Source organism: Microcebus murinus, chromosome 11 (genome assembly GCF_040939455.1).
Source record: "Microcebus murinus isolate Inina chromosome 11, M.murinus_Inina_mat1.0, whole genome shotgun sequence".
Classification (NCBI taxonomy): domain Eukaryota; kingdom Metazoa; phylum Chordata; class Mammalia; order Primates; family Cheirogaleidae; genus Microcebus; species Microcebus murinus.
Genome location: NC_134114.1, coordinates 95,697,621 through 95,769,709, shown reverse-complemented (window position 1 = coordinate 95,769,709; position 72,089 = coordinate 95,697,621).

The window sequence follows — 72,089 nt, the reverse complement described above, 5'->3', positions numbered from 1 at the left end:
TCAAACAATTATATTTATTAAAATAACCAAATTGATTTTCTGTCTATAAAAAAGACATTTTGAAATCTATATGCTTCTCGGTCAAAGGTTATGTCAATAAAATACTCAGTAAAGTGGAGATTTGGAAATCATCCAATTAATTTGATCAATAGACAAACTCAATATGTTAAATCCTAAAGGTTTTTTCCTCTTCTGAATTACTGTCTGCAGACTACATTGATACAATTAGTCAGATAATCACCACATCTCACTGCTACTTGTATGCCATTGGTTCAATCTTCAGTGTTATGAGTAATTGGTAAACATGACAGTTTCCTCAAATTGTAACCCTTTCTCTACAAGGAGTGAACAATTGAGAAGTAAAGCGATTTCAAGGAAATGTGTGTTTTAACTAAATTATAACTAATTATTCTGGTAAGGTACTTGACTTTGATTATAAGAATACACCAATTAATATGGATGTTCTAGATCTCATTTATAATGGTATATAATCTGACTTTAACATTTTCACCAAATGCAGAGATTTACGTGAGGATTGTTGATAACATCTATTTCACCTGTTTTTAAACTTCACTGTGTTCAGGGATTTAAATAGGAATTCAAAGAACTGAATAGCAAATCAGTTTTAAAATGTTGACCTGATTTTACTGCTATAGAAGTCAAAAGAAATTACTCCATTCCAATCTCAAGGATTTTGAAATACTGACAAACCAAAACATTTGTACCCCGGTAATATTCTGAAATTTAAAAAAAATTCTCAAAAAATAATAAAATAAAATAAAGTGCTAGCCTTATAAATATGTATAATCCAAAGTTTAATTGGTCTGGCTGGTAGATGCTAAGCAAAAAGATCTTTTTAAACCATGATCTAAGAAATGAATAAGCACTTTTTAAATTATCTTACCCCAAAATGAGGTATAAAATTAACCTGATATTTAGAAAAATATTTTTCATTTTAACTTTTGGCCTGATTATAGTGACTAAATCAATGTCATCTGAAATCCCTAGAATTTAGAGGGAAAAGGAAAGAGTTTCTATAAAGTTTAGAATTTTCATTACATTAAAAATAATGGAGTGGAAGTGTTCGCTTGTTCAAAGTATTACTGAAAATACTGAAGCAAGGGAAAATTACAGAAGAAAAGTAGATTTATAATTCAATTTAAACATATCGGATTTGCTACTTATTTATTGAAATAGGCACTGCAGGTAAATAGATCAGAGACTAGGCAGAGAGCAGAAACCACACGAGGTATTACAAACAGAGGACATTTAATAGAGAGGATTAGTTACGTGCTGCTGAACTTCTGATACAGCAGCGAGAAAGTTGACGTCAAGAGATCAAGGAAGCAGTTAGCATCTCTGCGGCTGCGGGAATAAGTGGAAGAGGAAATATGCTCAGAAAGCAGGAGACTGAAGGAGAAGCCCCTGCAGGACCGACGGCCTGGTGGCCACGGCCCAGAGCTCTGAGGCACGCGCCCACCGCCCGCAGGGATGAGGACCTGGGCCCCACGCAGCTCCACCGCGGCCGGGCGCGGCTGGCGTCTGGAGGACAGCGAGCGGGCTGCGGGCGCACGCCCCGGCGGCGGGGGCGGTGCAGACTGAGGACAGCGAGCGGGCTGCGGGCGCACGCCCGGCGGCGGCTGCGGTGCAGACGGAGGACAGCGAGCGGGCTGCGGGCGCACGCCCGGGGGCGGCTGCGGTGCAGACTGAGGACAGCGAGCGGGCTGCGGGGCGCACGCCCGGGGGCGGCTGCGGTGCAGACTGAGGACAGCGAGCAGGCTGCGGGCGCACGCCCGGCGGCGGCTGCGGTGCAGACTGAGGACAGCGAGCGGGCTGCGGGCGCACGCCCGGGGGCGGCTGCAGTGCAGACTGAGGACAGCCAGCGGGCTGCGGGGCGCACGCCCGGCGGCGGCGGGTGCGGTGCAGACTGAGGACAGCGAGCGGGCTGCGGGGCGCACGCCCGGCGGCAGCTGCGGTGCAGTCTGAGGACAGCGAGCGGGATGCGGGCGCACGCCCGGCGGCGGCTGCGGTGCAGACTGAGGACAGCGAGCGGGCTGCGGGGCGCACGCCCGGCGGCGGCTGCGGTGCAGACTGAGGACAGTGAGCGGGCTGCGGGCGCACGCCCGGGGGCGGCTGCGGTGCAGACTGAGGACAGCGAGCGGGCTGCGGGGTGCACGCCCCGCGGCGGCTGCGGTGCAGACTGAGGACAGCGAGCGGGCTGCGGGGCGCACGCCCGGCGGCGGCTGCGGTGCAGACTGAGGACAGCGAGCGGGCTGCGGGCGCACGCCCGGCGGCGGCTGCAGTGCAGACTGAGGACAGCGAGGGGGCTGCGGGCGCACGCCCGGCGGCGGCTGCGGTGCAGACTGAGGACAGCGAGGGGGCTGCGGGCGCACGCCCGGCGGCGGCTGCGGTGCAGACTGAGGACAGCGAGCGGGCTGCGGGGCACACGCCCGGCGGCCGCTGCGGTGCAGACTGAGGACAGGGAGCGGGCTGCGGGCGCACGCCCCGCGGCGGCTGCGGTGCAGACTGAGGACAGCGAGCGGGCTGCGGGGCACACGCCCGCGCCGCGGCGGCTGCGGTGCAGGCCACTGGAGGCGCGCACCCGACAGTGCCCAGGGCCCTTCAGCAATGGGAAGCCAGCGCCTGCACTGGCTTCTGCTCCTGCAAACTCACGCGGAAAATCACCCTGCCGGGCCTCTTGTGGGCACAAACTGACAGCGAGCCAACTAGGATAAGGCAGCAAAAGTATTTTACATCACAGGGCAAATTACAGAAGGACGGGCTTGAGTGGAGAGGTAGCCACCAGCACTAGTGGGTACATTTAAAGAGGACGCTGACAGGTTTCTTGCCTTCAAGGAGTCGATTCTGATTGTAAGCACATGTGGGAACCAGCTGAATAAATTTGAAAAAGAACGATGCTGGGGCTTTCCTTTACTTGGTGGCAAATTATATTATTACAAAGCTATGGTTAAAATGGTATGACAAAGGCATCCTGACTGGCAGCTAGATTAACGGAATAAAATAAACCCAGAAACACACACACACACGTGCACACATTTCATTTAAGATTACAATGGTGTTTCAAATAAATTTGACAAATGGATGAATAATTTAATAAATTCTGTTGGAACAACTGGTCCACCACTTAGGGAAAAAATAGATCCTTGCCCACACACTATTCACACACATACAACATTTCTGATAGATTTCTGACCTAAATATAAAGTAAGAATTATTCTTAAAGTAAATGGAAGTAAATATATGCATAATCTTGAGATCAAAAAGCTCTTATTAAACAGGAAATAAGACATAAAAGCTACAGAAGAAAAAATGGATACATTTGACTACATTACACTAAGCAAAAAAATAATGTGTAAGTACAAGGGCACCATAGTGTAGCTTTTAAGAAAGCAGGAGCAGGAGTCAACGACTTTGCTTAGAATCTTGGCTGGAAGACTTTGTTCCTCTGAGACTTCCTTTCCACATATAATAGGGCTTTAATAGCATCTACTTCAAAGGCTCATTCTGATGATTAAATAAAATAATCCATGTGAAGTACTTAGCACATTGCCTGACACATAGTAAGCAATTAATGACAACTAAACAACTTCTACTTTCCTATTGGGTTACTACAGCTAATTTCAAAGATAAACTGCAATAAAAGTTATTATGTTTTACCTTCTTTTAGATATTTAAACTTATTCCACATACAATATTTGGAGAGTAATCCAAGAAGACATTCTTTTTAAATGTATAGTACAACTTCATCGTTATATTTTGATTACCTCCAAATCATACATCTTATTTTTAAGGCCCTAACACCTTAGTTGTATTGAATTCTCTCTGTATACACCTTTGTGACTTCAAAAATAATTTCTGGCAAAGAATGCACCAAGTATTCTGATTTCTATTTATTCAATAAAAATATTTTATTTATTCTTTTAAAGATGGTATAAATCCTCACCTAAAATCTTGGTCACTGCATAGAAGCAAGGATTAGAATAATTTCCAGAGAAATAAGAATTTCAAAGTGTCCTCAATATGTCAGCAGAGTGAAAAAAAAAAATTTATGAGAAAGATAACATTAATTCCTAAGTCAAAATAGAATGAAAAAGAAATATAATACAACTAACATTTATTATACACTTTAGTATATGCTAGACACTGTTCTAAAAATTTTGTATGTATTAACTTTATTAACTTATTTCATCCCCTCAAAACCCATTTCGAAATTGATGCTGTTATTATTTTCATTTTACAGATGTAAAAACTGTGACATAAAGAAGTTAAATAACTTACAAGAGGTCATAAGCAAGAAGGTAGTAGAGGCCAGAATTTGATAAAAGCAGTTTAGCTCCAGAGATTGTGACTTTACTCATGATGCAGTATCAGTAATTCTGGAGTCTGTTTTTGTTTCTTTGTTGTAGTTATCACTGGGAAAAGGCACACCTGCAGAGGCAGCACCATGTGGACACCACCATAGTTTATGGCCTGCACCTTCTGGAGTGGTAGCCCAAGCCACACCTGAGCCCACTTGGACTGCAAGTGGGAGCTGAGGAGCCCTGCACCAGAAGACGGGGAGCAGAGAGTCGAGGAAGTCCTAGGCAGCAAACCTTGGGGTCCCATCGCTCCCTGAGCCCCTCCCTGCAACAGTTCTGCCCTCAAGGGCCTAGCACTCTAGATCTGTGATGAGAGTGGCAGCCTCAAAGATTTCCAAAATGACTTTGGGGTCATTCTTTCATTGTCTTGATGAGTAGCATCTCACTTCCTTATATTCATACTAATCTACTTATCAACAAATCACTTGGTCACACTCTTGGTTTACTTTCCTAAACACAATCTTTATTCTTTACATGACCAGGCTGAGAATTTTCCAAATTTTTACATTCTGCTTCCCTTTTGATTACAAATTCTGTCTTTAACTCATTCTCTCTTCTCACATTTTACTATAAGCAGATAAAAGAAGCCACGCAGCAACATCGAAACTTTGCTTAGTAATTTTTTTCTACCAAATATCCTAGTTCATTGCTCATAAATTCTGCCTTCCACAAAACAGGATATGGACACAATTTAGCCAATTTCTTTGCTGCTTTGTAACAAGGTTGGCTTTTCCTCCAGATTTCAGTAAGATATCCCTCATTTCCATTTAGGACATCATCAAAATGGCCTTTACTATCCATATTTCTACCAACATTTTGCTCGCAACCACGTGGGTAATTGCTGAGATGGAGGCTTTTCCTGCAGTTCTTTCTTCTTCCGAGTCCTCGCTAGAATCACCCTCGTGAGAGCAACACAAGCTTTCTTCAGCATTCACGCAAAACTGTTCCGGCTACTACCCATTACTTGGCTCCAAGGTCACTTCCTCATTTTCAGGTATTTTTTACAGCAATCCTCCACTTCGCTGGTGTCAATTTCTGTCCTAGTCCATGTGTGCTGTTCCAACAAGATGCCTGAGGCTGCGCATGTTACTGAAGCTGCAAGGGGTTTTGGCCTGTGTCCCGTCACTTACTGCACAATGACCCAATCAGTGAGGCATGAGAACTGCCAAGGAAGAAAGGAATTTTTTAAATATGAAAGGCATCTTTTCTGGAGAATGGAAGAGGCTGCCTCAAATCCCTCTCTCTGACTCACAGAGATCATGGGCTTTTTAAGAAGGGGCCTCATGCCTTGGGACAGGTATGGTATAACTAACAAGGGGCTACATGCATTGGGGACAAGTTGGGGTGGTGAATTTTGGTGTCTGGAAGTCTGCCCAGAGGCCCTCAGAATTTCAACTCTTTGTCTTGCAGAAAATCTACCATTTCTGGCAAACAACTCAAAAGGTCAAGTAGTTAGTTAAGGGAGAGGATTATAAAAAACATATAAAGGTCATTGAGATTTGTTTGTAGAGCCTGTTAAAGCATTTTATAAAGAACTATATATACTAGATTTCCATACTGATGTACATATGTTGCATAGGATAAGCACCCAATACATATCTATTTAATTAATTGATTTGTGTGAATAAATTAAAGATAAGGTAAAAAAACTAGAAAAATATATATCATATTATATATATATGTATATATATATATCATATTATATATATATGTATATATATATATATATAAAATGTTAGTTATATAAATATACAGTGGACCCTTGAACAACACAAGTTTAAACTGTGTGGTTCTACTTACACATGGATTTTCTTGTTCTGCCTCTGCCACTCTTGAGACAGTAAGACCAACCCCTTCTCTTCCTCCTCCTCCTGAGCCTACACAATGTGAAGACAATGAGGATGAAGACCTTTAAAATGACCCATTTCCACTTAAAGAATAGAAAATATATTTTATCTTCCCTATGATTTTCTTAATAACATTTTCTTTTCTCTAGCTTACTTTATTGTAAGAACACAGTATATAATACAATTAATATACAAAATATGTGTTAATTGTTTATGTTATCTATAGAGCTTCCAATTAACAGTAGGCTGTTGATAGTAAAGTTTTGGAAAATCAAAATGATACACAGATTTTTGACTGCATGAAGGGTCAGCACTCCTAACCCCCATGCTGGTCAAGGGTCAACTGTATGTGTGTGTGTGTGTGTGTGTGTGTGTGTGTGTAGAATATGCAAATTTCCATAGAGATATAAAGATAGAGATATAAATTAGTATTATATAAAGGGTTGATCTCAACCCTTTATATAATACTAATTTATAGTTTTTAATATTGTGCAAAATATAATCCAGAACATTTTTAGCACCACTTAAAAAACCTATCCTGTACCCATTAGCAGTCACTCTTCATTCTTTTCTCTTCTTAGACCCTGGAAACCAACTAATCTACTTTATATCTCTATTGAGATTTGTATATTCTGGATATTTCATAGAAATGGAATCACACAATAGCCTTTTATTATGCCTTCTTTTAATTAGCATAATATTTGGAAGTTTTGTCTATGTTGTAGCATGTATCAATACTTCATACCTTTTTATGGATGAATAATATTCCATTGTATGGTTAGACCACATTTTGTTTTTCTCTATTTATCAGTTGATGGACATTTGTTTTTTTCTTTTGGCTATTATGAATAATGCTTCTATGAACATTCATACAAAAGTTTTTGTGTGAACATGTTTTCAATTCTTTTGACTAGATATGTATGAATAGAATTGCTGAGTCATATGGTAACACTATGTTTAACTTTTTGAGGAATTGACAAATGTTTTCCAAAGCAGCTGAACTATTGTACATTCCCACCATTGATGCATGAGAGTTTCGATTTCTCCGTATCCCTGTCAACTTGTTATTGTTTGTCTTTTTTATTATAGTCCTCTTCGTGGGTATCAGGTGGTATCTTATTGTGGTTTTGATTTGTTTCTATCTAATGACTAGTAATTTTGAGCATTTTTTCATAGGTGTATTGGCCATTTGTATGTCTTTTATGGAGGTATGTCTATTCAACTTCTTTATCCATTTTTAATTGAAATATTTGTATTTTATTGTTCCATTTAAAGTGTTCTTTGTATATTCTGGATACTCAATTCTTATCAAAGATATCATTTGCAAATATTTTTCCTATTCTGTGGTTTATCTTTTCAATTTCTTGATGGTACCTTTTGAAAAACAAAAGTTTTTTATTCTGATGAGGTCCATTTTGTATGTTTTTCTTTGGTTGCTTGTGTTGTAGGTATCACACCTAAAAAACTATTAGCTAATCCAATATCAAAAAATTTTCTTCCAGGAGTTTTATAATTTTGCTCTTATGCTGATATCTTTGATACATTTTGAATAAGTTTTTGTATATAATATGAGGTAGGGGGAACAACTTCATTCTTTTGCATATGGATATTCACTTGTCCAGTACCTGTGATATAATGTCTAGAATTTACTCCAAAATAATCCAGGCAATGGGGATGAGAGGAGTGGGCAGGTATATAAATTAAAGGAGATTGACCACATGCTGATAATTGTTGAACATGGGTGATATATAAAAAGGTTCTTGAGGTGGAGCAAGATGGCGGACGAATAACACCGCCAGACAGAATGTCTCTGCAGAAAAGACAGATTCTAGCAGAAATTAGAGGAAAGAAGCAAGAAGACAAGCAAACAGCGGACAAGGGCCGGAAGGAGGGGTACCTGACACCCCGGGAGACTCCACGGGAGGAGGCTGCGGAGGAGAACTGGAGGCTGAGACCACCGGAGTAGCCCAGAGACCAGCGGCAAGGGTAGGTGGATTTGCTGTTTCCCCTCCCCTGCATTTGGGACTGCTGGTGGGCTCCCCAGCGGTTGGAGAGACCTGCGGACACCAGCCCAGAGACAGCCGCCGCCAGCCAGCGGTGAGCCTGTAGCAGACGTGGCACCAGTTTCCCAACTTCCTCCGGGCACCTCCGTGTGCACAGACGCAAGCCGCGCGGCAGGCGCCATATTGCCTCCTCCTCCCCTCTGCCGACCCTACCCGCGGCTGCCCAGAGAGACAATACAGCCACCAGCCGGAGGCAACTCCAGGGAACGGGACCTTCCTGTTTGGGACCCTACAGCTGACTCAGGGGAACTCAGACTGTGAGCTCCCTACCCGCCCACCCTCCAGGTGCTGCTGGCATGGTGTTCCCAGGAGAACGGTGCCGACTCAGAGGCTGAGAGACATAGACCCAGCTTGGGCTCCCTGTGGGTGAATTGGGACTGGAAATCCTCTCCCTAGTGGGAATACAGTTTAAACTCTGGGACCCAGAGGTCGGACCTGCAGACCACATTCCCCTGCACCGAGGGCTAGCATTGCCCAGTGCACAGAAGGGTTATAGGTGAACAGCCTACTGAGGTGTGTGTCCCTCCAGGGGCGGATCGGCGTCCTAGAGGGCAACCCTCCTCCCAGGAGGAGGCCGTGCGCCCAACCCAGGTGGCGTTCCTGTGCAGGGAACCTCCAGCCAACATCACAGTCCCAGGAGGCCTGGTGGCTTGTGGTCTGGCCTGCTGGCAGAGGCCCAGGAGTAGCTGCAGACTTGGGGAGGGTGGAAAGAAGCGAGGCCCGCTCCAGACTGCAGGTCTCAGCCAGCCCCACCCCCACACCCAGACTTTCTGGCTGAGCGGGACCATTCCAGCCCCGCCCTAACAGCTTTCCCTGGAAGCAGAGAACAGAACTTTGACCCCTGCTAACTGCCTGAAGGCAGGCATACCCAACTCAGCTCCGCCCCAACAAGAGCTGATAACAGGACACAAAATCAACAGCATAGCCTGTTCTTCCAAGCAAACGCCACCCAGTGACAGGGACGGCATCTTGCACAGCCTTTCCACGGCACCCACTGACTCAATATACAGGGAGTGGTCCAATTTCACCCACAGACACCACCTAACACATCAGAAACTAAACAAGGTGTGTGAATACCCAAACAATAACTTAAGGAAAGAAACAACAACTGATCGACATGGGAAGAAATCAGAGAAAGAACTCAGGAAATATGAAGAACCAAACGGAAAACACACCCCCAAAGAGGAGCACCAGCCCCCTAGAAATGAACACCAACCAAAATCAGGCAACCAATATGACAGAAGAGGAATTTCATATGTGGATCATAAGAACACTCACCGAGCTGAAACAACAACTCAATAACCAACATAAAGAAAACACAAAAAGCCTCCAAGATATGGAAAAAGAAATAGACACAATGAAGAAAAGTGTAACCGAACTCCTAGAAATGAAGAATCAATTCAAGGAACTGCAAAATACAGTGGAAAGTGTTAAGAACAGGGTAAATCAAACCGAAGAAAGAATTTCAGAGCTTGAAGATAACACCCTCCAATTAAATAAATCAGTCACAGAAATAGAGCAGAGAAACAAGAGAAAAGAGCAAAGCCTACAAGAGATGTGGGATTATGTGAAGAAACCTAATGTGAGGGTCATAGGGTTACAAGAAGGGGAAAAGGACAACACTCAAGGGTTGGACAAGCTGTTTGAAGATATAATAGAGGACAATTTCCAAGAACTTGCTCAAAATCTCGATATACAAGTTCAAGAAGCTCAGAGGACCCCTGGGAGATTCAATGCAAACAGGAAGATGTCACGACATGCAGTCATCAGACTGACCAAAGTATCAACTAAAGAGGCCCTTCTAAGAGCTGTAACACAAAAGAAGCAAGTGACATACAAGGGAAAGCCAATTCGAATAACATCAGACTTCTCTAAAGAGACTTTACAAGCAAGGAGAGACTGGGGCCCCATTCTCACTATTCTGAAACAAAACAATGCCCAGCCTAGAATATTATTCCCTGCAAAACTAAGCTTCATATATGAAGGAGAAATAAAAACATTCTCAGACAAGCAAAGGCTCAGAGAATTCACCAAGACAAGACCAGCCCTACAAGAAGTACTTAAAACAGCGTTACGCACAGAACATCATAATAATAACCCAGGAATATAAAAACAAACAAAAACCAAAGATATTAAAGGCCAGATATTACAATGGCTCAAGACAGAAATCATAGCAACAACATCCAACCCAACAGAATGATCAGTAATCTACCTTACCTATCAGTTCTCTCAATAAATGTGAATGGCTTAATCTCTCCACTCAAGAGACATAGGCTGGATGAATGGATAAGAAAATACAGGCCAAGTATATGCTGTCTTCAGGAAACACATCTAACCTGCAAGGATGCATATAGACTAAACATAAAAGGGTGGAGATCAATATTCCAAGCAAATAGAAGCCAAAAGAAGGCTGGTGTGCCAGTTCTAATTTCAGACGATTTAGTTTTTAAACCAATAAAAGTAGTAAAAGACAAAGAGGGTCATTATATAATGGTGAAGGGCACAGTCTCACAAGAAGAGATAACAATTTTAAATATATATGCACCCAACTTAGGTGCACCCAGATTCATAAAGCAAACCTTACTGGAGCTAAGCAAATGGATTAATAGCAACTCCATAATCGCCGGAGATTTCAACACCCCACTGACGGCACGAGACAGATCCTCCAAACAGAAAATTAATAAAGAAATAATGGACTTAAACAAAACTCTAGAACAATTTGGGTCTGACTGACATTTACAGAACATTCTACCCAAAATCCACTGAATATACGTTCTTCTCATCAGCTCACGGGACATTCTCTAAGATTGACCATATCCTAGGACACAAAGTAAATCTCAAGAAATTTAAAAAAATAGAAATCATACCATGTACCTTCTCAGATCACAATGGAATAAAACTAGAAATCAACCCTAACAGAAACTCACATTTCTACACAAAAACGTGGAAATTAAACAACCTCCTACTAAATGATTACTTCATAAATGAAGAAATCAAGATGGAAATAAAAAAATTCTATGAAGAAAACGACAATGGAGAGACAAGTTATCAACTCCTCTGGGACACAGCTAAAGCAGTTCTGAGAGGAAAGTTTATCTCTATAAATGCCTATAACCAAAAGACAAGAAGGTCACAAATAGACAAACTAATGAAACGACTCAAAGAGCTGGAAAAATAAGAACAGACCAACCCCAAACCCAGCAGAAGAAGTGAAATCAAGAAGATCAAATCAGAACTAAACAAAATTGAAAACAGGGAAGCTATTCAGGAGATTAATAAAACAAAAAGTTGGTTCTTTGAAAAAATAAACAACATTGACACACCATTGACTAAGCTAACAAAAAGCAGAAAAGAGAAACCTCTAATAAGCTCCATCAGGAATAAATAAGGAGATATCACAATTGATCCCAAAGAGATACAAGATACAATTTATGAATACTACAAAAATCATTATGCACACAAACTGGAAAATGTGGAGGAAATGGACAAATTTCTAGAAACACACAGCCTCCCTAGGCTCAACCAGGAAGAAATAGATTCCCTGAACAGACCAATCTCAACAGCTGAAATAGAAACAGCAATTAAAAATATCCCCAAAAAGAAAAGTCCCGGTCCAGATGGCTTCACACCCGAATTTTACCACACTTACAAAGAAGAACTAGTACCTATCTTGCAGAAACTATTCCACAACATCGAGAAGAACGGAAACCTCCCCAACACCTTTTATGAAGCGAATATTACTCTGATACCAAAACCAGGAAAGGATGCAACAAAAAAAGAAAACTACAGACCAATATCCCTAATGAATATAGATGCAAAAATTTTCAACAAAATCTTAGCTAACCGAATCCAGACACTTATCAAAAAAATAATCCACCACAACCAAGTGGGCTTCATCCCAGGGATGCAGGGATGGTTCAACATACGTAAATCTATAAATGCAATTCACCACATAAACAGAAGCAAAAACAAAGACCACATGATTCTTTCAATAGATGCATAAAAAGCTTTTGACAAAATTCAACACCCTTTCATGATACAAACACTTAAGAAAATAGGCATAGAAGGGACATACCTAAAAATGATACAAGTCATATATGAAAGACCCATAGCCAACATCATACAGAATGGGGAAAAATTGAAATCATTCCCACTTAGAACTGGAACCAGACAAGGCTGCCCACTATCTCCACTTCTGTTGAACATAGTGCTGGAAGTCTTGGCTACAGCAATCAGACAGGAAAATGGAATCAAAGGTATCCAAATAGGGGCAGAAGAGATCAAACTTTCACTGTTTGCTGATGATATGATATTGTATCTAGAAAACCTCAAAGATTCAACCAAGAAACTCCTGGAACTGATCAATGAATTTAGTAAAGTCTCATGGTACAAAATCAATACACAGAAATCAGAGGCATTCATATACGCCAACAACAATCTAATTGAGAACCAAATCAAAGACTCAATTCCCTTCACAATAGCAACAAAGAAATTAAAGTACCTAGGAATATACTTAACCAAGGAGGTAAAAGACCTCTACAGGGAGAACTATGAAACATTGAGGAAGGAAATAGCAGAGGATGTAAACAGATGGAAATCCATACCATGCTCGTGGATCGGCAGACTCAATATCATCAAAATGTCTATACTCCCCAAACTGATCTACAGATTCAATGCAATACCTATTAAAATCCCATCAGCATTCTTCACAGATATGGAAAAAATAATTTTATGCTTCATATGGAACCAAAGAAGACCCCGAATATCAAGAGCAACTCTAGGCAACAAAAAAAAAAATGGGAGGCATTAATATGCCAGATATCAAACTATACTACAAAGCTGTAGTAATTAAAACAATATGGTATTGGCACAAAAATAGGAATATTGACCAGTGGAACAGATGTGAGAATCCTGATATAAAACCATCTTCATATAGCCATCTAATCTTTGACAAAGCAGACAAAAACATACGCTGGTGAAAAGAATCCCTTTTCAATAAATGGTGCTGGGAAAACTGGATAGCCACCTGTAGAAGCCTAAAACAGGACCCACACCTTTCACCTCTCACAAAAACCAACTCATGCTGGATAACAGACTTAAACCTAAGGTATGAAACTATTAGAACTCTAGAGGAAAAAGTTTGAAACACTCTCTTAGACATCGGCCTGGGCAAAGAGTTTATGAAGAAGTCCCCAAAGGCAATCACAGCAGCAACAGAAATAAATAAATGGGACATGATCAAACTACAAAGCTTCTGCACAGCCAAAGAAATAGTCATGAAATTAAACAGACAACCTACAGAATGGGAGAAAATTTTTGCATCCTATGCATCCGATAAGGGACTGATAACTAGAATATACTTAGAACTCATGAAAATCAGCAAGAAAAAATCAAATAACCCCATTAAAAAGTGGGCAAAGGACTTGAACAGAAACTTTTCTAAAGAAGACAGAAGAATGGCCAACAAACGTATGAAAAAATGCTCAACATCTATAATCATCAGGAAAATGCAAATCAAAACCACAATGAGATATCACTTAACCCCAGTGAGAATGGCCTTTATCAAAAAATCTCCAAACAATAAATGCTGGCGTGGTTGCGGAGAGAGAGGAACACTCCTACACTGCTGGTGGGACTGCAAACTAGTTCAACCTCTGTGGAAGGCAATATGGAGATACCTTAAAGCGATACAAGTGAATCTGCCATTTGATCCAGCAATCCCATTGCTGGGCATCTACCCAAATGATCCAATGACACTCTACAAAAAAGACACCTGCACTCGAATGTTTATAGCAGCACAATTCATAATTGCAAGGCTGTGGAAACAGTCCAAGTGCCCATCAATCCAAGAATGGATTAATAAAATGTGGTATATGTATACCATGGAGTACTATTCAGCTCTAAGAAACAATGGTGATATAGCACATCTTATATTTTCCTGGTTAGAGCTGGAACCCATACTACTAAGTGAAGTATCCCAAGAATGGAAAAACAAGCACCAGATATATTCTCCAGCAAACTGGTATTAACTGAGTAGCACCTAAGTGGCCACATAGGTACTACAGTAATAGGGTACTGGGCAGGTGGGAAGGGGGAGGGGGGCGGGTATATACATACATAATGAGTGAGATGTGCACCATCTGGGGGATGGTCATGATGAAGACTCAGACTTGTTGGGGGAGGGGGGAAATGGGCATTTATTGAAACCTTAAAATCTGTACCCCCATAATATGCCAAAATAAAAAAAAAGGTTCTTTACACTATTCTAATGTTTATATATTTGATACTTTAAATATATCAAAATTAGAAAAAAAATTAAATAATTATCCACTTCCTCACAGACACACAGCCATCTTACAGCTTTGGAAGAAGTAAGAAATGATTGGTTTTGGTTTCCCCATGTAGAAATACTTTCCTATCCCAGAATATCTATATATTTTTCCTCCTCCTAGAAATACTGAGAAAAATCAGTCAAAAAAGTCAGGAAAATAGGAGGAAAGAAATTTAATTCTGCTGTAAGATTTGGGGCTTAACAATCAACTTTAGAACAGTACTGCTTAGAAGAAATTGCTGATGTCCAGGTGAAGAGCAAGTAATGCTGACGTGGGAGTAAAAGGCTAAGGCTGACAGTTCCAGGAACCAGGAGAGGAGCACATTCGTGAGAAGTAGTTCTGATCGAGTCAGTTTTACCTGTAGTTGTTGTAGTGTATTGCTGGCACTGACTGCTGCTAACAGTGACTCGTTTTCGCAAATAACATAAATTTTAATATGCTCATTCACATACAATACTTTATACAAATGCTATGAATGGTGGTCTAAGAAATAAGTTTTTGAATTGAAATAAGTCCTTAAGTTAGCAATATTATTAACTTAATTTTGTGTATTGTTACTAATCTTGCTAAAAGATCTGAATGTTATATGATATTTGAATACCACTGAATAATGTTCTCTGGAATTTCCCAGTGATTACATATGTGCTATGGTACAGTACTTTGGAAATACTTGAGGAGAAGAAATGCAAATATAAGATTTTATTGTAGAATATTCCAACAGGAATTCAGAAATTGATCTCAAATCTATATTAACAAAAGCAATATTAATTTCAATGACAAAATCCAAATCAGCAAACAAAATATTTTCATCGTTAAAAAGGAAATAAGATTTACGAAGCAACATGTATCCTAATGCTTAGTGATAAAAACCTTTGGACATCTTAACATTTTGATCAACATTATTGAAAAATACATAAAATTTTTCTGGACTGGAATACTTGCCATGAAAAAGACCAAGACTAATGCCTTGTCAGTTTCAAAATTTTATTTTAAGAAAGATAATTTCTAATTATTAAATGTGTGTGGCATTTCAATTATTTAATTGACTTTTGTCATTCATTTTATGTCAATGTTATTTTCTTTAATGTTTCTATCATTCAATTTCTATACCAGATAGAGAGCATTTTTATATGATATTCAAATATATAATCCTGTGAAAGCCATGCTTTTATTATTATATCATTTTTATGTAAACTTTTAGTTTAAAAATAGTCTACTATTATTATTATAGTAATGATTATTATGATCTTATTATCACAGGAAAAATATTACCAGTAATACGAAAAAACTTATGATTTCAGGACTGAATGAGGATTCTGATTTCTCATTTCAGAATCCTGAAGATTATTATCTGTCCGGAATTTGGAAATACTACCTGAATTCTATTCTGAGAGTGAAGAGTTATTGGATAATGAACAGCAGCCCAGAAGAGTTGGCTGTAATGCTCTGAAGGGCATTGGCCTGAGTGAGAAAGCTTTTAAAAATTGTAAGTAACATGAGGTGCTCACATGGCAGTAATATTAATTGGGTGTTGGGGGCAGGGGGTGCGGTGAGCATTGTATGGGGGAAGGGCACGCCTCTAGCCCTGGCTTGGGTGAATCAAAGCCATAACTTGTAACCAAAATGTTTGTACCACCATAATATCCCAAAATAAAAAAAAAAATTACAAGTAAACATTCAGATTTTTGTTAACAGCATGATTTTTCTCAAGATTCAGAATCTCAGTAGAGAAGAAGATGAGGTAAAAGACTGGATTTCCTATATTCCTGGAATAGGAGCTCAAAAGAGTATCTGGCCTTTAAAGGGAAGGGTGACTCTTGAAAGAACAGTCAGGGACATCTGACATTTGGAAAGAATTTAAGTTCTAAAAGGAGAGATTAAGTCGAACCCTGGAAGTTCACCCTACAGGAGAGAAGGAATAACTCAATCACCATTGCATACAGAGTGTAAGTAACAGCTACTCTTGACCACCATGGACAATCTTATAGAGGAAAATGAAAATTTCAAGTGGACATAAGAAACAACTAAGTACCATTAGGATTAACTGCTTGTTAACTGCAGAATCTCTAGCCCTAGAGTATTTTTTAAAAGGTTGAAAATTACTTGTCCTAAGCAAAAAAATTCATCCATCTTAAGTAGGAAGGTTGGGTTCTTTGTGTCCTTCAAAAGTTATGATGCTATAATATGTATCTTTATGAGAGTCAGAATTTGAGGTTTTATTTACTTTAGGCTGCAGACATTTATTAAGATCTTTTCACTATGCCATGATCAAATATTAAATAAATCCATATAGGTAAACACAAATCATCTTGCAGTTTAAATAAAAAAAATACTGAACTTAGTTAAGAGTATATTTCTTTTCTCTTAGGGCATTAGTGGTAGAGAGTTGGGGTAAGGGAAGTGTGAGTGTGTGAGTGTGAGTGTGTGAGTGTGACAGTGTGTGAGTGTGACAGTGTGTGTGTGTGAGCGTGTGAGTGTGACAGTGTGTGAGTGTGACAGTGTGTGAGTGTGTGTGTGAGCGTGTGAGTGTGACAGTGTGTGAGTGTGACAGTGTGTGTGTGTGAGCGTGTGAGTGTGACAGTGTGTGAGTGTGACAGTGTGTGAGTGTGACAGTGTGTGAGTGTGTGAGAGTGAGGGGCAGGCAATGCAGGATGTGGGGAAGAGGTGGTGTGATATGTTTATGTCAGCAGCAGACTATTAGATAAATTCTTGCTGATAAACATGAAGTGATACTTGAGAACACGAAAGATTTATTGTACCTTCCAAGAGAGGGCAGTTCTTTCCCTATTAGGCAAGATGACGCTGCTCAGCGCCTATTTTACGGACACGGCTGACACTCTGCAAATTGAAAACAAGCACAGACAATCTTTTTTGTTTTCAAATGATTTTCACAGTTAAAAGAGAACACTACACCCACAAATTTGCTTACTTGAAGTAGAAAAGCCTTTCATTCATTTTCCACAGAAAAAGTTTTGACAGTTGAACGGAGGTGAATTGACTTTGGCAAATTTGCTGTTTGGCTTTTAATACTTATTGCTCTTTTACAGAGAAACTTAAAGATCATTTAAGTACATTATACCATTTTGAAATTGTATAGCATTTAACTAAAAAGCTAAAAGCAATAATGCTTTTCAAGAATGGAAAAAAGGTATAATAGTCCATTAGAAGTGGATTTTTTGTATCATTAAGGAGAGTTGTTATGTGCTTTTGAAGGAGAAAACACATTGAAGAAACAGAATTTGATGATGAACGAACATTTGGTTAATCGTTAAGCAACATACATTCAAGAAGAAATAAAGATATAAGTATGTGACTAACAGACAACAGAACTTGAAATGCAAGCTGCATAAACCATTAAAGTATAATTATTTCTGGAAAACTCATAAGAAGATTTTATATCAATTCATATCATCACATTAACACACATTTATCAAAGCTATCAATTTTGAACTATAATATGCCATTTCCTTTACTATTAAAAAGTTAAACTGCTACCACTGAAGGATTTATACACCTGCCAGATGCTGCACAATTCCTCAGTCAAAATACAAGTATCTCAATCACAACCCATATGTACTTCCTATTCTGTATTATTAACTGCAATTTCATCTCCATCCTCAACCAACCATGAGACTTGAAACAGAGCCTTGCCAATTCAGTGTGAATGTACAAAATTGTACGAGATTGAGGATGCTGGCAGTTAGGTGTGGGTTCACCTAACATCCCTTTAGATACATACACATGAGTAAGACTTGCTCTGTTCTTTTCCCCTTAATTACTGAATTAAGCAACAACCAAAATACTTAAAAGCTAGTATTAAATACAGAATAATAGGAAAGCATAGAGGAAGAACTTCATACAGGTGAATATATGTCATATAGATGAGATTACAGGTCTTTATTTTCTAGATTGAAAATGAACATATCATTTACATTAAAACTCTCAGTAAGAATTTACTAGGGGCAAAGAAAAATAGTGTTCTTCTGTTATTCTCAAAAAGAAAGTAACTAAATCTGCTTATTTATCTTAATCTTTTTTGGCATTATCTTAAAAGCCCTGAGGAGGAAATCTCTCTGTCACACCCACACACGCACAAGCACACACACACAGAAATCACTAAAGTAAGTTGAGCAGAGGTAGCACAGACCTGCACTGTAAAATTAAGATTTGTTTTTGAGATGTTTATTTGTCCCCTGGATTTGAGTGTTACCAAGAGACCATCTTTTCCGGATTGCTTTCATTTTTACTTAGCAGGTTCCAGATTTTATCATGTGTTCTTGTATTTCACAGCATTTGAACACTAAGCCTCTAGAAACCCTCCTTCAGCCTCTAATTTGTGGCTTCTAATCTGCCACACTTTGGGAAATCCAATAATGCATCTTGCTATAATTGTGTCCAATAGCAGATAAAAGGGAACAGGTGTAGAATGGGGGCCTACAAGGGTCTAAGATGAACCTCTGATGAACTTGATAGCAGTTCTTCATATAGTCTTGGAGGATCACTTAAACTCTCTAACTTTCAGTTTTCTCTTCTGTAAAATATGGTGTTGGACACAGTTGTCTTTAAACTTCTTGATAGCTCTGGGACTTACTTTGGTTCTGTATGGCCATTTTGTTGTTGTTGTTATTTTATGATTTTTGTTTCTTTTCTTAGTTTACTGAGCAAGTGATCTCCTTTTGAAGTGTTACTTTATTTTATTCTCTTAGTTATTTAGTGGCAAGGTCTTTCTTAAAAATTCAAGTAGAAAATTAAACTAAATAAATATACCACATAAAGTATCCTTTAGTGACGTTTAAACATTCCATAGGCACCAATTCCAAGCTTTACAATAACATATTTGTATTGCCCCAGCAAGTCACACCACATCATCAATAAACGACTGATGCTTGGATGAGTGAATGAACTTGTAACAGAATAGGTCAGGAAGTATCATGTATCAATCAGAGAGCAGGATTTAAACTCTAACAAATTTTCTTTCCATCATTCTTCATTTGCTTTTGTTTCCGTGCTCGTTTGGTTTATAAACAAAAGTATACATTATCTCTTTCTTCGAAATTTAAATGTAAATAGTGTTTTCCAATCTATACAGACAGAATAATTCTTTTGATAAGAAGTGATTTTGTGTTAATTGGCTATTTGGTTTTCCTGAATCTCCCATAACTGACACTGTTACTGAAATACAGTCATTCTGATATATATAGATATAGATATATAGATATATATTATATAAATGAGGAAATGACTAACAATGATTAGTGGTTTATTAAAAGGATTTTTTTTTATTAAGTAGCTGTGTGCATCGAACCTAATTTCTTTCTTTTTACAACTTCCCTTCTATTACAAGCTGTTAAGCTAGGAGCCTAGATCAGCTAAACAGCAGCCTCAGTAACAGTAAATGAAGTGCTGTGAGCTTACATCAGACTAATTAGTCCAAGGGATGAAAAAAAATGGATGGGGGAAGGGCTCGGGAAGACTTTTCAGGTTGCTTTGTGAAAGGCAGTTTGCTTAATTAAGCCAACCACTAATTGTTAAATATTTTTCAGGCATTAACAGAGCTACTCTGAGTGTAATTAAATTTTGATTTTAGTGGTATTTGCAGGGATTAAAGTCACAATCTGCTGAGGCACTGCGGTTAGTTAATATTCACTTCACTGCCACAGCTGTCCTCCATTACGATACAAAGGACAGGAAAAGAGACAGCAGAATGGGGGTGAAGTCATGAGAAAGCTATTCATTCATCTGAACCAGCTCTGCACTCCACAGCCTTGTACAAATGGGTCTGAGCTGGATGACACACAGCCAGGCATTAAATCCAATTTAATTTGATACAACAAAGGGATATCTAAGCCCTGTGAATTTTTTTATTTTTAAACATGAAACTATGGAACGGATAAAAGAAATCATCATATGATTACCATATATTTTCCTCCAAGTAGTATTTCTGGACTTATTAGCCCTGCAGGAGTCCACCAGGATCGTAAACCAATTCCTGCTAAGCCATTATTTGTTCCAGCTGAGCATGAATGAACCCTGTAGAAGGTGGTGGTGACTTTAAATCCCTGGTAAAATCTAAACTGGCAGGATCAATGTTTTGAGGCTTTTGTTTTGTTTTTGTTTTTGACTGAGACTGCCTTAAAAAACCCCAAAGCATAATGGGGTTATAACACTTCAAATGGATGAAGCTCAGCATCCCTTCCATGACTGACAAGGAACATTTCTACTGCTGACTCATAACATTGCTGGGGTTGTATGTGTTGTGTTGTTCTTTTAATTCAAGAGGTTTAAGCAATGTGTTCCAGTTATTACATGCTCTGGACAGGTATAGAAAAAAATCATCTTGTCCTTCCTTCCAATACCACCTCCCAAGATAGTCTCATCTAGAATCTACCATCATTTTGTTTTCAATGATTACGTTGGCTATTAATGTAGCACTTTTAGGACAGTTCCCAACCCAGGGTCCCTGCACTCACACAGAGGCCATCAGTGGTATTAGGCTCCCAGTATTTGCAAAGCACCAGCTGGGAAACGAGCTTTTCAATACAAACCAGGGCAAGATGTATTAATGTGAGGAATCTAGTTCCTTATGTCCTGCATTAGTAAAAAAAAATTTTTTTTTTGCAATCACACAAGAGGAGGTTTATTTTCTGGCTAGCCAGGGTCCAAGCCCCAGAGCACCAACGCAGTGGCCACTCTCGCAGGCAAGGACCCCGACCGGAACAATGACATGCCTTTTATCCCCATGGTGCACAAGCTGTGCACAAGCTGACTACACATGGATCATGCATTGAGCTTTAAAATGATTGGTTGCCCACTATTGCCTTTTGAAATAATTGGCGGGTTGGTTGCCCTCTATTGCCTGATGGGCCAGTCGCCCGTGCTTCAATGACCTCATCCCATAATTCCCCATACAGCGGTGTAGCAAGCAAGCAATGACCAGAAGCAAAAGTTTGCGGTTAGCTCATTGCCCCACCCAAGTAAATTCCCGACAATTGGAAAAATTCCTCTGCCCTTTCTCTGCCCTACAAATTCCTCTGCCCTTCCTCTGCCCTACATTCCCCCCTTTCTCTAGGTAGCAGACGAGCGCTCCTGCTCGTCCTCAAGGTCTCTTAGGTGCTCTAGTTCTATAGCACTTGACCACAGCTGCTGATATTGTTGTTGCAATACTAGTAGCTGGACAGTGTTTATCCGTTCCTTCACAAAAGCTACTAGTCTATTAATTACACACGGCCCGAAAGTAAGGACTAAGATTAGCATAATGAGTGGGCCTAGTAGGGTGGATACTAGCGTTGTAACCAGGGGGAACTGTTAAACCAAGACTCAAACCAAACTGCTTGCTGTTCATATTCCCGTTTGTGGCGGGCAAGCCCTTCTCTGACCTTAGCTATAGATTCTCTAACAACTCCCGTATGGTCTGCATAGAAACAACGTTCTTCTTTGAGGGCAGCACACAGTCCTCCTTGCTGGAGGAACACTAGATCTAACCCCCTCCGGTTCTGGAGCACTACCTCGGATAGGGAGGTTAGTGACTTTTCTAGGTGTGAGATTGAATCTTTTATCCTTGCAATATCTTCATCAACAGCTGCCCTCAGAGTATTAAACCCTCTTTGCTGCATTGCCAGAGAAGAGATACTATACTAGTTCCTGCTCCTATTGCCCCCAAGCCAAAAAGAGTAGCCAGGGTTATGGCTGTGAAGGGCTCTCTTTTTCTTTCAAAAATTAGGTTGGTGACTCTTTGCCCTACTATGCCCTCATACATTGTCTCCTCAGTGTGATATATTATTTTTGGGAACACTAACACCATTATACAGTAATCTTTAGACCCATGTAAGGTTATGGGGTTGGTGGGGGTTTGGGGAGGTAAGTACAGCTGTAGGTCTCCATCCCAAAAACATTAGACCCACAACAACCAACCCCCACCGCAACCCGTCCGTGTTGTCACCCAGTTCAATCCTTAGATGCCACAACCCCAGTCCAAGTCTGTGTCAGCAGTCCTGGGCTGTCACCGCCACGCGGGTCAGTCTGCTCTTCAGAGGATTCTTCAGGTCTGCAGTTGCTTTCCACTGGTCCTGGCACCGCTCTTGGTCTTTTTTATTAGCAGGTCTCACATGGGAGTGGTGTATCCAGGTCGCTATTCTAAGGGAAAAATTTTTATTTAAGAAAAAAATCACCAAAAACTGGAGCACCCTTAGTGTTAAAGAAAATGAAAAAGAAAAGAAAAAGAAAGAGAGAGAGGAAGGAAGGAAAGAGAAAAGAAAAGAAAAAAGAAAAGAGATTAATCTGGCAAAATTCCATCTCAAGGAAATTTTGTCAGCATTTCTATTCATAATGAAACAAGTTCAAAGACCATATCATTTGTATTAGTCATGAGATCTTTTCTGTGTTCTAGTTAAATCATTATACAGCTAACCTTACATTTGAGTTTATTCTTTAAGTTACCATCTGACTCTTTCTGTAGAAAAAGTGTAGGGGACAGATGAATGGATTAAGGGATAGGGAAAACACCCTGAATTTTAAATAAGATTAGCATAATTTAATTCTAGTTGACATGACCCTGGCCCAAAGGACTGGATGATCACTTCCCATGGAGTCCCCAGTCAGCAACCGGGAAATGTTTTCTACTGGATAGGTCAAAGCTTCATATTGAAATTTTAGGAAAAAAATTAACTGAAAGAAATAAGCATTAACCTCACAGTCCAAATACGCTTGCTGTGTCAACATCTCATGAAGTCCCAATCTCTTGTGCCCTTAAGTGACTAGCGGTGACAGAGCATTCTTCTCCCCACACTAGCTATACCTCTGCTGTGTGACATCCCTGCTGTCTTCTGGCTTGGACCCCTCTCCTGATGTTTCTTGTGGCTTCTGCTTGCTGCCCTTCCTTTACTTTCTTAGATAGCTGATAACTTTTAATCTTAGCAAAGGAAATAGCTATTTTTCTCTTATACAGCAGCTATTTTAGTAAATGAGTTAATTAAAAAACCCCAGACCATTCCCAGGCAGAACATTTTTCTCTTAGGCCTTTCTCTAGTTTTTAGTAGCATGTGCCAGTTGCCACCCCACAATCCCAGGGGAAACTACTGTTTGCTACGTAATTTCTATTGCAGGCCTTGAAGCCCTTCTTTCTACCATCCTTTGGCTGGGATGCAGGGAACACACATTCTTCCTTGTTTTCGGGTACCTTACCCCAATTATCCAAACAAATAAGAATCTAAACACAAGATACAAAATCTCTAAAGATTTCCACATATGATATTAATACTAATAATTTTCTACTAATAATACTAATACTATTAATTATATATTAATACTAATAATAGGCATATCACTATGCCTTAGATGCAAAGATAAAGCTTCAAATTCACCATCATTAGGGCACATGTTTTTATTCTCAAGAGACAGAAGCCTAGCCGTGTTATGCTAATAAGCACACGTTTCTCTTTATTGGTTTCTTGCAAAGAACAACTGTGAACAATTTTAGGATGGTTGTTCTGGGATGGGGTACTCCATTATGTGCAAACCACCAGAGCTATATAGCTAGCTACCCTCACACCATTCATAGTAGTCATCTCTATGGCTACCAAAGGATCATGCTTCAATAAACGGAGCTACCCATTCACAGACAGGATTGAATTGACGCTGGTCCACAGTGTTCAAATTCATAAAAGAAAATTTCCATTTTACCTATGGAAATACAAACCTGTCTGATCTGTAATTTTCAGTCACCAAGATTATACAATGCAAGCTATTAAGTTTACCAGGTAGAGTTTACTTGATATTTCTAGATCTATTCAAACCAAATTGACACATTAGCAGTTTCTATCCATGAGTAAACCCATCATTGGGCAAGATGCACCTACTAGTTCTTTTTAATTAAAATCAGTTTGGAAACTAGAGCCTTCAAAAGGATTTTTCCCTCACATTAAAAGCATGACAAACAACTTCACTCTATCCCCCCAGCCACCCTAAATTCTAAAATAAAGTAGTGTGGCAGGCATCATTTTTATTATCCTATTAATTTGTTGAAGAAAATTTATATTAGTGTAAACCAAGGTGAAAAACAGACTCAAATCATCCAAAGGATTAATTCATTTTTTTAATGTTCTACTCTTTTCTGCAGTTTACTTTAAAAGCCTCTCTTTTTTTCTTTAACATCATCAATCATTCTTTCTCCCTGGTTAATAGGTTTAAGAACACCTTGGGCAATGTTTGGATTACTATTCTATTCCTTTTCAAATTATTCAGTTCATACTCAAAGTAGAAAATTTTTGGTATCATTGTATATTTATATTCATTTGATTCTTAAAGTTCTATCATACAATAAACTTGGAATGGAGACGTATCATTATTCTGCTGGAATATGTGATTTGTTAGATGATCTAATTATGCCGTGGAAGCATTTTGCAAAGCTTCAGTTAAAGGTTTTTATAAAAAGTATATAATGTATGAATTTAGGCCAAAATCGTGCAAGAAATTCTTAACAGAGTCTAACACTGAAGTGGAATCAGATTTTTAATCAGATGCTCCATTCTTACAGATTTTTCTCTGTATACTCTGACAGGAAAAACTCCTTTATTGGGATGGCAACAAATGATATGTGTCACTTCTTGTTTGCATCTAAGGAGGGCGTGGGGTGGACAAAGTCATATAATGACCTATGTCAGCCATTCTCCTGCTATTTGCGAAATACAAATATTTATACCATGCAAAAACTTTACTTTCCTACTCAGAGTTCTGTGCTTAGAAGACCACAGCCATTAAGTGATTGTAAACAGAACAATTTGAGTATTGTGGCCCCCGTGGATGATCAAGTTGAAAGAATTTGGAGTGAAAGAAAGCAAATGCTTGTTTAAACACATGTATGATATTAATAAGGGAAGACTCTAGGGAAATTATTCAAAGCACATTAAGAATCAAATAGATTCACTTTAACAAGTATAAAAACTCTATTCAAATAAAAGCTTTTTGTGGCTTAATAAGAGCTCATACTTGAAAAAATGGGGGAGGGAAATAGAGATTATAATTCATTCTAGAACTATATAACATAAGTAAATGAACAATAAAAATGATAAATTGGGCAATAAAAAAGATTACAGAAATAATGCTTTCACATATTGGTCATTCATTAAATTGACTTCTCAATGTAATTACTTTAACATTTCTACTTCTGATTCAGTACAGATTTTTGGATCATTAAATAAGATAGTAAATATTATACATTTTTTCAGGAAGATAATTTATGATCTAACAAATTTTCCTGCAGAGAAAAAAATATCTGACAATCAGATCAACATTTTCTGTAGTAAATTTTTGGACTTAAGATAATTCTTCAAAATCATTTCAACAAATATGTATTGAAAACCTGCTATGCACCAGGCATTGTAGAGCAGTAGTAAACTAGCACATAATTGACACATTGCAATTTCTTCAGATACTTCTGTCTCTTCCTAAGATTTTGTGGATATATTTTATACATTATTTAATATATAGTCTACACTTTATACATAATGTAATAACTACTTTGGGCATGAGTTTTTATTCCCAACTAAACTGCTATGGCACTGTCACTGCTGCCAAGAAATGTATAACTTAAACAAAAAGTACATTAATGACTAAATAACTATCAACAAAGTGCTATAAGAAAAGAGATATTGATTAATTCTTTCTGGGGAAGGTAATAAGAAAGGCTTCAAGAAGATGATATTTAATCTCAGTCTTCAGAATACAGGAATTCGCCAGATGGTGAAGTGGGTAAAGTACGTTCAGTGAGAAAGAACAGAATACGGCACAGCCATGTGGAGGTACACGGCACGTTCACTCGATGTCAACGATGGAGGCTTGCTACTTCAAGAGAGGTTTCAGTATTGCTGTTGGAACCACCTGGAGCTTGCTAGATATGCAGAATCTCAAGCTCTGTCCTTGAACTTCTGAGTCAGAATCTATATTTTAACAATATTCCCAGGTGATTTGTATGCCCACTAGAGACTGAAACACACTAGTTCACAGGGCTTGCATTGTTGGAGTGTTGGAAGTCCATGCTATTGGAAAAAAACGACAGATGCTATATATAGACACAACAAGACTACAATATTTAGGAGCCTGCAATTCATCCTATAGGCATGGGTGTGCCACCTAAGGTTTTCTGAAGAACATAACATTACAAAATCAATGTTTTTAGGATGCTAATGCTGGTGGAAGATGGTGAATAAGAAAACTGTCTAGGGTGTTTTTCTAATGGTTTAGATAAGAGATCAGAGATCATGATGAATCCCTGGCCTGAGACAATGGTAGTAAGAATTGAAAGAATGAGATGTATTTCAGAGACATGCCACAGAAAGGATTACCAAGGTTTTATTACAGCTGTAGGAGGCCATAATCAGAGAGGGAAGATTGAAAAAAGGAGTTGTCACAGGAATTGACTAGTTTTAAGATGAACTGTATTATTGAAGCCAAAAATAGATAAAAACTGTTAGACTTACAAAGGGAAAGAAACTTCAAAAGTAGGATGCCAGATGAGTCAACAGTAATAACCCAAGTCATTCACTGATTTAGTCATTCATTTATTAAACATTTATTGAATATCTGGTACCTATATATGTCAATTACTTATAATCACTAAGGAAACTCTGAGTCTCTGCCCACAGGAACTGGTGTTCTAGGAGAAACAGAAAACAAGTAAGCAGATGGATATGTATCATTTTAGGTAGAGATTAGTGTTAGGGTTATTTTTTAAAAAGTATGGGAGGCTCAACGGCAAGTCAGAGCCCACTTTTAGGATGGAGGTCAAGAAAGGGTTCTAGAACATGGCCTTCATGACAAAGGGGAAAAGGTCATGTGCACAGGGAAAAGGGTGATATATCTAGAACTGCTGTAATTCAACCAATTTAAGAAGACATTTATTTTGTTTCATTGTTTTGTAGAAGAACTGGGTCATTATTTTTAGTAATAACCAAGATAATACCTCACATTTTGATGATTTTTAATAGTTTTGTACTTTCACATATATTATCAAATCTGATCCATATAATCCTTCTGAAAGGCAGAGAGGACAGATTTTACAGATGAGAAGTCCAAGTTACAAACAGGTGGGGTAACTTGGTCAAGATTCCATTATCTAAAAATTATGAGATCTCTGATCTTTTGACTCATGGATGACTTAATTATTACATGATTAATTATACATTAAAGTTTTTAAGCACATAAAAGAGATTGATTTGGGCTACAAATCTAAAAATATAAATTTCATCGTGGTAGGTTCAAGATGGCTGCAAATTTTTCACTACTCTTTCCATGCAGGCATGGAGTCTAATTCCCCTCCCCTTAAATCTAGGCAAGTGTAGTGACTCAATTGCCAATAGAATGTTGAGACGGTGGCCAGGCTTCTTTGCCACTTACATCACTTGCTCTGGTGGGAAGCTAGCCACTATGTAAAAACACATAAAAATAAAAATATAAGTGTTCTGAAACCACCATGCTGTGGGGAAGACCAATAAATCACGTGGAGAAGCTGCATAAAGAGAGATACCCAATCTTTTCCAGCTCTTCTAGATGAGTGAGGAAGCCTTCGGACAAGTCTAGATTCAGCCACTTCCAGCTCTTTGACTGCAACTACATAAGAAACCCCTGGGGAAACTGCCCATCTGGACCAGTCAACCCTGGCTTGCCCAGATGAACTGCGACAGACAGTAATAAATTATCGTTTGGAGCCACAAGTTTTGCGGAAGTTTCTCACATAGCAATAGAAAGCCAGAACACTCATTATTTTCAAAAGGCATGTGACAGAATAAAAAACATCATAAATAAATGAATACTGACTGAACTAATGACTTTGAAATTAATTTTTTATTTTATAGGCATCTCATTCTACAACATCTACACAGATTTCCACACAATCCAAAGTACAATTTTGTTTAAAAAGTAATGACTTTTATTTTGTATTTATAATGTGTTTTCAATGTAGTGCTCTGAGAAAATGTAAAGCATCAAAGAGTGTTAAACCTGGAAGGTGCCTTCCTTAGAGGCCATTATTCCAACCCTCTTAATTTACACATGAAGAAAGTGAGAGAGGGAGAGCATGAGAGATTCCATGATTTACAGAAATTCATATACACTTGGTGACATTTTTGCTTCTCTCAGAGGATATTTTAAAATTCAGTGTTTCAGTAGATGAAGAAATCAGCATGGTATTATTTGACTACCAGATTACATTTTATATTGTCAGATGAATCCAAGTATACAAATTAGACCTTAGACTTCAGTTCCAAAAGCAATATTATTTGCTTTTCTTAAGTGCTGTATTACATTATATTGCTTGGCAATTTAAAAGCAAATTTGCACACAGAAAAACTCATCGATGTGGATAGAAATTAGAAAAGTTGTTTCCTGTAATGTGGGAAGGGAATTGACTGGATGGGCACAAGAGAACTTTTCTGGGGTGATAGAAATGATATATTTCTTGACTGAGGTACAGGTTACATTGGTGTGTATATTTATAAAAACTCATAGAACTGTATTCTATTCTTAAGAGTTGAGCATTTCACTATATGTAAATTATTTCTTGATTAGAAAAAAAGACAACAAAAAAGAGAGATTTTATTCCTCTACATGAGGAAATTACTTGCCAACAGTTGTTTTACCAAGAGTGGAGATGTTCTGGGCTCATTTAAATAGCCTCTTTCTCTGTTTTCCAATTACATAATGCATGTGTGAGGTCAAGGGTATGTACATCTGTGATCATAAAACAAAATAAAGCTAAGGAATCACTCAGGCTAGACACATGTAACCACAGAACATTAGTGTTAGAAAGAGCCTGATAAATCATCTAATCCAACTTTTTTCATTTTGTAGATAACCTTGGCCTGGCCAGATCCAATAAAAAGCTGTGCTTTCTTAAAAGTTGATGGTACATTAATACATTGAGCGTTGTTTGTAGAGCAGAAGCTCATTTATCCAACAGAATCAGGTCAATAAATAAAAATGGGTTAAAGCTGGTATTGAAAAAGTAAGAGAGAAATACAGATAATGTAAGAGAGACCTTCTTTCCTTTTTTTTTTTTTTTTTTTTTTTTTTAATAGCTATCTAACCCACCTAATTTGATAGCAAGCTTTTGGGGTTTTTTGCTTTTTAAACAAATCAACTTTGTCAAGTCTTTTGTCAGCATTAAATTCTTTCCAGAGAATTTCAATACTCTTTTCTTGGCATTCATATTTGGCCCCTTGGTGTAATATTTATTAAATCAAATAATAACAATAAGAGGTAAAACTTAGATCTTTATCAGATATATAGCATGCAAATATTTGCTCCCATTCTGTAGGTTGCCTATTCACTCTAATGATTGTTTCCTTGGCTGTACAGAAGCTTTTTTAATTTAATCAGGTCCCATTTATTTATTGTTGTTGTTGCTGTGATTGCCTTTGGGGTCTTCTTTATAAATTCTTTGCCTAGGCCAATATCTGTAAGTCTTTTTCCAATCTCTTCTAGAATTCTTATAGTTTCATACCTTGCATTTAAGTCTTTTATCCATCTTGAATTAATTTTGTGAGTGGTGGGAGGTGCAGATCCTATTTCAGTCTTCTACATGTGGCTATCTAATTTTCTCAGCACCATTTATTGAATAAGGATTCTTTTCCCCAGGGTATCTTTTTGTCTGTTTTGCCAAAGATCAGATGGCAATATGAGGATAGTTTCATATCTGGGTTCTAAGTCCTAGTCCATTGGTCTATGTCTCTGTTCTTGTGCCTACTGTACCATCATGCTATTTTGGTTACTATACTCTTATAGTACAGCTTGAAGATTGGTAGAGTGATGCCTTCTAATTTGTTCTTTTTGCTTAAGGTTGCTTCAGCTATTTGGGATCTTTTCTTGTGCCATACAAAGTGTAGAATTATTTTTTCTAGATTTGCAAAAATCTAGAGATCAGCCCACTAGCCAGGTGCTGGCAGAGAGAGAACGACGGGCATTAGTCACTGTGTTCAACAGAGAGAATGAGAACTTTGACTAATCCAAAGAGGTTGAAAGAACTGTGCTTATGCTATGAAACTGTTGTCTTAAGGACACTTGGAGCCTTTGTGCCAATTTCAAATTTTAACTTGAGGATCCATGTTTAACATTTTATAAACCGAATATTTAGAACATCCACTGAATCTCTTTATTTTTTAGGAAGTATCATTAGTACTAAATACTTTGGGGAAAAAAATTAAAGAACAATTCTCAACAAATCTTTAATGCACAGAGATTACATTTTATAGTGCCAAATGAATCCAAGTGTTATATAAATTAGACCTAAGACTTCAAATACAAAAGAAGTATTATTTGTTTTCTGATGTGCTATATCTATCACATTATATGGCTTGGCAATTTAAAAGTAATTGTGTTCACAGAAAAACTAAAAATAATTCTACACATTATATGGAACCAGACAATACCACGTATAGCAAAAACAACAAATTGGGAAGCATCGATTTACCAGACTTGAAGCCATACTACAAGGCTATAACAAGTAAAACAGCATTGTACTGGCACAAGAACAGAGACACAGACCAACGGAATAGAGCTAAAAATCCAGCTATAAAACCATCCTCATAATAGCCATCTAATATTGACAAAGCAGACAAAAACATACACTGGGGAAAAGAATCCCTATTCAATAAATGGTGCTGAGAAAATTGGATAGCCACATGTAGAAGACTGAAACAGGATCCACACCTCTCACCTCTCACAAAAATCAACTCGCAGTAGAAAAGAGACTTAAATGTAAGGGATGAAACTATAAGAATTCTAGAAGAAAATATTGGGAAAACTCTTATAGACATATCCCTAGGGAAAGAATTTATGAAGAAGACCCCAAGGCAATCACAGCAACAACAAAAATAAATAAATGGGACCTGATCAAATTAAAAAGCTCTACACAGCCAAGAAAACTATCTTGAGAGCAAACAGACAACCTACAAAATAGGACAAAATATTTGCATGCTACACACCTGATAAAGGGCTGATAACTAGAATCTATACAGAACTCAAGAAAATCATCAAGAAAAAATCAAACAACCCCATTAAAAAGTGGGCAAAGGACATGAACAGACACTTTTCAAAAGAAGATAGACTAATGGCCAACAAACATATGAAAAAATGCTCAATATCTTTAATCATCAGGGAAATACAAATCAAAACCACAATGAGATATTACTTAATTCCAGTGATAACGGCTTTTATCAAAAAGTTTCAAAACAATAAATGTTGGCAAGGATGCGGGGAGATAGGAATACTCATAGACTGCTGGTGGGACTGCAAACTAGTACAGCCTTTGTGGACAGTAATATGGAGATACCTCAAAGAGCTAAAATTATAACTATCATTTGATCCAGCAATCCCAACACTGGGCATCCACCCAAAGGAAAAAAAGACTTTCTATAAAAAAGACATCTGCACTAGAATGTTTATAGAAGCACAATTCACAATTGCAAAGATGTGGAAACAACTTAAGTGCCCATCAATATATAAGTGGATTAATAAAATGTGGTATATGTATACCATGGAATTCTACTCAGCCACAAAAATAATGGTGATCTAGCACCTCTTGCATTATCCTGGATAGAGCTGGAGTCCATTCTCTGAAGTAAAGTATCACAAGAATGGAAAAACAAGCACTACATGTACTTACCATCAAATTGATATTTATTGATCAACACTGATGTGCACATATAGTAGTAACATTCAACAGGTGGGAGGGGGAAGGAGGAGATGGGTATATTCACACCTAATGGGTACAGTGGGTGCTGTCTGGGGGATGGGCAGGCTTAAAGCTCTGACTTGTGTGGGGCAAAGGCAATATATGTAACCTAAACATTTGTACCCCTGTAGATGCTGAAATAAATAAATAAATGAATCTGTGGGGACAGAAACCAGAAGAGTGGTTACTTGCAAGGTAGGGAGGTGGAAAAGGGTACATGAGAATTTTCCTTGGTGGTAGAAATGCTCTATCTCTTAATGGGCACATGGGAGACAGAGAGATGTGACCTCAGTAACCACCCACCACTCCCTCATCCTCCAAGCTGCAGGATGCCCACAGCCTTGTTGGTTCATCCCATTCTTGCTACTTATACCCCCAGAACTGAGAACTATTCACTGATAACAGGTCAGCAGAAGTGGCATGGCTTCCCTACATGCATATCTGGCCAGAACAGGACAGGAACTAAATCCCTGATAAAAACATGCTTTAGAAATTGACATTGACATGAGCTGAGATTCTTTGTGTTTTAAAAAGTCCATTGGACTATTTCATACCGACTGAGAGTTGACAGGTCACATTCCATTTCCTCCCTTCTACTGCAGAAAGGGTTGGGACACATAAAGACATGGCAACAACACATCACATGACTGCGTGGGCTAAGCATGCATTCCAAAGATAAATACAAACATCTCCAGCCAGCGCTGAAAAGCATGTGTTTTCATCCTAGTCAGGATGATTACAGCTTCACCAGCCAGGCTGAATGTTGATCTCCATTCAGTAACACTTCAGTGCCTTTGTTCTAGCTTTTCCCAGCAGTGAAAACATAATGGAAAAGAAACTGCCGAAAGACAGCTCACTTCTGTTTCTTCTTTTTCTTTAATATAAGAAAAATAATTGTGAAGGAGGAAAATGAAGTAAGTAGGAATAGACAAGACAGACAAAGGTATAAAACGAATTTAAATAATCTGAAATAGAGGAAACATTCACAAGTATTTTATGATTTACTTTTCTTTATAGAAAATGAACAACAAAACTAAACAAGCAACAACACAAAAAAAAAATGTTAATGACTGCAATTGCTGCTAAGTATGAAGTGAACCTCCCAGGCTAAATTTTGCCTCCCAGTGGCAGTACAAATGGTTCTTACGGAATATCAGTGAAAATAGGTATAATAGAGGAGAACACAGCCCAGCAACCCTCAAGACTGCCTAATAATTGAGTTGTACTTTTAGGATAATAAAAATATGTTCTACCCCATTTCAAAACAATAATCCTGCAGGGAGAAAAACATGATGTGAGTCAAAATCAATGAGCAAAAGGACCAAGTAGGCTTACACACCGCTAGTTATTACCCGCTACCATTTTGGTGCCATTTTTAATATTAGGGACTGGGTGTCATTTAAGGGTCTTCTCTGTTTGCTTCCTTTACATTATAGCCCTTGTGGTCATGCATGAGAAACACACACGAACACTAAATGCATTCATCATGGACAACACTGAGTTCCAAATGAGAAGAGTTAAAAAATATATATTATTGTTCAAGACAAGCCAACACGTTTCAAGCAAGAGGGGCTGTTTGAGTTTAGAAAGCAGACTGAAACCCACAGCAGAGAGAAGATCTGAGTCCCCATTGCTATGAGGACTGGGGGTGGAACTGTCATGGAGAGGCGGCACTCAGAAAAAGAGAGGTGGAATTCAAAGCCAACAGCAGTTCCCCTGGGGTCTGTTGTAATCAGGAGACAAATGGTCTGTACTCAGTAGCATGTATTCATTCTGCCGCAAGAGGCTGCCAATGCGAGCTTCCCTGCGCTTTTGTGGAAATACAGCACGAGTCTTTCCCCCTTTCAGTTGCTTTAGAACAAGAAGAATAAAAAAGTCCACTGCTGACAAACACTGCTTTGGGCATTTGACACTGGTCTTTGATCTAGTTACTCAGACAGTTCAAAATGAACAAATTAGGTGTTTACAACAAAAGACATTCCGTTTCGGCTTGCTCAAGTGCCAAGCGGGGTGGACAGCCCTCTCCAACAGAACTGGGAAATTTCTCCCCGCCGGCCGCAGGGCGGGCCCCGGAGTTCACTCCCCACAGCAATTAATAAGTTATGGTACTGCTTTCTTGAATTTAAGGCAAAAAAGAAAGAAAACATGAGATTGGGGTCAACAAAGTAAAATCCAAACCATCTGGAGTGTGAGTGAAGAGCAGGCAGACCGCGCGGGCGCGGGGCCACGCGACGGCTGTCTGGGTTCCCGCGATGGCCCTAGCGGCGGGAAGGCCGCGCTTCCTCTGCCGGCCCGCACCGCGCCACCCGGCCACGGCCAGAATCGCTGTCCTGTCGTGCACATTCAGCTTCTAGAGGTATTCTGACATTATTCTCCAAGAGAAGAGGACGCTGGGTGTGATCTCTATTCACAAAAGGGAGCGGCTGTGCTCCCCTGACCTGAGTGTGTGTTGTTTCTACCGAAAACAGCGCATCTCAGAGAAGGACGCCCGCCGCCATTTCCGCTGTGTGAAGGGTGTGTGCCCGGAAATGACCCGCTAAAAGCGTCGGCAGTCTGCGAGCAGCGAGGGCCCAACGAGGAACACGTGGTTGACCCCGGGTTTCCTACGGGGCACCCGCGTAAAGTCTTTTCGAAAGCGTTTCTCGCGAGTCGGCCGCCGCGGGGAGGGCGGGCAGCGCCTCTGCCCGTGGCGCCTGAGAGCCGCCTTCGCCCGGCGGGCCGGGAGCGGGACAGGAGAGGGGTGGTAGGAACAGAAAGAAATCTGTTCGCACAGACCCAGATATTCCCTAGAATCAAAATGCCAGCCCTGAAAACACCAGGCGGACCGGCTTGTCTAGTGTGTGCCTTCCAGCCTTACAGTTACCCGGAAGGCTCGTCTGTCTGCTGCGTCCGGCTGCCCTGTCACTGCTCCCGGGCGGAATTCTCCCGCCTCCCCGGAAGTTCCCTTTCCCGCTCCCTCCCCTCTCTGCGACGCCGTGGAGAGGCGGCCTGTTCTGGTTAACCGTCCCCGCACCGCCGGGCCACTCACCAGGCCGGGTCCCCCGCGCTCACCAGGCCGCGTCTCCGAGCTCACCAGGCCGGGTCCCCGCGCTCACCAGGCCGGGTACCCCCGCGCTCACCAGGCCGCATCTCCGAGCTCACCAGGCCAGGCCCCCCGCGCTCACCAGGCCGCGTCCCCGCGCTCACCAGGCCAGGCCCCCGCGCTCACCAGGCCGCGTCTCCGAGCTCACCAGGCCGGGTCCCCGCGCTCACCAGGCCGGGTCCCCGCGCTCACCAGGCCGGGTACCCCCGCGCTCACCAGGCCGCATCTCCGAGCTCACCAGGCCGGGTCTCCGCGCTCACCAGGCCGCGTCCCCGCGCTCACCAGGCCTTGTCCCTGCGCTCACCAGGCCAGGACCCACCGGAGACCTCGGGAAGACGTGAAGGACACTTTACCTAGATGGTGAAGCCATGTTAGTGTGTGCGTGGAGGTTATCTGTCATGCACGGTGACAAATCCACTTCTAGGCTGAATCAGGTTATTAGCAGAATTTGGTTTTACCTGGCTGTGGGACCAAGGTCACCATTTCCTTCTTGGCTGTTGAAAGAAGTTTCTTGTGGCTGTCCACATTCCCTGGCTCGTGGCTCCTCCATCTTGAAGTCATCAGTGGCACATCTGATTTTTCTCATGCTTCTAATCTCCCTGATTTCTTTTCTCCTTTTAAGGGTTTATGTCATTACTCTGGATACAACTAGATACTCTGGGATAATTTCCTTTATATTAATGTCAGCTGAATAGTGACCTTAATTGCATCTCGAAAGTCCCTTTGGGCATGTGAGAAAACATATTTATAGATGTTCCCTGTAACGCCAGGAGGTGAAGATCATGGGAGCCAAAACTCTGCTCTCCACACATGTGAATCTTGCAGTGGAGTACGCCCCTCCCCCACCAAGGAAAGCTCTCTGGACTAGCAATCAGAAGACCAAGGTCCAGTTTTGCCTCTACCGCCAGCGCATCTGTTGATGACCATGGGTGGACTCGGCCCTGCTTGGGAGCTACTGTCTTGTAACTGTAAAGACAAAGTCTGAGTAGATGCCATGTAGCCTCTCGTCGCTCCAAAATTATGTGACTCTGTTTTTCCAGTAGTGAAAGACTACAACCCCATTATCAAATCCACAGTGCAAAATGCATCTTGTGGTTTTCCAGTGAATTGCCCAGCTATTGTCAGCACCATCACTGGGGTTGGAGCAGTGGGATGCTGTCAGCTTACATATGAGCTGTGCTTTCAAAATAGATGACATGGGGAGTATATGATATAATAAGCATACTAAGCAGTTTCCTTTAGAAAATCATCGAGTAAGCATTCAATTGAGTCATTCAAAATAAAGGTTTGAGCTATATGAGTTTAGGCTTTATCAGCTGACACTACTTTCATACAAATCATTACATGTGGAGTTTAAATGCAGCCAAGTATCCAAAGTGAAAGACACAGAGGCTTATAACTTCCAGCATGCCTTAAGTGCAACCCACAAAGAACACGATGAATTCCTTCCCCTATTTGTAACACTCGGCTCCTTCTATAAATCTTTCCCAGGTGCCCAAGCTCAGATAGCATTTTCTAAAAGGATTGCAAATTTGGCAAACCTTGGCAGAGCCCAGAGTCTAAAGCATTCCCTGCAATCTACTGACTTAGAAATAAGGCCTTAAAAATCTAAACTAGTCCCATCATTCATGTCAGCCATATTAACAAGTGTCCAGTTGATCTTGATATGCAAAGTGGTTCAATACAGTATTCACATTTTAACTTGTGGAAAACAATAAGGACCCCTTCTTTCTCTTTTTTAATTACTCTCTATTGCTGTGTCCTTAAATCTATACACAGACCATCTTTTGTTCTACTTCTATATCAGTTAACATTCTTCAAAGAGTAGAGAAATAAGTGAATTTTCCCAAAAGGTGACTAGAAGTTATTGAAATTCAGCCACTCAAATGTCATAGCACTAAGCAGAAATGCTACTTAGAACTCATGTATTAGGTATAGAACTAAATTTAATTTCATTTATTAAACAAATATTAATTGACTTCATATGCCACATGTACCTGCTAGGGTTAAAATGATGAACAGTCCTGGATCTCAGAGAGTTTACACTCTAGTATAAGATGGACGATAAATAAACCAAACACTGTGAAGAAAGATAAAGTAAGGAAATAGAGTGTGACTGGACAGCTGTATTTTTAGACAAGCTAGCTTCTGACATGGTGACAAATTAAGTAGGAGAAAACACTGTGAATGTGTGGAGCAAGAGCATTCCAGGAGAGGGTCTGGAGGGCAAGCACAAAGGCCATGGACTAAGAATGTGCTTGACAAGTTCAAGGAACATCAAAGAAGCCAGTGTATCTCTAGTGGTGTGAGCAGGGGGCAGAGTGGTAGAAAGTGAGTTTGAAAGGACAGCTAGAATCAAGTCATGAAGGGCTACGGTAATGACTTTGGGTTTTATTCTAAGTGTGATGGAAACCAATGGACGACTGAAAACAGAAGGACATGATTTGATTTACAGTTTCAAGTTCGCATTCTGGTTGTAGTTAGAGAATAGATATCAAGAATGAAGGCCAGAGGCAAGTGAGAAAAGTTATTGTTTAACAAAAGTAAGTTTAGACAAGAGATGGGCCGGGGTGGTAGTAGTACAGAAGTGGACAGGTTTAGAATATAATTTGAAGGTTTTGCTGACATGTCTTGCCTGATGAGGAAAAGAGAGGAAGTTGAATGCCCATCCTTGACCAGTAGAGGGTAACTGCCAGTCACATCTTCAACGTGGGGAAGAAAACACCGTGATCCACTAATGCATGTGGGCGGCTGCAGTGCAGGATAAAGCCAGCAGAAAACATACAGTCTGCTTTTGCCACAATCAGGGAAGACGCCTCATCATTTTGCTTTCAACTTTAAGCTCTATGGCGTAACTGTGTCAGCTTGTAACCACACTGGCATTTGGCAAAGTAGAATGAAATACATTTTAATAAAATTTACAGGTATGTTACAAATACACCTTTACCAAAAGGTAAAACATATTTTACCCCCAGACCCCTCCTTACAACAAGGGTTGAAGTTTTTCTCCTCCCACCCCCACCTTAATTTTCATACCTGCTCAAATTTTGGCACTGAATATATATTAAATAATCCTAATGAATATTTTATGGACTATAATACAAGAATACCCAGCTATATAAATTCCTTTAAATTTTCAGATTCATACTCAATATCATCTATTCTATTTAGATCCACTTTAATAAATTAGTATTGAGTTTACTATAGGCCAGATACTGTGTAGATTCTCGAAATACAGATGTGAACACTGTGTGATCCTCAGCCTAGTAGGAGAGAAAGAGACAAAATAAATACCTATATTAGTATATAGTGTCAAAATAAAAGAATGAATAATGTGCTATGGGAATACTGATGAACAGGCTGTAACTAATTGGGCAAGGATCTCAGGCAAAGTGATTGAGACAGCTGACATTTGAGTTGGACCATGACTTCTTAGGATCATGACAAAAAATGAAAAGTGGGAGCAGAAAGCAAGTATTAGTCTGTGCTTGTTGCGGACAGTGGTAGTTCAAGATCAATGGGGAAGGGGAGCAGTATAGCATAGTGGCCCAGAGCATAGTTTTTTCAGCTACAGCTTTAGATCAAATACTGGTTCTACCACTTACTGTGTGTTACTGGGTAATTTACTTCATTTCTATGTGCCTCAGTTTCCCTATCAATAACACTGGAGTAATAGCTATTTCATAGAGCTTTGTAAGGAATTACTACTTTAACACAGTGCATTTTAGTACATAGCAAGAGGTAAACAATGTGTGCTGTTATTATAGCAATGTAAAGCAGGCTGATTTTTTCTTATTTGAAGCATATATATGAAAAGCACATGACAACTTTTATAGAGTGATTTAGTCATAAATAAATGATTATTTTTCAGCTCCCTTGATCTCAAAAGTTAAGACTGAACTTACCAGGAAGGAAACTTTACTTTCTAATGACTATGTTTGTGGTTTGATATTTCAACAGAGGTTGAATTGAAAGGTTCAAAGCCTAAATGAGTCATTTGACTTCACTCTGCTCTTGGCCACAGACAAACCCTCAGTCTTGGCTAACCATGAGAAGGCAGGAGGCAGACCACACAGTGGAAATGTATCTCCATTACTCACCGATTAGCCATTAGAAAAATAATTCAAAATCTTGTCCTAGTGCAGTGAGGTGGTGATGTCATTTTAATAAGTTAATTTAATGCTTTAAAAATATCAATTGAGTTATATTGCTTTTATGCCTACAGAAGAGTATTTAAATTGTAAGGGCTAAATTCTGAGTGATATTTTGGCATTCTTACTACATAGTAATACCTCATATTTGTATAGTAATTCATATTTCACACAAAAAATATTTTCCATTAGCCTTATCATATCCTAATTTCCAAGATGATAAAATACTGAACTTGAGAACCTTCAGCAAGACTTAAATGTGGTCATGGTGCAAAGATGCCATGGAGAGAAATGGTAAAGGTGTTGTGTGCAGGGATGGGATAAATTATTAGAATTGTGCCATGGTAAAGCCCAACTTAATAATAGGTGAAAAAGTGAAAAAGACCCAAAACTATGAAACTAGGGGAAACATCTCATGGCATTGGGCTGGAAAAGAATTTTTTGCATAAAACTTCAAAAGCACAGGCAACAAAAGTAAATGGTAAATAAAACAAATAGGATTACATCAACCTAGACAAGCTTCTGCACAGCAAAGGAACCAATCAACAGAGTGAAGGGACAACCTACAGAATGGTAGAAAATATTTGCAAACTATGCATCTGACAAAGGTTTAATATCAGAATACATAAGGAACTTAAATAAGTCAATAGCAAAAAACCAAATCATCCAATTTTTCCAAACCAACCAAATATCTGAATAGACATTTCTCAAAAGAAAACATACAAATGACCAACAAGTATATGACAAAATGCTCAACATCACTAATTACCAGAAAAATTCAAGTCAAAACCACAATGAGATATCATCTATCTGACCCTAGTTAGAATGTCTATTATTAAAAAGACAAAAAAAAATTCTGGACAGAATGCAGAAAAAGGGGAACTCATACACTATTGATGGACATGTAAATCAGTACAGTCATTACAGAACACAGCATGAAAAAATTAAAAATAAAACTACCATATGATCTAGCAACCCTACTTCTGAGCATATACCCAAAGGACATGAAATCAGTGTGTCAAGGAGATGTCTGCGCCCTGATGCTTGTTGCGGCATTATTCACAACAGCCAAGAGATGAACCAACCCAAATATCCCTCAACAAATGAAAGAATAAAGAAAATGTAGCCTACATTACATTTTCTTTATTCTTTCCATTTTCAGTGGAATACTATTCAGCTACAAAAGAATGAAATTCTGTCATTTGTAGCAGTATTGCTGAACCTGGAAGATGTCATGCGAAGTGAAATCAGCCAGGCTCAGAAAGACACATAGTGCATGATCTCACTCAGATGTGAGAGCTAAAAAAGCTGATCTCATAGAAGCAGACAGTAGAACAGTGGTTACCAAAAGCTGGGGAGGGGAGGCAGAAGGGGTGGATGGGAAGAAATTGATCAGTGGGTACAAAGTTACAGTTAGATAAGAAGAATATGTTCCTGTGTTTTATTATGCAGTAGGGTGCCTATAGCTAGTAATATATATTTCAAGATAGGTTAAAAAAGAAGATCTTGAACGTTATCACCACAAAGAAATGATAAATGTTTGAGATGATGGATATACTAACTGCCCTAATCTGATAACTCTACATGTATATATGTGTTGAAATAACACACTGTACCCAATAAAAATGTACAATGATTCTATATCAATTATAAACAAAATAAAAAGTTAAATTAAAAAAAAAAGCAAAGGAAGGCAATTCATCATTCTACACATACTTCATCTAATCTTTTTTCCCTCTTTGCCTGGCAACCAGTAAACATGCTGTTATTGCTACAGCAGAAAACAGCCAGTGTGTCTTGTGCCAGCATTTAAATGACAATGCAACACTTGTTGTTAAGGAAGAACCGCCCTGTGGACTGGAGATGCCTCGCCTGTGGCTAATTTGTTGTGTTTAAACTGTCCTTTGTGCATCATTTATTCTTAGCACATTTGAGGGCAGCTGAAAACAAACTGAAGAGTAAGTCTGAATATTGAGAGAGGTGAAGAAATGACATTTTAAAGGCAAACACTGAGACTTCTCAGCCAGAGCAGCAGCAGCTGCTACAAATATAACAGATGACATTGGGAGCAGTGAGCGGAGTGGAATGTCAGTTCAAGATGAGAGGTTGCCATCAGAGAAAACAATCCACTAAACACGAAAGCTACACGCCCAGGCGGTGCGGAGGGGCCAAGCTCTTCTCCAGCAAGATGGTTGGCGGAAAGATAAGCTGAGAACCAAGGAAAATTATCATCATAGCAGAGAAAAAGGCAGTGAGAGGGAGAGAGACAGAGATTTAGAATGCATCTGCCTCTGTGGCAGAAGAGACATTTTAAGTAGCATTCGAAGCCTGAAGAGTGTCGCCCCATAAGCTTCTTTCTTCAGAGCTAGCTGTGCACGCCTCCTTTGGAAGCTAAAGGATTTTGCTTTATGTTCAGTGACCTTAAAAGAACTCCACTTTGGTACCTTTGATTCAAGAATTCCTTGCCAACACCTCTGGTTTTAAATCATTACTAATGATAGAGACAAGTGCCAAAACATTTGACTAGCTGTCCAAAGTATTTGAGAGTTTAAAAATACAGTCTTGATTGAAAATGCCATTTAGATATCAGTTAACCTTAAGGTCTTTCTGACTCATGCCCTCTGGAAGAGTTCATGGAAATAGAAACAAAGAGAATCAAAATGCACCTAACTCAGTATCTGCAAGCCCCATGAAACAGCAAATCAAAGCATTGGCTTCCAGTCAGCCTGACATTTGAAAAGCAGCAGGGCTTACATCAGGTGAGATATCAAAGGAAACAAAGGGGAACTCAGGCAATCACAGCCTTACCTGGCCTTTGCTAGGAAAGAAAGGCTTAAAAATCTGAGGCATCCATTTCTCAACATGTTCATGGCAAATTAAATGCTTCCTGTTACCCAGAGATGTTACAGAGGCCCAATTTCCATTTGGCCACGTTACTGCTGACTGGTTTACATTGCCTGCTGCTCAGTGAAGAGCCAATGCACTGAGGCAGCAGGGGTTGTAGCAGAGAAAGAGTGTAATGTCACAGGGTGCCAAGCAAGGAGATGGGAGAAAGTTCTCAAATCCATCTCCCTGAGAATTTAGAGTCTAAGGTTTTTGAGGATAGTTTGGTGGGAAGGGTACTAGGGAATCAGTATTGCTGATTGGTGGGATTCAGGGTAAAGTCATAGTGGTGCAGAAATTGTCTCCTGCACTGAGTCAGTTCCTGGGTAGGGGTCTCAAGACATTTGAATCAGTTCCTTGGTATGGGCCACTGGTCTGTTTGGGTCAGTTGGTCCACTGGAGTGCAGGATCTCTAAGATACCTCAAAGACCAGCTTAGGTTTCACAAGGGTGATGTTATCTATCGGAGCAGTGAAGAAAGCTAAGAATCTTCATGACAATCAGCTGTGTGACTCCTGAGTAGTAAGCAGTTACAAGAAAGTAAGCTAGGGAATGATGGCTGGTTATTTTTTTAACTACACATAGAACTTTGCAGAATCTAGGCCCCTACCACTGTTCCTACTTTGCACCCCTTTATCAGTTTTGTAAAGGGCAGCTTCAGTGATTCAGAGACCATTTATCGAGGCACTGCTGTGTACCAGGCACCACACTGGGGACTAGAAAGCAATAGCAAAAAACATAGTGCCTGATAACAGATATACATATCTCCATGACGGCAAAGGAGTGCAATAAATATTCTAAAAAGGGATGCAGTGGTTTCAGAATGACATAAAGTAATTTTAAATAATCACTCAAAGGGGAATCCAATAAATAATAATAGTAATATAATAATGTATAAAGGAACCAGTGTTTTGTTAAAGATAAAAGGTAGATTGTGCCACTAATTGAGAGCGAGTATAAGAGGAGAAGTGAGTTTAAGAGAGAATGTGATGAATTCAGATTTGAAGATGCCTCTCAAATAAGTACAACTGTCCCTAAAATAACAACATTCACCAATAAATCTAGTTTATTTCCTTTTTCTGCCACCATGATCACCCACTGACGTTATAACACATGAATAGTGAAATGAACAGACAAGAAACAGAAAGAAAAAAGTGATTTGGCTATATTAAGAAAAAGCATTTAGGACACTTAAGGGTTCAGGGTACTTATGCCAGACACTCAGAATTTTTGCTTTTTTTAATTTTCTTTTTTTCCTTTCACATTCTTTACAATTTAATGAGTAGGAATATAAGCTCTAGAATCTATGTGGGTTCAAATTCTGGGTCTACCCTTTCTGCCTGGGTGGACTTGCATTCATGAGATCCCACACATAAAAAGCTTAACCCAATGCCTGGCACACAGCCAGTGCGCAGTATGTACAGCCACTTTTTTTTCCTACTCTTGTATTTATCTTATTCCTTGTACTTTCCGTTTCCAACCCCCACCAACACTTTCTCTCTTTCCTATGAAAAACTTCATGGAGTATATTTATGAAAAAGGCAAAAAATCTTTGGCTTGAGAAGACCTAAGTTTCAATTTTGGCACTATCACTTATTACCTGTGTGTCCTTGCATAAGTTCATTGGCCTTCCGAATTTAAGTTTCCCTAGCCATAAATTGCAGATGTTAGTAATGTCTTTCTTATTAGAATGTGGTAAGGACTGAGTGAGCTGTTATGTATGTTGGATATTTTCTATCTGCCCTGCAAATCTACTCTTCCATCTTCTACACCCTCTGTGCTATAGGTAGTTGGCATTTATCAACTGAATCAATGGGCGACCTTGCCCTTTGGCTTCTAGCTTGGACTGGCAGATAGAAGACACCAAAAAGATTTTGAGAAGACAGGAGGGTGTAGACAGGATATTTATTTCCCCAGTTCGCTCCCTGCTAGGTCTCTATGGGTGAACTCCATCAATCTGTTGAAGGTCACAGCTCTTGTTAAGGAGCCCCTTCTCCCTCCAGGTTCAGCTATCTACTCTGTGCTATGATGCTTTGAGTAGGTAGTCAAGGTCTCTACTGTTGCTAGTCGTGCACTGCAACATCCTTTGCTAGTTTCCCTAAAACAATCCTGCACACATCTTTGTAAGTAGTCTTTTTATTAGAATCTCCTCAATTACCCCTGTTTGAGTGCACCATCTGTTTCTTTCCAGGATCCTGACTGCGACAGCATGTAAAGTCCCTGGCACGCCTAGCTCCTAACAAATGAGTTTCTCCCTAAAAACAACGACTGCCAAAGACTTCCTCAAACCTTGCCTGGCTATAGGGTAGTGTTCACAGTACAGGAGAACAGTCCCGATTCTGATAACCTGAATCTGGACAATAAGGCAGAACCTCTGAAAAAGTGGAAAAATAATAGTCCCCATAGTAGGAAAATCTATATGCATCTCTTTCTTGGAAATTTAGCACTGAACTGAACCTGTAGGAGGTACAGTTTACATCCTGTGTTCTCATATGTTGCCCCTCTGTATATCGCTGCATAACATTTCCCTGTTCCTCATCCTGACTTTTGGATGATTGCAGAGTCCTCTAACACACGAGAAAGAAGAGCAGATCATGAGAAGGAAGAGCAAAGTTCATTTTCTGTTACAGATCTGCAAAATATCACTCTCTAAAGGAATTTTTCCCAAAGACATTAAGACTAATAAAGACATCCAACTAATAAAGACATTAGTTGGATGATTGGGTAAAATCAGCATAAAAACAGAAGTTTATTAAATCCCTTTAAAATGTTATTTCAAAGTTCAGTAAGGTTTGATACTGAATATAAAGTTCTCTAAATCTGTTTTCTTATTTATAACCACCCTACCAGAATCATCTTTAATTTCAACCAAAATATTCATATTTTGGTCTACAAAAAATATATAATGAATGTCAAATTATGTAGTTGCCAAATCATACAAGAGCATTCGCTTTTTATGTGGCACATTTCTCCTTTTTTGTTTTATTTTGTTTTTTCTGTGCCCTGGCTTTTTTTCCAACTCCATGGCTTCATTTCTGTGTTCACTTTTTGTGTTCAAACATGCTTCTCCTAAGCTTCATGTTATATTAGCCTCATTCCAAATACCAAATATTTTCAATTTGGATCCTTAAATATATGCAAGATATTAACTTCATGGTGCTGTTTCCATAACCCTTGACACTGCATATTTAAAAATGGCTTTAAGAAATTCTAATAATTGTTCTTCGTTTTGAGAAAATATGTATTCATAGGACAGCCACTTAAAGTGTAAGTAGTATTTGAAATCATTAGTGCTAACATGTCAGTGTGATATTTCTTTTATATGTTAATATGGGCAATCTCTTTGGATGCTTTTTAGTTTTTTTTTTCTGCTTCACAAAAGTTTTGCTTGCATGTTTTAAGAATTTTAAATTTCACTAATGCACACATAATAGATACTGATGTCTTTATTTTGTTTAAAGTTTATAAGCTTGATTCTCCCTTTTCTTCTACTCAAGTCCTTTTTGACAGAGTGCCTTAATCTTTGAGTGCCCTATGAGAAGCAAGATAGTTCATGCTCCTGACATACAATAATATTTACAGGGCAGAATTCTTTCTCCTTATAGAGTCAGAGGCATGCAATTTGCTCCTAAGAACCTGCAGCGTGCATCTACAGGGCTGTTCTAATGTGTTGGTTTACTAAGAAGAAATAAACAAGATGCTGACAGATAAGGTAGGACTTTGAGGAAATGCATGATACTTTTTCAGTTTGAGGCTCAACGGTTTCTTTCCCTCTTATTTTAAAATTTCCTTTAATGCCTATAGAGCTGAATCAAAGTGAAAGAATAACTTGCAGTATAAAAACCCCTCAACCTCATCCTGCACCTCTCCCTCTCTTGCACTTCCAGAACTCATCAGTGCCTCAAATGTCTGGCTGTGGAGCAGCCATAATAGGTTTTCAGCTGTTTGCAGTCAGAGAATTTCTCTAGGGGGTTGGCCCAGTTCTGCACAGACAAGCCCAACCCATAAGCTTTGCAACCAGACTGATGCACTTGGAAGAATCATTAAAAAGATGTTGTATAAAACAATATCTTGTAATCAAACAGTAAACATACTCTGTGTTTAATACTCCCCAATATATGACTAAAAAAAAAGGTATAAATCCAGCATGTTACTTTTTTGGATAGAGTTTCTTATGTACACTTTTAAAATATACATTCTGTCATTTGTGAGAAAAATATTATTATTTATTGCTTTGGATGGCAGCCAATAGATGAAAAAGGCACAATCTTAGTATCACCATATTTGGTGAACTGTTTATTTGCCAGTTGCCATTCTCAATGGCAGTAAGAAGAGAAATTGCAATTTTAAGATAATCTTTTTAAATGTACTATCATTTTCCACTACAAAAACTGTTATACAGCCTGTTAAATAAAAGACGCGTAGTCATTCTAGTGAAGCTCTGATAATTGTGAACCTCATTCCCTATTTTAAAAAAAACAACTGTTATTTGGTTGAGGAGCAATCTTTATCACTTAGAAAGTTTAGGGTGTGGGAGTAATGGGGAAACTTCCCTTCCCCTGAAAGTTCACTGAAAGATCAACTCACAATTAAGGCAGATTAATAAGAGAAAGAGGTTTATTTACTGTGAGTAAGGGGAGAATCACAGAGTGATTACCCAATATCCCAGTGAGGACCAGAAATTGTTGTACCTCCTTTTAGAGAGGAGAGGGAGATGAGGAATATAGGTAACTCCGTTTCGGGACAATAGATGGTAGCTAGCTAGAAAGGATGATTCGATGGGGAAATAGATTGGTAAATTAACCTGAGGAGGTATTATATTTTAAAAGATCTGGGCTAGTTCTGGTTACATTCTTGATCTTCTTTCCTGCAATATATTGAGACAACATGGAGGGAAGGGAAGTCAATTGTTCTTCTGATAGGTCTGTCTGGTTTAGGCAGATAGAGGGAAAGCCTGTTGCTCTCTAAGAGCCTTTAATCCAAAATACTGTTTATAACAAGGAGTCATATTCTGGAGTGAAATTTCCTGAGCTCCTTCAAGGATTATAAGAAAAATGCATGGGCTTAGTAGCTAGAAACAGAAGGAGGGGAAACCAGAGAATGGCTTTGGAGCACATCATCTGCTCAATGCATTTTATAAAAATAAAGGTTGAGCAGATCATATTAATTCAATGGAAATAGTGAAGATTTTGGAGCAAGAAAGAGTTGCAAATTCTGACTCAGTTACTTATTATCTGTGTGGTTGTAAGGAAATCATTTAAATTGAGTCTCATCTTCCCCATCAGTAAAATGGGTAACTATAACACACGTTAACAATATGCCCGCAAAGCCAGAGCAGAGCTGGCGAGCGGAGTTGCCCAATAAATGGTTACTCTGACAAACTATATTTTGTTTAGTGTTTATCACAGCGTACTGTGAAAAAGAAGAGTTCAAAAGAGGAAAATGTTAAATCCAACCAATATAAAACCTGCTAATCTAAAATTGACTTTCTCTCTCCTTCTAAAGAAAATGTCCCCAGCTGCAGTTTACTGGCTTATTCTCCTTTGTTTATCAGAGGGACGAGCTCAATGTCCTCTGCCAGTTTAGCACCTCCACGGTGAGCAGGACTTTCCCTGAACTGCTGCCCGGTGCAGGACAGACTGCATCATTTCCCACAGCAAGAATCCCACTTGCCCCGCACTCTCTGCACAGTGCCTCTGCCTCCGGCCTGAAAAAGAATCTGAATCTGAGAAAAAACTTGGTCGTCTTGTTTTTCTTCAGATTAACCTTGGTCACTACTTAAATAAATCTCCAGTGAAAACACAGATGACGTGCTCTTACAGATAAGTCTATAGGAGTTGAGGCCCCAAACTTTGCAACCAGCCTGCCTGGGTCTTCTGTGTTGCCTGTTTGTTGGCTGTGTGATCATGAGCAAGTGATTAATTTTTCTTTTCACCAGTTTTCTCACCTGAAAAAAGAGTATTAAAATACTACCTAACCCCTAGGGCTATGATGAAATTTCAATGAGTTAATATATGCAAAAGACCTTAGGACATATAGTAAAGATGGCGTAAGTGTTGCCTATGGTTTCCCAAGAGTCTCCATTAAAGCTATTTCATAGTGAACTTTCACGTAAAGAGAGGAAATATATGTGTGTATATACATATATATAAAAAATCTCCACCTATTAACGAGCGTAGTTATATGGCTGACTTGGTCGAGGTGATGTCACCTAATCCCTCCCCTCCCCCTGGCCCCATGGAGTGCATGTGCTTGGAGAGGGCTGACCGTTAAATTGTTTCTCGCTTCACCAGGCTAATTGCCTTGGAAGCTGTCCCCCAATCTCTCTTCATCCAAAGGGCCAACAACGATGTCTGAAATTAGATTGCATCCATATTTCTAATGCAGCATCCTGAAGGTCACAGGAAATCTGTCACTATCCCAGGAAGTGTCCAAATCCCAGCACACCCTTTTCCCACTTTACATCCAGGAAGAAGCAAAACCCCATTAGATCAGGGCCACAGTGCTAGGAAGCAGAGATTTGGAAGGGATGAGAGAACTAATCAAGAGTGCTTGATTTCCAGCACACTTTGTACTCTCTCTCTTGGTATTATTTCCTCTTTCCTTTCCCCAAAGCTGACGTATCTCTAGCTTGATAGGAATTTCTCCATTCTCGGAAGGCCTAGTTGTCACTGCTTGCCGCCTATGCTGTTCTCCAGGTCGTGGTGCTGAGCCGGCAAACTAACTGTAGGCGAGCCGGATACCTCCTATGGTTTGCACAGAATTTTAGCATTTGGTTACCAACATTAAAACTAGTAGTAGTTCACACAGATTCAATTTTAGCTTCTCTTGAAAAATTTGAAGGTCTGGCCATATTGGGTCCAGCTTCTTTCATGGTAATAACTGCCTGGAGCTGCACGTGGACGTGGCTGCCCGCACTGGCAGGGCGCGCGTGCCAGAGTCCCGCCACTCCATAGCGCGCAGACGCCGTCTGCGGCTCACACTCACTTACACAGTCTTCGGGGCCCTTGCGGGCTCTCAAATGTTTGAACTTTGCCTTAGGAAAAACCTTTTTTTCCCCTTAGCATTCTTTTCTTTTGCTTTTTCCTTTCCTCCTCCTTCTCTTACTCCTCCTCCTCCTGTTTTTCTCCTTTTCTTTTCTTCTCCTTTTTGACCTTCCTCTATCTGACCACTGGACAGCCTCAAGAGCCATTCAAGCATTGGCCTAAGGAAAAGATGCGCGTGAAACTGATTTGAATTCAAAGATTTTTAGGTCTACTTGACCCCAGGTAAAGGAACCCTCAGCCACAACATCTATCCAGATGAGATAGGCCACATAAGGTCCAAGACAAGCTAGACCACAAGAACCATCTCTTGTGTCCGTTGTTGTCAAATGTGTGTCATTCCTGTCTAATTTCACATCTCACACTGGGATAAAAGAGGTAGCAACATCATTTTTACCAGCAATGCTGTATCTTCAGAGACTATTTGTATTGGAACAACATAGGCCTTCTTGCCTCTGGTATCTAACACCAGGAATTTACTGCTGGTGCCATCATTAGTCACGATGCCACATCCCATCCTACTGCTTATGGATAATGGCTTTGGATGACTCTTTCAATGGCTGTTACTGAGCTTGGCTGATGATGACCACCATGCAAAAATAGCCAGAGTATGAAAGAAAATGTGAACAACATTTTGTTTTTTGGTTATGTTAAGTTTACCATACAGAAATTTACAGTGTAAAAACATAGAGCTATACATCTGCCAACAATGTCTCTGTAGGCCATAATCATAGCTTTCCTATAATGTGATTTCCTTCACTGTCAACTCTTCCTCATGTAGCACACCATAAGACAGGCCAGAATAAGAAAAGCATCACTGCTCCCTTGCATCACTGCAAGGGAGGATATTGATTGAAGGGTCCATTGGCTTTGCCTCGCACCTGTCTGCCCTCTATAGAGATAAGCATACTCCCCCAGGACTGCCTGATGTGGGGGTAGACCGACCACCCAGGGTGCCACTGGTGGTGGTGGTGCACACGCACGGCACTCCCAGCACCACCCTTGTGTATTCTGGACGTGGGTGTGGTACTGTGGTGAGAACTCAAAGAGCCAACCCATGGCCCTCACGTGCACTTCAAACTTACAGATCGGTGGTAGATGGTTGGTAGAACAGAATCCTAAAAGTGTCCTGTGTCTCACGTAAGTGAAGATGTGTCAGCATGTCAGCACCATTTTCTAGGCCCAATTGTGCATGGTCCCACACAAAAATAGCAAGCTGGCCGGTGGGAACAATCTGCTTTGTTCCCCCATCCTGAAACTGGGGCCTGTGATGTCACATAGATGAGGGTCCTGAAGCTCTCTGGGAGCATCTGGTAAACCCTTGTTGAAGGTGAGGTGGCAGTGTAGGGGGAGAGCACCAAAGAGAAAAACGTAGACCAGGGTTCTTATTTCCCTGGTCCAGGCTCAGAACACTCTGCTGCAAAGGCACCGTTGGCCTATTCGGTCCCAGGCACCAAAGGGACCACACTTGCCTGAGTCTGAGGTCATTATTAGCCACTTAAGCACCCCTCTAGAGGCATTTCTGAGACTCTCTTGGGGAAGGATAATACATGCTACAACTTCGTTCTGTGGTTACTGGTCACCCTAGCAAGCCTGAGTCATGCCCCATTCATTCTGGCCACCTATTGCTGTCACATAAAATGATTTTCTACTCTCTTAATATTGGCAGTTTTATATTGTCAAGTCACTTTTCTACGCTAGAAAACCTCCTGCCCTTAAAATTTCTAACTACAATATAAGATGAGGCTGTGGGATTTAATAAAACTTTAATAACATCCTGAGAATAGAGAAGAGACTTGAATCATGAAAAAGAAAAGAAAAATAATTAAGTAAGACCTCCCGCTCTTACGGCCTCTCAGCCACACCCAACTGCATGGATTCTTCGGGCCCATTCACCCCATTAGATAATGTCAGCACAGGGTAGGTATCCAGTAAATTCATATTAGTTAAATGACTGAATGAAAAGTTGAAGTGAATGAATGAAACTACCTTGAAGTGGGAGAGTCTTTGACTACATTGGTGTCACCTGGAGTTAATGCCCCCACTTCAGAAGTCTAGATCCTCCCAAGGACACTGACAGGCCACCCTCACACCTGCCACACAGGCACAGAATGTCCCCACTGGCTCAGTTCTACCCACAGCGAGCATAACTCTCAGTTGTCATTCGCAAACATTTCACTCTCAGTTTCCACTCCAGAATTAGATCTTGGCTTTACCTTTATATGAACAAAATCCTACTGGGAGGTTTTTGTCATCTAAATAGGCATCTTCCTAGGCAGGAACACAAACTCTGGAATTGTATTTTCTTCCCTTCCCCTCCCTCTCCAGCCCCTCAATTGCCTGCCAGGCAGGATTCAAGGTTCAAGTTTCCAGATTTTTCTAACTACCCAGCAGCTTCTGCAAGTGGTTACATTTTCTACACAAATTGGCTATTTGGGACAATTGGATGAGGAGCCAACCTGACCTCTTTCTGTGCTGTTTCTCCTTCAGTAAAGAGAGCATTTCGATTGGCTTTGCCCACTGTGTTTAGATCTTGCTTCTTACCCTAGCAATGGTGTCTAGTCAAAAATTCTGGTCATCTCTACCTTTTTTCCGCCTTGGAGACAAGACTAACAATCACCAACGTGCATTATAAGTTAACCGTTGAAAGCCTTCTACAGTTAGTTTAAATATCTAGTAATAGGGAGCTTTCATTTCCTAAAAATTGTAATTGTTTAGATTTTACAGCCTTATGTTCATGCTTTGATAATTCCTTGGGTAATAAATGCTCAGTCAGTATCACATTTTAAAATTAATTTACTTATAGTGTATATACAGTCTGAGTTAAGAAAAAACCCCTTTAAATTTCAAAACTTTACTATAATTAAATACTATGGTTTATAGTTATTCTACTATCATTTATTTTCTCTTTTCATCATGATAGTTAATTGTTAAAATAATTACTAACATAACCATCCTACCTAAGACCCTTTAAAAGAAACTCATTTGTATAAAGAAAGAATAAATGAATGCATGATTTCGTTTAATAGTAAATTGACAATACCAGAAGTTGCTTAATTTAGGATGAACTCTACTTAAGGAAAATCAAAAAGTTTAAAAATATAATGGTTCGAGTTAGCATACAGTCCTATGTTATTAAGGAAATCATGCCTTTTCTGTATTTATTTAAATAAAAATGAAATATTGACCTTCCTATCCATTCTATAGACTACTGTTAACCTTGCCTGGAAGAGGCTGATGATTTTTAGAGTTATGATTGTTAATGGCCTTTGAATGCAGCCTGCACAGGCCTTTAACTCCCCAGCGTACAGTAAGGTTTAGCCCTTTCCAGATGGGAAAACGATAAGGACACTAGGAAGATAGTAGGTCATTCTTGGGCAGCTGCCAGAAACTTGCAGCAAAATGAATCATGTAGGGCCACAGTGCTTTAGCCAGCATTTTTCGTTTTAATTTATCAAGCCAAAGCTTGTTGACATGAAAGTGAATGAAATTGTTATACAGTGGGCTCTAAAAATCCAGCTCAAGGGTTTAGTGCAGAAGAGCTCTGACTATAAATAACAAAGAAAATACAGGGAATGTTCTTTCTACCAGCACCTGCTCTGTTGTTGGAGATGCATCGGCAATTAACTCAAATCCCAATATCAGCAGCAACTGGAAAAAGGCCAATTCTTTGAAATATTACAGAGACTCCATAATCTGTTGTAGATCATTATCAAAGGGCTGATCCACAAACTAGTCACTTTAGTTTTTTGATATGTGGGGCTGTATTTATTTGTTTATCAAATGTAATAAAGTAACTGACATAAATAACAAAGTATTATTGATATTGCTAGGAGGAAAGTGGCTTTGCAGTCAGAAAAGGTTAATACCACCCTGCTTGAAAAACAATTTTTGCAGTGACTTGTCCAAAAAGGAAAACAATGAAATAAATCACTGATTAGCATTCATAAATGAAATCTCTGCATTTAGCTGAAGCATATAAATCAGGTTTTACAGTAAAAACAAGTTATGTGCAATTTCCACTGAGTGAAAGAAAAAAAAAAACCTAGCTGATTAGAGTAAGATTTAACACATGTGCATTAAAGAGGAAAAACCTTCCCTGATGAAAGAGCATTTAACATTTCAAACCTCTACTCAATGTTTTGCACATAGTGGTTCCTGATTAAATATCTTGCTCTTATTAAAGAATGTTACATGTACTAGGGAGAGATAAAGTATGGTACTGTCTCCTGTCTTCTGAAGATAGAATAACAGTGTTTCCACTGCATATGCTTGTACCCCATAGAACCTGGAAAAATATATACTCTCTGATTCCATTTATTTCTTCATGGCTGGGTTTATTTATCTGTGCCTTTACTCAAAGGATATTTATTGGATGCCTGCTTTGGAAATACACCACAGAAGGTTCTGTTAATTCTTCAAGTTGATACTGCAGAGGAGTCCACTGAGCATGGTGCCTACCGTTTCTATCAGGAAAGATATAACTTATGAATAAATACTTACAATATAAATAAACAGTGATAAATATTTCCTTTAAAATTAAGAATAAAACATAAAACAAGACTTCCTACTATCATTATTCCTTTTCTAATTTGTGAATTCACTTATATCTCACAAAGACATAACATAAAATTGTCATTTAGATTCACAATAATTTATTATTTTTATTTAAAATAATAAAATTTCATGATTTGGTAGCTCTGGAAAATCTAGACTACATGTTTACTATACTATAATCTATATTCTATACACTGCACACAAATCATTAGGTCTATCAACATTGAAAGTCATTTAAAGTTGTTATTAATATTATTTAATGATGACAATAAAAGACTAGACTGTGCAATTAAGTTCAAGGAAAAATAAAACAATGATTAACATTCTTGATTGCTTATTATGTTCTAGGCATTTTTTTAATTGTTTTGCAATTAGAAATTGCTAACTGAATCTTTGCATTATCCCTATGTGGTAAGTGCTATCATTCTCAGTATTTTCTAGATTAGGAAACTGAGGATCAGAACGTTTCACAAACTTGCCAGTGTCTGAATTTGAACTCAGATGAGCAGTACTCTGACAATTATACTAATTTGAAATGGATTATAAATATTTCTAAATCAAAGATCAAATATTATTTGCAGGTAATAAGATTACAAATGTGAAAAAGAAAGAAATCTGTTACAAATGAAGACAATATGATATTTACATAATTAATAAATATAAATTCTCAAATATAAATAATTTTAAAATACAGTAAAAGAAAAGATCTCAATTGTAGTCCCAAGCAGAAAGATCTTTACAGAACCAAAATTATATGAAATGGGTAGGACAATACAAGAAAAAAATTTTCAGAATCTATTGAAAGACATAATATATGCCTTCAATAAATTATAATTTATTTTGTTTCTATAAATAAGGACTCAACATTAAGTCATCAATTCTTTTTTTAATAAAACCCTAAAATCTACAAAATAAAATTACGTTACTACATTAGCCTGGAAAATAAACACGTAAAACTAGCTAGAAAAATTATGAAGAAGAGTGAGGAGTTGTACCAGATAATTAAACATATGCTGAAGCTCCAGTGGGATCACTTCAATAGTGGCCCAGGAATATACAAAAATGTCAGTGGAGGAGGAAGTTCAGAAATAGACTCAAATACATATGGGAAATACCATAAAGAGAGCATTTTAAACCACTGTTGGTAAAGACAACTTTTTCAATAAATCTGTGATAACAATGTAGTCACTGCAAAAGTGAAGCCACATCTCCAAATCACTACTTCCATAAAAATAAACTCCAGATGGATCAAGGATTTAAAGTAAACAATGAAGCCACAAAAGTACTGGATGAAAACATGACTAAATTTATTTATAATCTGGGGATGGAGACCATCTTTCTAAGCAGGCACAAAATTCAGAAACCCTAAATTTGATGATTTAGACAATACTTAAAAAAAAACTCTTTCAGCAAAGCCCAAAACATTATGATCAGAAAAAAGCATTTTACAAGAAACACAGGACAAAAAAAAGACCTAATTAATTTTGGAAAAAACCCTTACAGATTGATTTTTAAAGTAGAGAACAAACTCATAAAAAATAGGCAAAAATATCAATGAATAAAAGAGGGCACTTTATAAGAAACAAGTAAATAGCATATGAAAAAGTCTTGACTTTTCTGACCCTGAAACAAATTCAAATTCAAGCAATGAAGAAAAAAATATGTATGTACATAAGTACAAATATTATATCGTTTGGATATATATTTGTGTATATATATGTATATTTCTATATCATTTGTAATATTAATTTAAAAAGTAATTATACATAATTATACAAATGTAATAATTTTAAAACTGGGAACAACTTATATACCATTCAGATTTATTAAATGTTATGGTATATTTAAATAGTATAATCATGTGTAGCCCAACCAATAAAAAATATTGGGGTACACCCAAATAATAGGAAATACTTTATCACTTAATCAAACATTTAAATCATTTTAAAGAGTGATAAGACCTAGAGAGCAAAGTGAAAAGGTGTTTATGGTAGGACGGACTACTTCTAGCTATAAACATTCAGAAAGGTGAGCCTTAGGGAGTAAACAGATTTTTAAGATAATATGAGAGAGAAGATGGAGATTGCATTTCAAGTGAAGGAATAATGCACCTGAGGCTCAGAGTTGGAAAGGGCTGGAAATTTTTAGGGAAACAGGGAGGAGTTTTGGTTGACTGGAATAAAGACAGATGAAGAAAAACAGCATACTGGGGCCATATCACTGAGGGCTTATTAATTATCTTATTGAGGAGAATGTAGGCAATAAGGAAATAACAATTTGTTATGAACTAACCACCAGGCACATGTAGGTTCTTTCCTGAATTATCTAATTTATACCTCGAAACATGCCAAGAATTAGATATTATTATTCTTATTTTAAAAGTAAAGCTTGAGGGCCGGGCGCTGTGGCTCACGCCTGTAATCCTAGCTCTTGGGAGGCCGAGGCGGGCGGATTGCTCAAGGTCAGGAGTTCAAAACCAGCCTGAGCAAGAGCGAGACCCCGTCTCTACTATAAAGAGAAAGAAATTAATAGGCCAACTGATATATATATAAAAAATTAGCCGGGCATGGTGGCGCATGCCTGTAGTCCCAGCTACTCCGGAGGCTGAGGCAGGAGGATCGCTTGAGCCCAGGAGATTGAGGTTGCTGTGAGCTAGGCTGACGCCACGGCACTCACTCTAGCCTGGACAACAAAGTGAGACTCTGTCTCAAAAAAAAAAAAAAAAAAAAAAGTAAAGCTTGAGCAGAGTGTAGTGGCTCACACCTGTAATCCAGCACTTTGAGAGGCCAAGGCTGGAGGATCACTTGAGGCCCAGAGTTTGAGACTAACCTGGGCGACATAGCAAGACCCTGTCTCTGCAAAGAAAAAAAAAAAAATTAGCCAGGTGTGTTAAGGTGTGCCTATAGTCCCAGCTACTTGGGAGGCTGAGGCAGAAGGATAACATGAGCCCAGGAGTTTGAGGCTGCAGTGAACTATAATCATGCCAGTGCACTCCAGTCTGGGCAACAGAGTGAGACCTTGGCTCAGGAAAAATAAAAATAAAAATAAGTTTGAAAAATTAAATAAAGTTCTCATAGTAGAAAACAAATTTGACATTTAAATTGGGTAACCATATTTATTGTATAAATTGGGTCATTTTTGGGTCATTGTATAAATTGGGATGACAAGATCAAACCAGTTCTGTGATAGCAAACAAGGAAGAAATGTCACTGTATATTTTAACTTAAGTCTGTCACAAAAACCTACACTCTGATATCACTTACTCCAAAAGCTGACCCATACCAAGTACCAAAGGTTTTCTTTAGAATCTCTTATGATGCCACATAATGCTGACAGGACTCTCAGACATTGTCTAAATATCAAAATTAGGTATGAGCAAGCCCCATTAGCTCACTTGGCTGGTATGTCTATACACAGAACTGATGTGCACAGCTTATTTTGTAATCTTTTGCCCCGCATGTTAACGACCAAAACGTCAATGTTTCCAGCCTTCTCCTGAAATACGGTTCTACAAAATAATAGAGGCTGCAACAGAATTTGAATTCCACGCTTCTTTCCTAGAAAATGTATTTTACCACTGTTCAGCCTAAGTAGTTCACCTGATCTGTTTTAGCTTAGGATCCTTGGTTGACTTATAATCAGCATTATAAATATCATAAGTGACATTATTTTGAAGTTATTTTTTCTTTTACAGGCTAAAAAAATCACTGTGAGTGTAAGTCAGCTTTTTAGAATTATGTTTTCACAATATTTCCCATTAAAAATTTCTTTGCAAATTGAAGGTATTTCAGATATCCATCTATTATTCTACTTGCCTCTTATGTCAGTTTAAGCCAGTCACCTTTATCCTTGCCTCCTTCTACAGTTTTTTCCTCTCAGGCCATGTGCACATTTTCTTGTCACTGGGTATAGAAGCATTGTGTGCACACCCTGAAAAAATGCCAGTAATTTCTATATCTCGTTTTAAAGATAATTGTGTATATATTAGTAGTATTTAAGCATTTGTGATAAAGATTATCAATTTCCTTTATACTTACAAGGTTTCAGTGCACATATTCCAAATAGAATATAAAACATGGAAGATATTTCATATATGTGTGTGTATATGTGTATATACGTGTGTGTGTGTGTATAACAATCATTCCATTCTCTGAGTCAATTAGTTCAATTTGTTTTGATTCCACATATAAGAGAGACCCTGTAGTATTTGTCTTTCTGTGCTTGGCATATTTCACTTAGCATAATGTCCTTAAGGTTCATCCATGTTGACACCAATGACAGCATTTCCTTCATTTTTAAGGCTGAATAGTATTGTATTATGTAAAATATACTACATTTTCTTTATCCATTCATTTATTAATGAGCACTAATTCCACAGTGAATACAGAAGTAAACAAGACAAGCTTTCCAATCTCATAAAGCTCACATTCTAATGGGGGGAAATGCAAATAAATAAGTGTAAAGTACTCTGAAGAAAACTTTTTTAAAAAGTAACATGAAATAGTTAATTTCAGATAAACAAAAGCTAAAAGAATCTGTTGCCAGTAGATCTGCCTATAAGAAATGCTAAAATCTGTTCTTCAGGATGAAGAGAAACAATACCAGATGAAAGTAAACGGTGAAGCCTCCTGGAAGTGAGGACTGTGTGGATAAATATAAAAATATCCTTGTGTTCTCATAATTTCTTTAAAATGCAACAACAACGTGATGATTCCTTTATGATAGAAAGTCTCCACCTGGTAGTAGCTTCCCATTGTTGCTAATGCTTGGGTCACTCCTGGTGGCCTGTGGGTGTTTCCATCCCTCCTGTGCCCAGTTTCCTGCATGAAGTTCCCTCCATTTTAAAATCACAGTGTGATTTCTGTTTCGCTGGTTCAACCCTGACTAACAGGAAAGAAACAGAGCAACATTGGGATCTGGGCACGTTTAAGATAGGTCCAGTTTGCTCATGCTCATGCACCCGCATATGAAAAACTGAATGGTTCTGTACTTGTAGGAAAGGTCAACTTAATAATAATACCACCAACTTTGCCTTAAGGAAGGTTTCAAGCAAGCTTTGATTACCTAATGTTTCCCCTTAACATGTGTAGTAATTAGCTTAGTGCTTTGCTCAGAATAAACACTTCATAATTGTTAGGTATTAGTATCACCTGCAAAGTTTCTTGTATTATTATTCCTCAATAAACTATCCTCTGGAATTGTATAGTCCTGAGGAAAATTCATTGTAATTAACCTCAGGCTTAGGGATTCATACATAAACAATTATGTTAAGAATATGATTTAATGAACCTCATATAAGAAAGACAGAGAGAGAGAGAGAAATGTCCCCTAATGGAATAAAAATATATGGTTTCTTAAAAATATGTCTGCAGGTTTAGAATGATGAAAACGTTCTGGAAATGGATGGTGGTCATGGCTGTACAACACTGTGAATGTATTTAATACCACAGAATTGTATGTTTAAAATGGATAAAACGATAAATAATATGTATTTTTACCATAATAAAAAAGTAAAAAAAATAAGGAAAGCAGAAAATAAGGGGTTTGGAGCTATTTGATAAAATGCATTTATAAAGATTATGATTTTAAAATGTGTGTATAAATGTATGTTAGTCTGATTCTCTTAATTTCAGAGCATAATAACAAAGAAAATGTAAAGGAAAATGAGGCATAGTTTATTTCTTTTCCACTTCTACCATCTGTTCACATTAGCCACAAAAGAAACACCCTTATAAAATTCATTAAACTACCAAGTTATAATTCAATGCGGTAATAAGTCTTCAACACAATGTACACAATCGCCAAACGACTGTGGCAATGACATCATTGTAAGGGTCATAATTACATGACAATTCAGATATTTGATCATTCAAAACATCAGTAAAATAACTATTCTTTCTTTTTTGTCAGCCTCTAAATACCTCTATTCATTCTTTATTCAAGAATCTGTGGCTTTCAGAGGGGCGAGTACCCAACCCAGCGAGAGAGACAAAGCTGGGGGAGGGGAGCAGGGGTGGGGGAGGGGAGCAGGGGTGGGGGAGGGGAGCAGGGGTGGGGGAGGGGACGCTGCACCGCCTGCAGAGCGAGCGGGACAGCGTGCATGAAGCCAGCCTAATTATCGGAGAGTGAAAGGTCATCAAAATCAATTTGCAGCATGATGTACAAAGGTCATTATCAGACTCAGATTTTCTCTGCCCGTTTAAAACACAATAAAAATAAAGTGAGTGTTTTAATAACTATGATTAGTAAAGAAAAAAGCATATCATTGAGCCATCTGTTTAAATATTTGTGCTACCTTCGTCTTACTCAAAACAGCATGAAACATGAGCAATAAGGCAATTTTTTTTCTATTTGTTTGCTTTTAGAATCCTGACATTTTCTCCGCTGGTTGCCGAGATTTATAACACAGATGAAAGAGCTCCTCTAAAATTACTGCCCTTTGAAATCAATAGCACGTATTTGTAACGACTTTCTTTTTATTATAGAGCACTTCATTATTATTTTTATTATAATTTTATGGGACAGTCTGGAACAGAATTCATCATTCACTTATTTGAAGTATCTCACTTACTCAATGGCACAGATGGCCTGAATCTGAGGAGATTTAATCACCCTGTGCTAGGGCTGCCTGATGCTAAGTAACGCCCACCACGACGAGCCGGAAGCAGCATGCAACAATAACATTATCTTAGACCCATTAAAAACTCCATGGAAACTAATTCATCTGGGAACTTAGGAAGTTAGTGTTATAAAGCTGGGTCTTTTTATTTGATTTTTATTTTTCCTCTAAAAATTAGCATAACACTACTATCTTATGGGGCAAGCTTTTGAAGTTTTTAAATTGTGTCCACCAGTAAAAAACACATTGTGCGTTACCACTCGGTATATGCATGTGCACACATATAGTCACACTTATCCTGAAACAAGTATTTTAAGAAGCAGTACTTGTTATTCTATGTGATACACAATGCAATTTTTCAATTTAATTTATTCTATATTTTTATTTTGGCATATTATGGGGGTACAGATTTTAAGGTTTCCATAAATGCCCTTTCCCCCCTCCCCCCACAAGTCTGAGTTTCCAGCATGACCATCCCCCAGATGGTGCACATCTCACTCATTATGTATGTATATACCCGCCCCCCTCCCACCTGCCCAATACCCTATTACTGTAGCACCTATGTGTCCACTTAGGTGCTGCTCAGTTAATACCAGTTTGCTGGTGAGTATATGTGGTGCTTGTTTTTCCATTCTTGGGATACTTCACTTAGTAGTATTGGTTCCAGCTCTAACCAGGAAAATATAAGATGTGCTATATCACCATTGTTTCTTAGAGCTGAATAGTACTCCATGGTATACATATACCACATTTTATTAATCCATCTTGGATTGATGGGCACTTGGGCTGTTTCCACAGCCTTGCAATTATGAATTGTGCTGCTATAAACATTCGAGTGCAGGTGTCTTTTTTGTAATTTATTCAATTTTTTTTTTTAATGCTAGTCTTAATCCACTAAACCATTTTAAAAAATGGATCTGGACTCCCAGTCTGAAAAACAGATTCAGGAGGTTCTTCTGTATTTTAAGTATGTGTGTGAATGATTAGTATAGTATCTGGAACATATATTTATATTAATAGCAGTTATTACGAGAAATGTCTTGAATGGATTTTGCAACATATCATGGTTTAAAACAACCAGAAAATGATCTGTCTATAGAAGTGACTCATCTGATTTTTTTTATATGTTGTACTAACCTTGATCCAACTACCTTGTTCTAAAACACTGACCAGTTGATTTTATTTAATATTATGGAGCACCTACATGGATAGACAGGAAGAATGTAAACAGGAAGGGACACTCTCGGTGACAGACTGAGGGTTCCTTTCTATCCTCAGCTTTTGGGTTCACTTACTGGTTCGTTCTTGTCTGTGTTATACAATGTAAGCAAAAGGGTAGCGGTATAAATTCTGTAAAATCACATCATTTTCTTAAGAGTTATAAAGTCAATAAACTGTGATCACAAAGAAAGACAAGAAGAAAAAGCATACAGAAAAGGAATAGGAAAATAATGAGGACTTCTCTAACCTTTGACTATGTATTACATTATTTACTTATTAATACTTTCCACACATCTGAAAGGAGACTTTTGAAATCCTTTAGCTAACTGAAGTATTGTCATCCTTAATTTATTCAATCAATAAATATATATATTTATTGTGAACCTATGTTCCTACCTTAAAAGGGAGAAAGTTTTATGCATGCCTGATTTTTAGTTAAGAGTAGAATTATCCTTTCTAGAATATTAAATTTTATATCTCTCCTATGATGGACTAACTACAAATCAAGAAAAACATAAACACATTGCTTATGAAATTTCCTGAAACTTGTTCTTTTAATTAAGAATAAGAATCTGAAAAATCACAATAGCAAGCAATTTGAAGCTAGGCTAAACAACATTAATCTGTATTAGCCACTACTGGGAACCATGCATGGAGCACTTTTAGAAAAATAATGACCAAACATCAAGAAGAGGCGGGATAAAAGCCAAATAGGAAAGGCAAGAAAAGATAGCTCTCTTTTCCATGTGTACTGATGTCCTTTCCGTCCAGAGGATGAAAAGGTAAGAATTTTTACTGTGCCCTTTCATATCCAGTATTCAACGAGAGTTGACCATACTTGTTTAGCTTTGCTATAGCCATAGACCTATGAGCAGTGTGCTTCATGCTAACCTCTGTAATGACGAGAAAGCAATAACAGAAATCATGCATGGGCCGACAGATGATGGGGCTGCAGAAGCCTGCCGTGGAGATGAAGGCGTGTGAGTTCATTGCCCAGGAAGGCAGCACCAGCACCAGCACATACATGCAGTCGGGAGGGGAAATGGCAAGCATTTTCTCACTATTTGCTTTCATTTTATAGCCCTGTTTTTACCAAAAGTGGCCACTCTGAAACCTCAAGGCCCCATTGAAAAATTTTACATGAATAGAAATCTCAGCATAAACTGGGGTTTAGGATACATTATAAGTGTGGGGTGGATTGAATTAAGTGCTATTGATATAGATACTTTAGACACTGAAGCCCAATTACAGAGATGAAATTGCCAAAGTGGAGACACCAGGAAAAGTGCCCCGTCCCCTTCCCCACCCAGCTGACCTGAAGATGGGACTTGTCATTGTAACTTTCCTGTAAATCGGGGTGCTGAGTCAGAAACAGTGTATGGATGAAAGTGAGCTCTTCTCACGCTGATTCTAGCTACCCGTATGGGCCAGTCCCCACAGCTAGTCCCTTGGTCACAGAATACAGGGGACACATTCAGCAGAAAAGTTTGAGCTAAGCCCAGGCATGCCTTGTGGAGTGGTCCCATGTCAGGCACCTGGACTTGGGAGCCAAACGGTCTGGGTCTGAATCCTGGCTCTGTTCATTATAGTGGTATATGATACCTGGGTTTTTACTTCCTCGTCTGAAAAATAGGAATATGATATCTCATGAGATTGTTGGGAGAATTAAGTGAGCTACTCCAGGTAAGCCCTACAATCACCTCCAGGACATAGTAAGCTCACCATAATGATTACGTTTTCTCTTTTTGATCATAAAACCAAATTCCTAAAATATCAGTGTCTTTATATTATACTGGCGAGGCTTCTTGATATAAGGGACAGGGGAGTAGTCCGGATTGTTTAGCCCCTGCCTTTGTCCCCTGCAGTTAAGGGGAGAGACCAGACACACCAGACTATAAATCCTCTGACTCTGCAACTTTACAAACATTTATAAATTGAGTTTCTTAAACAAATCCTCTGGTTACACATTCAGAGAACACTGTAATATATCATACACATTCCTGAATATATTATGCAAAATTCCCAGAACAGAACCTTGGACAACATAGCTCAGCCTAGAAAAATTGGGGACAAAAATCCACAATGGTTGTTTAGTGATTGACTAACACTAGTAGTTTGTGCTTATAGTTATAATAGTCTATGATTCCAAATCATTGTAGGCATAAATAACTGGATACAAATAATGCCAGTAGGGAGGTGTTTCAAGTATTGACTGCTGTAGCACAAACCATCCCAAAACTTAGTTGCTCAAAATAACCACTAGATTGTCTCTCATGACTCTGTAGGTTGGCTGGCAGTCAGTTCCTCTGCTACATGTGCCATGGCCTCGGGTTGCAGTCATCTGGGGGTTCACCTTGGATGCCCAGAATGTCTGGAACGGCTGGCAGTTGGTTCTGGCTGGCAGTTGAGAGCTTAGCTGGGGCTGCCAACCAAAGCACCTCAGTTCTGTTCTACATGGTCTCTCCATATGATTTGGTATTCTCACAGCATGGAAACCGGGTTTCAAAAGGCAGAAAGTAGAAGCTGGCAGTCCCCTTAAGGCCTGGACTTGGAAGTCTCAGAACATCACTTTTTGTTCTGAAGTTGCCATTCTATTAGTCATATCCAGTGATAAGACACAATTCAAAGAGAAGCAAAGTAAGTTCTACCTTTTGATCTGAGAAATAGTATATAAAGACAGGAAGGAGAGTAAACCTAGAAGACTAGATATAATGTAAGCTTTAGCTGTTACTGTATCTCAAGACAGTTTTTTATCCCATTAGACTACCAGTTGGCAAACTATGGCCCATGGACCAATCAAGCTGAATGCCTGTTTGTAAACAAAGTTTTATTGGAACACAGACTCATTTGTGTACACATTGGTTGTGACAGGTTTCATGCTACAATAGCAGAGTTGAGTAGTTGTGACAGGGATTTTATGGCCAGTAGCCTAAAATATTTACTATCTGGCCATTTTCAAAAAAAGTTTGGCAACCCTTGAGCTAAACTATTAGTTAGTCCTTGTAAGCAGGAAATATATATACACACACAGATGGTTTTCAAGTTATGATGGTCCCACTTAAAATTTTTTGATTTTATGATGATGTAAAGGCAATGCACATTCAGTAGAAAATGTACTTTGAGTAGCCATACAACTCTTCTGTTTTTCACTTTCAGTTATAGTTTTCAATAAATCATATAAGATATTCAAACTTTATTGTAAAGTAGGCTTTCTGATAGATGATTTTGTCCAACTCTAGCCTGATATAAGTTCTGAGTACATTTAAAATAGGCTAGGCTAAGCTATGAAGTTCAGCAGGTTTGATATATTGAATGCATCTTTGACTTAAGATATTTTCAATTTACAATAGGTTTATCGGGAGAAGACTCCATCATAAGTCTAGGAGCACCTTTGTGTGTGTGTACATATATATATAATATATATTATTATATATTATACATTATATAATATATTATAATATATATTAACTCTGCAAACAGTACCTGTCAACCAGAATTTTCAGCAAATTAATACTTCGATGTGTTTTTTGTTTGTTTGTTTTAGGTATGTTCATTGACTACTTGATATTAATTATTCAAATAATGTATTTGTTTAACATTTATTAAAAATCATAAGACTTTTCTTGTATTTAATTATGTTTACTTGTGCTGAAAGATCTGCTGAGATTTTAAGTGAATTTTAATGCAATGCAAGTAATCAAATTCACATTTTGAATTAAGGTTTATAGAAGTATAAGTCATGGTAAAAATGAGGGAACGTTATTTACACACAGTATCAGTTTGGAAGTTTAGCATAGTTACACTGACTGTGAGAGGCTATATCAAGAAATTTTTGAAATTACTCTGTAAAACTTATTTGTATTTCAAATACTCTTTTTTCTTTCTAAATTGAGTAAACTGTCATTAGAGTTCTGTGGTGGTTTAAATTTCTGATATTTTTCCCTACAGAGCAACATAATCTTGACTTATAGTAGTGTGCTTTTACTGCATACCCACAAGTATTAATTGAGTTGTTTTTAATATTCTCAAATATACCTAACATATTGGTAAGACTCTTTGTTAGGTGTGGTAGTAGAATATTAAAATGTGTACTCCATGAATCTTAAACTTATGATCTAGGTTAGGGCTTCCTATACTTCTCGAATGATAAGAATTACTGGAGGAAATTATTAAACATTCAGATTACCAAATCACACACCAGATTATTATTTAGTAGGTCTAGGTTGAGGCCTGAGAATTTGTTTAACAAATACCTCATGTGAGTCTCACCTTCAAGAATGTTTGAGAAACACTGATGTAGGTGATCCTTGAGTGTTTTGAAAAACTTGTTGACATGAATGGTTTTAAAAATGTGTTACATGTAATATAGGTGCTATTTATACTAGTCACCAGTCACTAAGTCAGCTCTTATTAGTAGGATATATTTTAATCATGGTAAATAACTTGAACAGTTGTAAATATTAACATGGTCAGAAAGAGTTAAAACCTCTTCCAGGATGCATAGTATTCTACTGAAAGATGACTTGTACTAGACACTATAGAAAATGGTAGATTTTTCCAGGAAGTTGGAGAAAAAATTTGATAAATAAAATATTATTTATGTTTAGGTTTTGTGGTCAAACTTTCTGATCTTTAACTGTAACAGAAGTATCATCAATTTTTAATATAATTCTGAAAATAAAATGTATATTACTTCAATGATTGGGTATTTGGCTTATCAAAACAATATCCATGTGGTGCACATCATTTCTGAGGCATTTGCACTGCTGCCCTTATTTATTATTCATTTTTTACCTACCTATACACAATTTCTTTTCCTAGGGTCTAAGCATTAATTTAATCGCTACACATGTCTGTTAGCTGGGTATAAAAACTTGAAAGCTTTCTTTTTTTTTAATTATTGTGCTATTGAAATTTAGATACCATATGAAGAAACTGACCTTTAGCCTACAAGCAGAGAATCAAAGCCTCCTGTTTAACAGCCCAGACACTGACTAGATACATGAGTAAGACAATCTAGGACCACAGCCTCCAACCTACCCGCCAAATGATCACAAATGCACACGAAAGCTTAGCCCAGTCCTATGGAACTGAGAAAAGTTATCTTAGCTAGGCCTGTCAATAACTTGTGACCAAATAAATGGATGTCATATTTATCCACTAAGTTTGAGGGAATTTGTTATACCACAACAGATTCCTTACACAGAAATTATAACTAGAAGTGGACTGTTACTAAAATAAGTCCTTGAGGTATGTGGCATTAACACTGGCACTGGGTGGGTGAAGTCCAGACGAGAGGCAAGGAGGCTGTAAAGCTCATCCCATTGAGAGATGGAGCCTCTTTTCCCACCAGTTGGACCTGAGCTGGCTTTGTGACTTGCTTCCATCAATAGTACGTGGCAGAAGTGATATTGCGCAACTTTTGAGCTCAGGATCGGGAGGTCTTACCGTTTCTACTTTTGTCTTCTTAGAATCTGGTGGCATGAGGAAGCCCAAGGTAGCCTGCTTGGGAAGCCATGTAGAAGAGAAGAGACGCACTCTGGACAGCACCTCCAACCACCTGCCGCACCTATGAGGGAGGCCACCTGGGGCCAGCCAGTTTTCAGCCAACTTGCCAAGGACTGCAAATGCATACATGAGCCCGGTAGCCTCTCTTCGATCAGAGAGAGACAAGTCATCCCAGCTGGGCTCTGTGCAAACTGTTATGAGTTTAGGTTTCTTGTGTAGCGTTAGATAAATGATACAAAGACAGAGACTCCGATTTTGTTCATTGTTGCTCTTTCATAGATCTATCAACCAGCAATGAGCAGTAAAAGGATTTATAGAAAATATGAATATAAATGAATGGACACAGCTCCCCGTTACTCTCCTCATTACTCACAGAAGAACATTCAGAACTTCTTTGGTCAGGGGAGCCCAGAAGGACTAAATAAAATCACTAATCCTCCAATCCTTAAGGTGTGGGTTCACTGGGCTGGGGAGGACATGATCCCATAAACAGGAGCTCTTGATGTCCCTCGTTACCTGTTGCTGTGTTCTATTCCTTCAGTCACTGGGACAAAGCCAGTCTAGTCACATCTTACCAACCTGTCACAAATAGTACTTGTTGTTCAAATAAATTTTAAAAGTGATCTCTGGGGTAAATAAATAAATAAATAGCTCTGTTTTGCACATAGGAAAATCTGCTAACTGTAATACAGGTGCCCATATGAAGAAAGGTAACTGTGTTTAATAAATATGAATAACAAAATATTAATGACAAATTTCATGAAAAACTCTACTTGCTTACAAAAACAGCTCCTTCATAAAATGTCTTAATGCCTCTCTTCTATTTCTTAGACCTGTAAGTTCTCCTTTCAAAAACATTCTTGAGAGGAGGCTTTGTGGAACCATAGACTTTGAGTAAGAAACCATCAAGTCCAAGATAAAGAAAATAAGGCCCAGAGGATTAAACACCCTGCCTAAGATCACACAGCTGTCGGTAAAAGTCAAACCCCAGGCCAAGCCCACCCCACTTTGCGTGGCTTCCAGTGGTTACGAACTATTCTACACATGCTGACGACACAGGTCACAGATGATTGTGTAGAGCGTCCTTGCTCCTTCCTGCTTTTCCCACCCCTGTCTATATCATGCTCTTGACACAGTTTTCATTCTTGCCAACAGTGTAATATTTTTCCAGCTTATTGTAAGCTTTGATTCTGCCTGAGGCAAATCAGGTTTGAAGTTAGCAATTCTCTGACCACAATTAGACATTCAGTTAATATTGCTGTGAAATACGCTTTCCTGTTTCAATAGAGAGTGAGCATGTCAGTGTTGTGGGTGGAACAGAAGAAGCGTCCTCTTTGGCCTTTCAGAGGAGGCTGCCATGCTGCTTCCTAAATATGCCTCTAGTCCTTCTCAGCTTCTAATACTGACTTGTTGGTAAACAAGTCACCCACCCTTGGAGACTATAATAACCTACTTTATGGGAGAAAGTAGGAAGGCTTAGAAACTATGTCATATCCCTTGATTTCTCTTTGTTGGCACATGGATTTTTATTGTCACAAGTTGCTTCAGAAAAAAGTAAAAGAATTAGCAGTACCTATGTGCCTCTTTTTTCCTCCAGCCTTTTTTTTTCTTGCTTTTGTGAAATGGCTTAAGAAAGGATAAAGAACATGTTTCACTAGAAAACAGTGTTTTTGGTACAATAATTTGTGCTTTATGTCACATTATAGCAGCAAATGTAAATTTATCTTTGAACCATGTTTTATTAACTTTTCCCCCATAGAGTTACATCAAAAGACTCTATAAATAAATGATGTGCTCAGCCTGCTAGTTCCTACATGCATACCAATTACTTCTATTGGTTTCAAAACACGTAGTCAGTACTTTAAACAACCGTGATAATATCACAAACTAAAATATTCAACATCTCCATCTCAGTATGCTGTCACCATGCAGACAACGATTAGAATTGGTAATCAGTTCTACTGCTGGTAAGTTGAGTGGCACGATGCATTTTATATCCATGCTTCTGTCAAACTCAATTAACATTCTAACACAGTATATTTCAAAGACACTGACCTAATCTCAGAGAACAATGCATTTATTTATTTCATGTTAAAAGCTTTTACATTTTATGCAGGATTCTTGAAGCAAAGATATTTATTGTCACAATAATATTTTAAGTTGGAGCTTCTGAAGAAATGCAAAGAAACATACTTAGTTTAAAATTCCTACTGTTGCGACACATGTCATTACTGTGGAAGAAGAAAAGAACCTCTCAAGCTATAAATCTTCAGAATTTCAAAATTATATGAAGATCCTATTTCCTTACAAGTAGCACATTATAAATATGCCTGAGGTTTGTGACTTTTTTGCATACCCCCAAAAAGAACTCTTGAAATTTAATTGTGTCAGAGTGAAGTTTTAGGGTATGTGTGTATGTGTTGTGTAAACATATACACACACACATATATGTATGTATTTACCTACTTATTTATTTATATGTCAAAGTCTTATCCCAAATTATTAATATATAAGCCAATTAACAGAACAAGATTCATATATGAAATAGAAAAATCCACAATGTTACATATATGCACACATGTGTGTGTGCATTACACCTTGCTTTACTCCATGAACAACATATTAACAGTACATAATAATCTACTCAGCAAATAAGAATGATTACTTATTCAAAACAATAATGGGTAAACATTCAGAAAGTTTAAATATCAGGAGTTTTCAGGGGAAACTATCAAATGTAACTTTACTGATCTAAAGTTTCTATCAAGTATAAACTGTTAAAGGCTATAGAAAGGCTTTGCCAACAGGATGGCAGAACATCTGGATTAGAAAAAATGAATGATGCTGTCAAATTACCCACCTGTGTTGTCTACACAATATGAACAACCATATACTCAGAAACGCTGGGCTGGCTGGCCCAGTATAGACAAAACATCCCAATATTTAAAATTATTTCAAAGTTAACGTCTGGATGATTGAACATTTTTTCTTTACATCTGTATGTCTGCAAGTTTCATAGACAGGGTTCTGATATATAAGATTACCATTGCATTTGTTTTTAAAAATTTTGCCATGTATAATTCACTTGATACTATCTTTTAAAAATCATATCTGCAGAAACTAAACAGTGTGGAAACTCATATCAGTGAAAATCCAGAGGGATGAAAATCCAAATCTTTTCTATCTCAGAATAAATTTAGTCGAACATTTATGAAAAGGAATTGGCAAAACAATACTGAATGTAAGGATAGCATTTCGCTTCAGAATTGTTTTCCTACTTGAGTTGGTATTTTGAACCTGTAATTACAGCCAGAATTCTATTTCAGGGAAATAAATGTTTTAATGCCTTTTGGGTGTGTGTAGAAAGAATATTTTAGAGAAAGTTGAAGTCAGAGTTCCTTGGATTTTCTCTATTCTTTTCAAGTTATTGATGACCTATGAACATTTATTTTTATCATCCTTGGAAGTCAAACTAAAGGAGCTAATCTCACAAAGTAGAGAATATGACATAATTAGTGATGATAGATTGACAATATGACAACCCAGAGTGTAAAAGAAACTTTCTAGCATGATCTCCCCACAGTGTTTTCCTTTTGTCCTAAAAAGTAGGGCTACATTAAAATATGCTATTTTTTTTAAAGATTCATTGCTGGAACAGAGAAATCTTGAGCTTCTTCTTAAATAAATGCTAATTCTCTGTAAAAATTTATATTTAAAATTTAATACCAGGATAGAAAAATCTTTGTAATCCACTCCTCTCGGCCAGGAGGAAAAAATGTCTTTAGTTCTTGTTCAGTAGTAACATTTCTGAAGAAAGCATTTGTTTCAGTCAATTTATTTTTGTAGCAAGTTTGATTTTATGTAGCATCACATGACTACATTCAATTCACTCTTTTTTTTTTGGTGTGAGCAGGCACATAAAACAAAACTGAGGTCTGACTTGAAACTGAACGCAGGTGTCTTCAACTGTGCGTTTAAAACAAAGCGGATCCAGGACTTACCACTCAGACTATTAGCATGAATCAAACATAAATCCAAAGCTGTTCTCCTGGCAGGAAAGTAGCACAGCCCTGTGCTGAACTCACTCTAGCAGAAGATTTTATTGATGCAATTGCCTGGGGTACATTGGGCCACTATGTCCATAAAAATAATAATTAAGCTGTGGGATGGATTACATTGCACAGCTTAGCACCTGAACTAAGCTCAGAGCATTGATTAATATTTCTATTTATATGTCTTGTTTTTTGTCATTGAGTAAGGTGCCTGTAGGTCATTTATCATCTTTCATTTCCATTTTATTTTTATCACCACCTCCATTAAAAGGGAGTCAAGACAGCAATGGAGTTTCCTTTCAATAAAACAATAGGAAGGTTTATCTCCTGAATGTTTTTTTTTTTTTTCAGATTGAAATCATCTAGGTTTAGCTGCATTTTTATTTGAAACTGATGAGTTGTAGTTGTGCTGACTGATTCTCTGTATGGCATGATGGAAGTACAATGTAAATAACACATCAGCTACAGCCGTTTTTGTTTTGTTTGCTTTTAAGCAGTGCTCACAGCTCAGCATCCCACAGACAGACCCAAGGGATTCCAGCCCCAGCAGGATTCATGGCAACTTCTGATGGGCACAGAGATCCCTAGGTCTGGAAGCGAGCTCTCCCAGACGACTCCCGGGAAGAGCCGT